We start from the raw sequence: 72,089 nt of genomic DNA on the forward strand, positions 1-72,089 counted from the left end.
TATATTTCAGTATGCATCAACTAACTACTTAAAACAAACAGTTGTAAGTTCCCAAAGAGTCCCCGGTTTTGAAATGTGGTAAAACATTCTGTAACCTTTTCAGAGTTGTAGATTGACATCAGCTGCTAATGAATGGTAGAGTACCGTTCACCACAGCAGAGGTTGCAGTTCACAAATGCTTTTAGAGACCTCTGGTACTCCACGTTCCCTAAAAGAGGACACTTTACACTGATCAGCTCCATTAAGCCCAATTCATTATGCTAAAGATGAACAGTCATCATACATGAGCACAGAAATAACTAATGACAAACCTCTCAATGGGAAGCACCTGCTTAAATGAATTTCAGCATTTCTAATTAGTGGTTAAAGACACATAGTGGCCTCTTACATGACCCTAAGATAATGAAGAAAATGTATAATGAGAAGTTGCAAGTGGTTATTAGTAAGATGCTGAGTGCAATTTAGTCGAGCATGTGTTTTGCACTTTTTTCGTCAACCAGTTCTGTCAAGAAGCCACATTCTTGTTTATTTGTGTATGGTTGTTTATTCAAGATAATTCATTCAAAGTATGAGAGATTATTACCATGGTCATCCCATTTGTTTACTTAATGGATTAAACAGGAAAACTCTTAGAAGCAGCAGTAATACCAGCTATCATTGCTCAAGTTCAGTAATGAACAACCGTCTGAGAAACTGAAGAGCTGTGGGGATTCATGGTCATTTTCATAAGAACATGAAAAGGGCTATGCTGGGTCAGACCAATGATCCATTTAGACTAGCATCCTGTCTCTGACAGGGGTCAATCCAGGTCATCTGGAATGACTGGCAGATCCATTCTCTCTTGCTCACTACCAGAAGTAAGAAAGGGCAATAATTGCTAATGGACCTCTCTGTAGCTGTATCAGAAAAAGAATCAGCTCCTGAAATATGATAGCACTCAGATTTTAACTTTTCTTGACTATTCAGCAACTTTCGCGCCAGTCTGCACAAAATTTGTTGATCTAAATGTGAGATTTTTATCTACAGTATCCAGAAAAGTTTAAGATGGAGCATGGAACTCAACCTAAGGTTTTTGACTCAGTGGCGGATGCACAAACCTTTGTTAATATGCTGAGTCCAGGAAGTCCAGAGAGGCTGGGACAGTTTGAAAAGTAGTGTTCCTATGATGGCGAGGCTGGACATGCTACGAGCTTATCTATACCAAGAGGTTTGAGTTCACTGGCAAACTGATTAAAGTTCTTGTTAATAGATCAACTTTTGCACAGATATATACACCAGGGAGGTATACTGGTTAAATGGAATTTGGAAGGATAATCTGAGCTTTCACTTGAACAATGTTTATTGCTAAGGAGGGGATTTCTAATTTTGTGGAAAGTGGATTAATTTGTATACTATCTTAAATCAAGAAGGAACATCATATCCCAAATTTACATTTACTTTGGATAACAAGTCTTTGAACTGGGAAAGAAAATAAAATGCATATAAAGAACAAAAAAAAAACCAGGAGCCTCATTGTGACTTGACTTCCTTTTCACGCAGTTGCTAAGCAAAACTCTGTGTAGTCAACATATTTGGAAGTGCGGCAAGAGGTGTGATTGGATTGCTATTTGTGGCTATAGCGGAGATTTAGAATCTTTTCAGAAAAAGGAAGCAAATTATCTATTCCCCTGACTGTATCTATTCTAGATATTAAGTTTTGAAATGGAAAGGAGAAGAACAAGAGATGAAAAAAAAAAACCAGCGAAGAAATGTCTCGTTTGACAATCGGTTCCTTTACCCCCCGGCTGTCATGTGAAAGATTTGTGTAGTCTATTTATTTGGTAGCAGGGGGAGCCAAAAACAAAACAAAACAAAACAAAAAACCCAACATTGAACACTGTGACTGTTATAGAGGAGATGTATATCCTTTCAGAATATAGCTGCGGTTCACGAGTTATCTTAAATCCAGAGGAATAACCTTCCTTGTATATACGTCTCATTTGAATATTCAGTCATTGTCATAGGACAGAAAAAAGAAAGGAAAACGGAGGAAAGGGAAAAAAACCCATAGAAGGTGCATCCTTCTGGACAATTAATTTTCTCCCCCCCCCCCCCCCCCGTAGCTATGAACCAAATTTGTGCAGTTCATATATATTATAGTTCGGATTTGATATATCGAGGTATATTGTTGCTTGTTTTTGATGGATTGGGGGTGGGATTGGGAGTGGAGTTCCTTAATCACATCAAGATGACTTTTGCTACCCTTAGAAGAGGGGGTGGTTCAATGGGCAATAGGGATATGGTTGAGGGAGAGTGGAGGAGGTAGGGAGGAGTTAATGCGATGGAATTGTATGGGGCAGTGAGGAGGGATAGATGGGTGGGGAGAAGGAAAGGGTCCTATGAGGGGAAAATAATTGGGGATTTGCTTGTCTGTTTGCTTGCTGCCCTTCTCATGCTCCATTAAGGTGTAAGCCAGTTAAGTGGAATTTTTCTCAATGGTATGCTTGGTTTCTATATGTAGAGCTCTAGGCCTGAGCTGGGAGGCTTGGAATGCTTTTATATTTTGAAATACTGTTCTTGTATTTCTTTTAATCATTGATGAGTAAATCTACAGTCTGGAATGTCAGATGGAATGTGACTGGCTAGGATCTGTGGTCAAAATATAAAATTCTCCAGGCATTACAAAGAGCGAAGGCAGGTATTGTGATGCTGCAAAAGACGCACCTAAGAAAAGAGGAACATCTGAAACTTGAAGACAATAGGTGGGTGACATTTATTCCTCTCAATCTAAGACATGGAAGGTGGGGCTAGCAATTTTAAGCAGGGAAAAAGATACTTTTCCAGGCAGCTAAAGTTACTGATGACCCTGATGGGAGATAAGAACATAAGAAAATGCCATACTGGGTCAGACCAAGGGTCCATCAAGCCCAGCATCCTGTTTCCAACAGTGGCCAATCCAGGCCATAAGAAACTGTCAAGTACCCAAAAACTAAGTCTATTCCATGTTACTATTGCTAATGGCAGTGGCTATTCTCTAAGTGAACTTAATAGCAGGTAATGGACTTCTCCTCCAAGAACTTATCCAATCCTTTTTTAAACACAGCTATACTAACTGCACTAACCACATCCTCTGGCAACAAATTCCAGAGTTTAATTGTGCGTTGATAAAAAAGAACTTTCTCCGACAGGAGAAATGTCATTGTGGTGAGTGTTTTGTATAGGCGCCCAATAGTGTTGTCCAATTTATGCCCCCAAAGTCTATGATTTGCATTTTTTGTAAAAATTTATAAACTTTTACTGGAACACGCGCAAGCCACCTTATTGGTTGGAGGTGACTTTAATTGCCTGCATTATCTATCAATAAAACAACCCTGAGTTAGGCAGAAGTGTAAAAGAATTAATGGGTGCCTCATATTTGTGTCACTATCTAGACCTAATGGATATCTGGAGGACACTCCATCCCAAGTCACAAGATTATACACATGTCTCCAGAGTGCATAATGGGGTAGATTTTATAACATGCGTGCATGGCCTACCCGCGCGTGCACATGTACGCCCGATTTTATAACATACACGTGCAGGCGCGCTCATGTTATAAAATCCGGGGTCGGAGCACACAAGGGGGTGCACAATTGTGCACCTTGCATGCGCTGAGCCGCGCTGCCTTCCTCCATTCCCTTCCCCCTAGCCTGACCTTCCCACCCCTTCCCCTAACCTTTCCCCCCCAGCCCTACTCTAACACCCCTCAAAAGTTTTATCCTCCATTTTGCACCTGCCTCTGGGCAGGTGCAAGTTGCATGCGCCGGCAGGCAATCCCTCAACACAGTGGCAATGGCCGCTGTGTTGCAGGCCTCTGGCACCGCCCATACCCCGCCCCTGGACCACCCCGCCCCTTTTGTTAAGCCTCCGGATTTACGCACGTAAACTTTTGAAAATCCGGCCCAATATGTGTTCACAATTAGACTATTTATTATTTAACAGACCCCTTTTCCGTGGCATGTATCAGGGAAATAATGCCCACTTCCCTCTCAGACCATTCCATGGTGTGGCTTGATTTAATGGGCTTCCGCCCTGTAGATTCTCACAAATCATGGAGATTCCTGGCTTAGTTATATAAACATTTGTCTTTCCGTTATTTTTTGAAGAAAGTTGGGAGGTGTTTTTGTAAACAAATGGGGAGCATAAAGACCAGCCAATACTTTTTTGGGAAACAGCAAAGACAGTTTTAAGAGGTGAGATTATTTCTTATGTAGTGGAAGGCAATTAACAAGGATATATTGGACCTAGAACATCATGCAGAAAACTAAGAGAACGTCTGAATGCAGCCCAATTAATGTTACTAAAGCACAGTTTTTGGAAGCTCAAGTTGCTCTTAAAGCTTTATTACTTCAAAGAGTAAAGAAAGGTTTGATGTATTATAGATATAAATACTTTCAGTATGAGAAAGAAGCTGGGAAAATATTGCTAAACACGGTAAAAGGGTGGGGAAAAGCTCAATTTATTTAGCTATGAGGGAGTTTTGGGGGAAAGTGGTAGATCCCAATCCCGATTTATGCAAAGTTTTTACAGAATGCTATGCTACGTTATATTCAGCTCAACCATCTGACAACAGTAATATATATCACTATTTAGTATCAGTGGTCCTGCCTAAACTAACTGAAACCAGGTGCTTAAATTAAATATCCCCATACAGGTGGTAGAACTTCAGGCAGGTATTAAGAGGGCTCACCTATGAAATCTCCTGGACCCATTGAGTTTCCTGCTGAATTTTATAAACTGTTACAAGAACAAATTGTCCTACGTTTAGTTTGCATGGCATAGGATTTAGTATCTAATGAGCCCTCCACCCTTTTTTTCTCTAACAAGGTGCATGTTACGGTCCTGTTAAAATCTGGGAAGGATGTGTATTGCCTGGAGTCATATCGCCCAATCTCCTTATTGAACTTTGATCTTAAGTTGATTGGCAAAATTATGGCGGACAGACTGGCTAAGGTATTGTAAGTTTTAATTAATAGCACTCAAGTGGGATTTGTAAAGGAAACTCAGTATACAATGTGCGCCGGCTGGTGACTTCAATGGAATCAAGCCACTCGCATCAGACCCCTTCTTTAGTTTTGAGCCATAATGCTGATAAGGTGTTCAATAAGGTAGACTGGAATTTTATGAAGGAGACTCTGAGGAATTTTTGAATCACTGGGCATTTTTTACAGGTAGTGAAAGCTTTATACGGACACCCTATAGCCTCTGTAATAGTCAATGGCTCTTTTTCCTATGCATTCCCCATAATGAGGTAGATCTTTAAAGAGTACGCACGCGCGTACTTTTGTTCACGGAACCGGTGCGAACAAAAGTATGCCGGATTTTATAAGATATGCGCGTAGCCACACATATCTTATAAAATCCGGGGTCGGCGCGCACAAGGCTGCGCAAATCGGCAGCCTGCACGCCCGAGCTCGCAGCCTGCCTCCGTTCCCTCCGAGGCCACTCTGAAATCGGAGTGGCCTCTGAGGGAACTTTCCTTCCATGTCCCCCACCTTCCCTCCCTTCCCCCTACCTAACCCACCCCTGGCCCTACCTAAATCCCCCCCCTATCTTTGTTGGGTAAGTTACGCCTACTTCAAGCAGGTGTAACTTGCGCGCACCGCCTCGCATCCCCTGGCACAGGCTGCAGTGCCGGGGGACTCGAGACCGCCCTCCTGGCCCGCCCCTGAACCGTCGCCACGCCCCTGGACCCGCCCTGGACCGCCCCCTGGCCCCGGACACGCCCCCTGGACACAGCCCTTCCCGCCCCTTTTACGAAGCCCCAGGACTTACGCGCGTCCTGGGGCTTTGCGCGCGCCAGCGGCCTATGTAAAATAGGCGCGCCGGCGTGCGCAGGGCTTTTAAAATCTAGCCCACACCGTGGAATGAGGCACGGATGCCCACTAACGCCAGTTCTTTTCATTTTGTCAATTGAGCCTCTCCTTAGGAGGATATTGGCAAATACTAACATAAAGGGAGTTCCTTTTGGACCTCTGGCAATGTACCATGTTAAACTGGCCTCCTTTGCGGATGATATTCGCTCCTCATCACTGACCTGAATTTGAGGAGGCCTTACCATGAATTGCAGAATCCAGAGGCCTTGCCATTACAAGGTGATGGCCCTGCTCGGATGATCCTTTCCCATGAAGTCAGCTAAAGATTCGATCTGATACTTAGATATAAATATTTGTAGAGATATTGCAAACTTACATAGTCAACTACTTAAGGTTGTCTTAGGATATTAAATGATTTTTATCAAATTGGAAAGATTTGCCTCTCTTCCTGGTTGGATGGGTTAATCTTTTTCAAATGGTAATCCTTCCTGTGGCTTTGCTTGTTGCTTGTTGCAAACTTTTCCAATTTTTCTTACATCTTCAGAAATTCAAGGTATAGAGTCTTAAATTCGACATATCCTCTAAACAATGGAAACTGCGCATAGCGCTCACTACTTTGATGGGGAAACAGGAGGAGGCGGTAATTAGTTTGGCAAATTTGAGGTGGTATAATGTTTCCTGTTTGCTTCATCATGTAGGAGAATGGTTGCTGAACACGAAGTATTATACTTCGCAGTAGAAGGAACAAGGATTAGTTTATCCATTAGAACTCAGATTATTATTCTATACTTTCACCACCCAGCTTCCATTGCAAATACAACAGAGTGTAATTATACACCCCCCTTTTTTTTTTTAATTGATTTTACAACTTTCATACAAAGTATCCACTTTGTGAAGAAATATGGTATTAAAGAAAAGAAAATAACATACAGAAATAAAATCAGTATAGTAACAAACTATACCCTTTAGACTATAGTACGTGGAGGGAGGAGATCAGCAATAAGAGGAGAAATCAAGGAAACTAAAAATAGCAATGACTTATCTTACAAGGCACATGTTTATTCCATAATAGAATGATACATTTAGAAATTACTAGCTTGATCATAGTTTTCTTGGAATCAGTAATCTTTTAAGCTGTTTCTGCTAAAAAAAAAAAATATATATAGTTATCTCTATATACTTGAAATACGAAATCTTAGACAAAGGTTGCCCAATGGCTAGGGCATTCTCGCACAAGGCCAAGAATCCCCTCCTTCTCTCTTGAGTTGACTTCAATTAAATCTGGAAATATTCTTTCTCCCACATTCTTAAATTGTCAGAAATTTCCTGACTATGGATATCATTATATTTAGGAATAATATCCACTTATTATTATAGTAAATTAATCTTCGACGAACAGTCTGAAAAAGCTTTCCCTAAAGAGGACATTAAATCCCATAGAGAATCTATAATGAATACCGAAGGCTTTTCCAAACAAACTGGTGATCCATTAGTTGGAAAATCACTGCAGGCGAACTCTCAGCTCCATTCTCAGCCTGGATAATCAAAGCCGCCAGTGCAGATGTAATAGCGTTCTCACCATCAATCAATGAGGAGCTAAGCACGGGCATTAACCAAAGGCCATTGCTCCCCTCGACCTCCAACGACTTGAAATTCTCTTCGGTACTCCATGTGGGGTGCAGCGTCAAGGCTACCCATGTGGCTGGTGGTTTACGGTCATCCTCAGGGCTCAATAATACCTCTTCCAAGGTCAGGCTGGGTTCTCGTCTACACACCACGACAACTGGAACCTTGGCCCCCATTTGCAGTGACGTCCCTGTGCACTGCAAAATCGTTTTCTGTCCAGGTTAGGCTGGGGAGACCGAGGGATAAGATCTTATTCTCCCCTTTCTTTTCACAGGCATTTGGATTCTCAAAAGCAAGAAATTCATTAGAGAAAACAGCGAGCGGGCAGCGCTGTGCATGGGTTAAGCTGCAATCTTGGCTCCTCCCATATACATCCACTTTTGAAAGCTTGGAAATGGCTCTGTGTACAATTGAAGTTACAATATCAATTTTCTCATTTTCTCCCTATTACAGATAATTTTAAATTTCAACCAGGTATTCGATCTAGGGTTTTCGCAAGATGGGCTTCGCTTGGCCTTCAGACAGTGTGGCATCTGTTTGGAGATGAGGGTCAATTGGCCAGTTTCCAAGAATTATAAAATACTTATCACATAGAACAGTGATTTTATGCGTGTGAGCCTTTTTAAATCTACTTGTAAACCGGCTCTCTATGAAAACAAAAATTACAACTTATAGAATCTGTATCTTTTACTAGATCATTTTGATCAGGAAGATCCCTCTCACCTTACCATTCTTGATTTTCCAATTTATTGAAAAAAAATATTCATAAGGCAATGGAATATTTATCCCAAGTGGCTACTGGTGAGATGTATTGACTATTGACTTGCCTGATAATACCTAGAATAGTTGCTTCAAAAGAATTAAACAGCTAACTAATAACACATGGACTTAAGAGAAACTCAGTATAAATTTTTGATATGCTTTTATGTTTTTCAGCAGCGGGCTAAGGATATGTACTTGTCTACATCAGACTTGTTTATAAAATGAGGGAGAGCCATAGTAACTTTTGGTAACCAGTTTTGGACTTGTGTTCAGATCCAGGTCTTTTGTCGCAAACTTCTTTCTTATGTCTTTTCCATTATGGGATCTCAATTACCTTTGTCCCAGAACATTATTCTGTTTGACAATTTGAGTAAGGTGCCTTTTGTATCAGATCTGCACCCTTGAGCTTCTACTTGCAATTTAGCAAAAATGGTTGAACCCTGAAAGTCCTACTATCACTCAATTATGTATTGCTTTATATAATTTGTATATTTTGGAAAAATATGTGGTTATCTGTGACTGCAAAAACTAGGTCCACTTTTATGAAGGTTTGGGATATGTACTTACAATTGTTACCACATGTCTCTTGTGTAAGATTCTTAATGATTTATATGTAGAATATCCATTTCTTGGCTATTGAGTACCAAATGCTTATGATTAAAGATTGGTAATTAAGGACTGGGGAAGAGGGAGGGATATAGGGGGAGAAAACTGTATGGAAGTATATATTAAAATGTTGGATTTTCTGTAATGCATTCCTGAGTAGTGGATAAGAGCTCACCATTGTCTGGAAATTGTATTTATACTTGAAAAATCAATAAATATATTTAATCATAAAACCAGTTATACTATACTATTCAATTTAACTGCATCTTCTACTATATCTGTTGGTGAAGAACAAAAGAAAAACTTAAATCATCTTCTTAGTTGCCATTTAGCACCAGAGCTCTACTATGCTTCCAAGAAAGCTTGGTGGTAGTATAGTCACCTAGTGCTGAACACTAATGGTTACAAAAATAAAGAATCCGAGAAACCTTACTAAAAATGGGGGATTAAGTGCTTACACTCTCAGTAAATTCTAGGGATGTGTATTCGTTTCATCCGTTTCATAAGTTTCCTATGCAAGCATGTAATATGAAACGTATGAAACATATGAAACTAATGCACATCTAGTTGACATGTAATGGGAAATGCATGAAACAAATTAAACGAATGAAACGAATGCACATCCCTAATTCTCATTTTCTTTAGTTGATTTGGGTGAACTTTGAGGGTTCCATAGCAAATTTAACATATAAACATAATTAAGGTTTTGTGGTTTCTATTTGCCACAAGATTTTTGCAACATTATCTGCCTCCTGTGCCTAAAGATTCTAAGCTGGCCCAAACCCATAAGCGATGAATGATAAATTACTTTCTAAAATTTGTCTTAAATGTGCTATTAGCTTCATGGAGTGACCCCCCTTCTTAGAACTATTTGAAAGAGTGAATAACTGAACTTTAAAAAATTCATTAGCAATACAACAAAAGAATGCTTCTATAAGCTTCACATTCTAAAAAGGCTCAGACCTCTCCTGCACATTCATGATTTCCATACGGTTCTCCAAGTCACTCTATTCTCAAAAATTGACTACTGTAACTCTCTACTCCTTGGCCTCCCCGCAACCTCCACGAAACCTTTGCAGATGCTCCAGAATGCCGCCGCAAGGATACTAACCAACTCGAGTCGAAGGGAACATATAACTCCCATTCTCAAGAACCTACATTGGCTTCCCATCAATTTCAGAATCCTTTATAAGTCCCTCACCATCATACACAAATCCATCCATAATCAGTCCTCGCTCCAACTAAAAATACTTTTCAACCTACACTCTTCCATAAGACCAATCAGAACTGCCTACAAAGGGACTGTCCATGCTCCCCCCACTAAGTCTACGCTCCACCCCTCAATAAGGAAACGCGCCTTCTCTACCGCCGGACCTTCCCAGTGGAACGCTTTACCCCCAGAGTTACGCCAGGAACAATGACAGCTTACCTTCAGAAAGAAATTAAAGACCTGGTTGTTCGTACAAGCCTTTCCTTAATCTCTGGCCACACAAATACGAATCTCTAGTGACACAAAGTACGGACTCCTGATGCAGCTATCATTGAATACTTGGTGTAATAATGATTAATATCTTCCCCTCACCCATTCCCTAGTTGTCACTATCTCCCCACCCCACATAGTTCCACCTCCCTGTCAGCCCCATCCCCGACAGCCCTTCTCTGATAGCCCCTTCCTTCCTCGAGATCCGAGTCTAGTGTGGAGTTAACATATATCCTCTATCAAGGTTACTGTTTCTACCTGGATTACCCCTTGCAATACGTTATTGTATTCAGTTATTATTTGTGGATTTATATTATTTTTTGCACACTGCATTTATATTATTTATTTTGCACACTGCATTTTATTTTATATGTAATTTTTCCCAGTTTTCTCCCAGTATTGGTTTCGATGATTCTTGTTGTTTGTTATTTGTAACCTTTTCCCAGGTTTCGGTTCGATGTAAACCGGTGTGATAAGAATCCTCGTCTTGAATGTCGGTATAGTAAAAAAAATGTAAATAAATACATAAAAAATAAATAACCCTGTTTACCTGTTCCACTCCACTTACAATTTAGTAAACCTCAATCATATCTCCTCCCTCTGAGCAATCTTTTCTCCAAGTTGAAGAGCCATAACCTGCATAAACCTCATAGGGGAGCCATTCCATCCCCTTTATCATTTTGATTGCCTTTCTCTGCATTTATTTTAGCTTTCCTATATCTTTTTTGAGATGTGGCGACCAGAGATGCACACAGTACTCAAGGTATAATCTCAACATGGATCAATACTGAAACAATATGAAAAGAATATTGATACATTGTTTGATTTAGCTAGATCAGGGGTGGCCAACTCCGGTCCTCAAGAGCCATACATAGGCTGGGTTTTCAGGATATCCACAATGAATATCCATGAGATAGATTTACATGCACTTCCACTCCCATGGCAGTTTTTCAGCCGGTTCAATTTTTGCTACGATACTGGCCAGCATCAAAGAACATCAGAGCTGATGCCCTCTCTCGCACCTCCGAAACTGAGGACACACCACCGGCACCACAATACATCCTAGACCCAGCTAAGGTCCATCTGGCTGCCATTGACTTGGTTCCTGTGGGCAAGATCGGTTGTGCCCATCCGCCTGCGAAAGAAAGTCCTCTCATGGGCACGCAACTCTCTGACAGCCAGGCATCCAGGCAGGGCCCGGACGCTGGAACTCTTAATCCAATACTATTGGTGGCCGCAAGTCAGTCAAGATGTCCAGCGTATGTTAGCTCCTGCCCAACCTACGCCTGACAGAAGCCCTTACTGGGTTGCCCATGGGGGCTGCTGCAGCCACTTCCTGTACCAGCAGAGCCCTGGACTCTGTAGTTGATCTACCTCTGTCTGAGAGAAAGCAGGTCATCAGGGTCACTTTAGATAGATTCTCAAAGATGGTCCACTTCGTGGCCCTCCCGAAGCTCCCTACTGCGCCTGAACATGCCTGGCTCTTCACACAACATATCTTTTGCCTACATGGTTTACCACAGCATATCGCCTCCGACTGAGGGTCACAATTCACCACTAAATAGTGGCGAGCACTTTGCAAAAAGTTTGGGGTCCACTTAGACTTCACGTTAGCTTTTCATACACAAGGCAACGGCCAAGCAGAGCGGACCAACTGCTCCTTGAAGACATTTCTCCGCTCCTTCATGGGAGACAAACAGGATGATTGGATAGCCTTGTTACCTTGGGCAGAATTCTCCTACAATCATCACATCCACTCGGTGACAGGAGCCTCTCTTTTCCAAGTGGTGTTTGGTAAACAGCCTAAACCACCCTTACCACTTCCACTCATGGCCAGCAGCTTCCCTTACTCTGGGACTCCACTCAAGCCAATTTGTTGTGAGCTGCTGATGCCACCAAGAGGGACGCAGATGGACACTGCTGCAAGGCTTCACTCTTCAAGCCCAGAGATCGAGTTTGGGTGAGCACCTACCACATCTGCCTTTGGATCCCCTCCATGCGGCTGGCTCCCAAATACATAGGACCCTTTGTGGTCACCGAACGCTTGGGTCCCATCTACCGCTTACGTTTGCCGTCTAGCCTAAAGATACACAACGTATTTCATGTCTCACTGCTAAAACCACTAGTCCTCTCATGTTTTCACCACAAACCACCAGAGTCTCCAAACGCAGTTGCGAATGAAGATCCTATCTACCAAGAACAGGACATTTTGGATGTTTGGTTTCATCACCGATGTTGGGAGTACTTGATCTCATGGGAGGGCTTCGGCCCAGAGGAGAACACTTGGGAGCCTGCCTCCAATATCTTAGACAAATCCCTTCTCCACCAATTCCATCAAGATCATCCAGACAAGCCAAGTCCTCTGGGGAGGGGGTGTAAGAGGGGGGATACTGTTGGGAAATTCAGCTGCGGGCAGCCGCGGCCGGGTTCCCCCTCTCCTACCAGCAGATGCCGGTGCTTCCCGCTGGCTTCCCCACTCTGGCTCGGTCCATGTTGGGGCCTTCCCACTGCATCATCCCCACGAGGGAGACGCCACTGACCTCTTCGGGGGGCTCCACCCCTTAGGCGTGCACGCGCGCATAGAAGGCTGCAATTTAAAGGGGCCATGGCGGGAAACCTTGGCCCGGCTCCAAATCTGACATCACCAGCTGAGGCCTATATAAGGCCACTTCAAACCTCTCTGCTTTGCCTTGGTGACAGGTCGACTCTCCTGAGTAGCTAGTTGTTGTTCCTGGCCCTATTGGTGGTTTTGGGAGGACCTTGTAGATAGTCTCTCTCTCTCTCTCTCTCTCTCTCCTACTGCAGGATGCAAAAAGTCATACCCCTTTTTGTTATCACTGCATTATTAAGACTTTCTGATGGATCTAGGGGAGAGTCAGATCTTCAGAATTAGCCAGATGACTTAGCCAGCTAAGTCTGATCAGGCCAAAGAGCTGTCCTAAAATTAGCCGGCTTAAAATACCTCCAAAGTTAGCCGGATAAGTTTATCCATCTAAGGGGGTCATTTACTAAAGGTTCTCTCCCATTTTGTGTCTATGGGAAAAATGCTTAGCAAATGAGTCTGTAGCTGCTATCTGGACTGAGTCTAAATATGGATCTCAAAGTATATACTAAGGGGAGTTTGGTGAGTAAAGGTGAGCTGGACATCGACCCAAGTCCCAGCCTTGTAATAATATTACAGTATAACAATATAATTCTAATGCTGCATCCCAGAAAACTGAAGATCTTGCAGCAATGGCACATTCTGGAAAGTATTGTAAGGCACTTGTTGAAAAGGAAGCTTCTCTTTCATTTCCAGAATACTGTTCTTTATATAGCGGAAGATCAATACATATTGCTAACAATGTTTCTAATGAGATGTGGTAAGACATAACATCAGTTGAAGACTGCAGGTATGGCTATGCGTGACATTAAAGACAAAATTATATCTGAGATTGAACTTAATGAACAATTTTCAGATCTATTTTTTGATCCATCTTGTAGATTCATCCTCGATACAAACAGTACGCAATAACTGTCAGCTCTAGTTGCCCAGCAGCAGAGTGATCTTGGACATTATTCACCTTTGAAATTAGTTCTCAGGCTAGCCAGCCTGCTTTGAATCATATTATATTCACTGATGTGGGAGAAATGCATTGTATAAAAACAGAGAAAGAATATTTTGACATTATCTTTTTTTTTTTTTTGGGAGTCTTTCACTAAAGGAAAACATCTCTCACTGGAGACATTTCTACATTACATTACATTCCTACATTGTTAACAATATTCCATTGTCAATGATAGCTATTATTTGTAGCCAGATTATGTTATATGTTGTACTCTTTTAGCCAGAAATATATAGTAAAATGGCTAATGATACAACGAGCCTGTGGCATAATTACAGAGATGGCATTCTTTATTTTTTAGTAGGAAGGAAGGGCCGTTCTTTGTCGTATGACTATACCTGCATTTTTTAATTAGCTCAGTTTATTTCTGGATATCTGGAACAGTTTTATGTATATTGAGACAAGATGAATGTATGAAACTTCAGCTCTTAAAGCATCACTACTTGACGTTGTAAAACTTGTTTGGTTTTCCAATAAGCGCAGTGTGCAACTGCGCTTATTGGAAACGATTACCAGCATGGTTAAAAGGTGAGGTGAAAGAGGCTATTTTAGCCAAAAAAAATCCTTCAAAAACTGGAAGAAGGATCCATCTGAAGAAAATAGGAAAAAGCATAAGCATTGTCAAGTTAAGATAAGACAACTGAAGAGAGAATTTGAAATGAAATTGACCGTAGAGGCAAAAACTCATAATAAAAACTTTTTAAAATATATCCAAAGCAAGAAACCTGTGAGGGAGTCGGTTGGACAGTTAGATGATGGAGTGATTGAAGGGGCTCTTAGGGATGATAAGGCCATTGCAGAAAGAATAAATGAATTCTTTGCTTCCATGTTTACTAATGAGTATGTTGGGGAGATACCAGTTCAGGAGTTGGATTTCAAGGGTGATGAGTCAGACAAACTGAACCAAATCACTGTGAACCTGGAAGATGTAGTAGGCTAGATTGACAAACTAAAGAGTCACCTGGACCGGATGGTATGCATCCTAGGGTACTGAAGGAACTCAAATATGAAATTTCTGATCTATTAGTTAAAATTTCTAACTTTTCATTAAAATCATCCATTATACCAGAAGACTGGAGAGTGGACAATGTAACCCCAATATTTAAAAAGTGCTCCAGGGGCAATCCATGAAACTATAGACCAGTGAGCCTGATTTCAGTGCCGGGAAAAATAGTGGAAACTATTCTAAAGATCAAAATTGTAGAGCATATAGAAAGACATGGTTTAATGGAACACTGTCAACATGGATTTACCCAAGGGAAGTCTTGCCTAACAAATCTGCTTCATTTTTTTTGAAGGGGTTAATAAACATGTGGATAAAGGTGAACCAGTAGATGTAGTGTATTTGGATTTTCAGAAGGCGTTTGACAAAGTCCCTCATGAGAGGCTTCTACGAAAACTAAAAAGTCATGGGATAGGAGGCGATATCCTTTCGTGGATAACAAACTGGTTAAAAGACAAGAAGCAGAAAGTAGGATTAAATGGTCAATTTTCTCAGTGGAAAAGGGTAAACAGTGGAGTGCCTCAGGGATCTGTACTTGGACTGGTGCTTTTCAATATATATATAAATGATCTGGAAAGGAAAACGACGAGTGAGGTTATCAAATTTGTGGATGATACAAAATTATTCAGAGTAGTTAAATCACAAGCGGATTGTGATACATTACAGGAGGACCTTGCAAGACTGTTAGATTGGGCATCCAATGGCAGATGAAATTTAATGTGGACAAGTGCAAGGTGGTGCATATAGGAAAAAATAACCCTTGTTGTAGTTACATGATGTTAGATTCCATATTAGGAGCTACCACCCAGGAAAAAGATCTAGGCATCATAGTGGATAATACTTCAAAATCGTTGGCTCAGTGTACTGCAGCAGTCAAAAAAGCAAACAGAATGTTAGGAATTATTAGGAAGGGAATGGTTAATAAAATGGAAAATGTCATAATGCCTCTGTATCACTCCATGGTGAGACCACATCTTGAATACTGTGTACAATTCTGGTCGCCGCATCTCAAAAAAGATATAGTTATGATTGAGAAGGTACCGAGAAGGGCAACCAAAATGATAAAGGGATTGGAACAGCTCCCCTGTGAGGAAAGGCTGAAGAGGTTAGGGCTCTTGAGCTTGGAGAAGAGATGGCTGAGGAGGGATATGATAAAGGTCTTTAAGATCATGAGAGTTCTTGAACGAGTAGATGGGAATTGGTTATTTACACATTAAGATAATGGAAGGACCAGGGGGCATTCCATGAAGTTACAAGTAGCACATTTAAGACTAATCAGAGAAAATTCTTTTTCACTCAATGCATAGTTAAGCTCTGGAATTTGTTGCCAGAGAATGTGGTTAGTTCAATTATTTATTTATTTTTATATACTGATATTTGATTTGAGTTATTACATCAGTTTAAATTCAGGTACTGTAGGTATTCCCCTATCTCCAGAAGGCTTACAATCTAAGTTTTGTACCTGAGGCAATGGAGGGTAACCTGGTAAAGTGACTTGCCCAAGGTCACAAGGAGCAACAGCAGGATTTGAACACTGGTCTCCTGGTTCATAGCCCACTGCTCTAACTACTAGGCTATTTCCTCCCCTCAGTGTTGTGTAGTGTAGCTGGTATCAAAAAAGGTTTGGATAACTTCTTGGAGGCGCAGTCCATTAACTGCCATTACTCAGGTTTACTTAGGTAGTAGCCACTAGGGATGTGAATCGTTTTTTGACTATTTAAAACAATCGTCAGATATATTTTAAATCGTCAAAAATCGTTAAGAGTCGCGATACAATAGAAATTCCTCCGATTTATCGTCAAAAATCGTAAATCGGGGGAGGGGGGAGGGCGGGAAAAATCGTTTAAGAAGCTGTGGCCTACAAGCCAACTATGGCCTCTTCACAAGAACTGACGTCTTGCTCCAATGAGTCAACTTGCAATTGAAAGGTGATGACTGTAGTAGTAAGATCTGTCATCTCTTCTGTAATGGCACACATTGCTTCCATATTTATAAGAAGCAGTTCTTTAAGTTGTAAAAGTCCACTTAAGACTGGATCTGGAGTGTTCCTGACCTTATTCCATAGTGTCTTTTCAGGCATAGGTGGATCATGCTTGCTGCATTTTGTGCCCGAAGCTAAAGCAAATACTGCTTCAATTTTGTTACTTTTAGTTCCCAACATATTCCAAAAACCTAGAACATGTGGTAGGCCTGATTGATAAACTGAAAAATAGTAAATCACCTGGACCGGATGGTATACACCCCAGAGTTCTGAAGGAACTAAAACATGAAATTTCAGACCTATTAGTAAAAATTTGTAACCTATCATTAAAATCATCCATTGTACCTGAAGACTGGAGGATAGATAATGTAACCCCAATATTTAAAAAGGGCTCCAGGGGTGATCCGGGAAACTACAGACCGGTTAGCCTGATTTCAGTGCCAGAAAAATAGTGGAAAGTGTTCTAAGCATCAAAATCACAGAACATATAGAAAGTCATGGTTTAATGGAACAAAATCAGCATGGCTTTACCCAAGGCAAGTCTTGCCTCACAAATCTGCTTCACTTTTTTGAAGGGGTTAATAAACATGTGGATAAAGGTGAACCAGTAGATGTAGTTATTTGGATTTTCAGAAGGCTTTTGACAAAGTCCCTCATGAGAGGCTTCTAAGAAAACTAAAAAGTCATGGGATAGGTGGCGATGTCCTTTCGTGGATTACAAACTGGCTAAAAGACAGGAAGCATAGAGTAGGATTAAATGGACAATTTTCTCAGTGGAAAGGCGTGGGCAGTGGAGTGCCTCAGGGATCTGTATTGGGACCCTTACTTTTCAATATATTTATAAATGATCTGGAAATAAATACGACGAGTGAGGTAATCAAATTTGCAGATGATACAAAATTGTTCAGAGTAGTTAAATCTCAAGCAGATTGTGATAAATTGCAGGAAGACCTTGTGAGACTGGAAAATTGGGCATCAAAATGGCAGATGAAATTTAATGTGGATAAGTGCAAGGTGATGCATATAAGGAAAAATAACCCATGCTATAGTTACACAATGTTAGGTTCCATATTAGGTGCTACCACCCAAGAAAGAGATCTAGGCGTCATAGTGGATAACACATTGAAATCGTCAGTTCAGTGCGCTGCGGCAGTCAAAAAAGCAAACAGAATGTTGGGAATTATTAGGAAGGGAAAGGTGAATAAAACGGAAAATGTCATAATGCCTCTATATCGCTCCATGGTGAGACCCCACCTTGAATACTGGGTACAATTCTGGTCGCCGCATCTCAAAAAAGATATAATTGCGATGTAGAAGGTACAGAGAAGGGCAACCAAAATGATAAGGGGAATGGAACAGCTCCCCTATGAGGAAAGACTAAAGAGGTTAGGACTTTTCAGCTTGGAGAAGAGACGGCTGAGGGGGGATATGATAGAGGTGTTTAAAATCATGAGAGGTCTAGAACGGGTAGATGTGAATCGGTTATTTAGTCTTTCAGATAATAGAAAGACTAGGGAGCACTCCATGAAGTTAGCATGTGGCACATTTAAAACTAATCGGAGAAAGTTCTTCTTCACTCAATGCACAATTAAATTCTGGAATTTGTTGCCAGAGGATGTGGTTAGTGCAGTTAGTATAGCTGTGTTTAAAAAAGGATTGGATAAGTTCTTGGAGGAGAAGTCCATTACCTGCTATTAATTACGTTGACCTAGAAAATAGCCACTGCTATTACTAGCAACGGTAACAAGAAATAGACTTAGTTTTTGGGGGCTTGCCAGGTTCTTAAGGCCTGGATTGGCCACTGTTGGAAACAGGATGCTGGGCTTGATGGACCTTTGGTCTGACACAGTATGGAATGTTCTTATGTTCTACAATGTTTACCAATGAGACTCTATTGTTTTCCAAAGTAAGGAACGCTAACCTTGTTCATCAGATGAGCATGAGGAGCTCTATCATTACACAACCATCTTTCCTTCTGCTCATGATCGCCCTTTGAGACATAATTCTTCATTTAAATTTGTAGTCACTCTCCATTTGTTTTGGGGGGGTCTATGCATTTTACCCATTCATTTCAAATGAATGTACATCCCTATTTTCTAAGGGTTAGATATTAAAAAAAAACCAACCTATTTATCTAAATTAACCAAATAGAATTATCTAAGGGGGTCATTTTCCAAGCGGATCGCACGCGATAAGGGACATTTCACATGCGAAAAGTCCCTTATCGTGTGCGATACCAAGATCGGGGCACAGTCGGGGTGACGTCAGCCCCGGAAGAGGAGGAGTTGGGGCGGTACCAGTGCTGACGCCGCGAAGACTTCGCTGACAGCGAAAGGTTCGCTGCATTTTTGCTGCTAGTTTCGCGCTGAATAACTACACCTTTTATGGTGTAGTTATTTGGCGCGACGCCAGCAGCGATCGCACCGCGGAGGTACGATCGCTGATGGCTATCTCAGCACCGCCCCCCCCCCCCCCCCGTTTCACCCCCCCCCTTCCCCCTTTACTGCTGAATTCACTATGCCTTGCGGCATTTGTAAATCCAGCCCAAAGTGTCTTAAGTGGCTAAGTGCCCACTGCAGAATATACAATGGCCTCTGCTTAGCCGGTTAAATCTGACTTAACCGGATAAATGCTATTTCAATGTTAGCCTCTATGTTACTTTGTAACACCATTAGGAAGTAGTGAGGGTATATGTAAAAATAACTGGATTATCGTTTATTTATGTTTTGGAATAGAAATCTTGGGATTTGAATATGTAGTTTTCTGTCTTCAAAATAAAACCCCTTATCTACCAGAAGTCCCCTACCTCTAGTTGAACAGATAAGAGAATTTTTTTTCCTACAGTTGCTTTATTTCCTTCCTCTTATTTTGTTGCTCTGTGACAAGAACACAACACATTGTCTTTCCTATTTGTGTGGTTATTTTTCAATGACTGTTCAAGTATGCTGTCTTCCCTTGAAACAATCAAACTATTCAACTGGAAAGGTTCGCTCAGTGCTAAACTTCAAAATGATTTACATTGAGCATCCATAAGATAATTTATTAGCAAATGAAATACTTGGCCTGAGTTCTGAAATAAATCACATGTATTTAATCAGGCTGAAAGAACAAAACAAGGCAGCATCACTGATCTTAAAGGTACTCTAGTTATCCTGAAAGACAAACTCATTATATAAAAGTAAACAGAGAGAATTTGCTTCTCATGCCAGTTTACTAGAATTAAACATTATTCCTGGATGACTTGCAATAGGCAGCTGATGGTAGGAGATCAGAGAAAAAATTCCTTTTTCAAACATAGATGAATGCAACAACATTGTTTAACTGTGAAATGTTTTATAAAGTGTTATCTGGGGTACCTTTCCCTTTGTACATGAAAATAGATAATGAGAGATTGGGGGTGTCCTTCGATAAAGGTTGTTAATCTGTCCCAAGATGATTTCCTTTCATGTTCACGAACCCTTGCTTGCTTTATTATTTATGTTCACCATCCATTGTCAGCACAAAAGTTCCCTCGGTGTATATGAGTTTCTGTTAAGTGTTTGACATTCCTACACTGCATTACAGAATGCAGAATAAGGAATAGTTGTTTATGAAATATCAAAAGGAAAAAATATCTTATTGCTATAAATGTTGGTTAGTCAAGAAGAATTTAGTAGATTTTGATACTTATTGAAAGACCAACAACAAATCAGCTTCTTAGACCAGATCTGAAGAAGAGGCCTATGAGATTCCCACAAATTCATTTATTGCAATATATTTCTTGTTGGTCCTTTAAAGAAACCATAGTCTACCAAAATTCTAGTTTTCCCTAGGACCAATATAGGTACTAATATTCTACACAAGAAACAACAATTAATAAATAGCAAAGATGGAAGGTCCTAAACTAGAGATCCACTAATATGAATCAAATAACTAGTAATCCCAAAATGTTTTCTTTTTTTGGGAGAGGGAAGAGTGCATTCAGACCCACTCAAAGACTAAGGGGCAGATTTTTAAAAAGTACACCCGCGCATACTTTTGTTCATGCACCAAGCGCAAACAAGAGTACGCCAGATTTTAATAGATACGCACGTAGTCGCACATATCCTTTAAAATCCGGGGTCTGCGCACACAAGGCTGTGCGAAATCGGCAGCCTGCGCGCGCCGAGCCGTGCAGCCTGCCTCCGTTCCCTCCGAGGCCGCTCCGAAATTGGATCGGCCTCGGAGGGAACTTTCCTTCCACCCCCCTGCACCTTCCCCTCCCTTTCCCTACCTAACCCAACCCCCAGCCCTATCTAAACTCCCCCTACCTTTGTTTGAAAAGTTACGCCTGCCCAAGGCAGGCATAACTCGCGTGCGCCAGCTGCGCGATTCCCCGGCCCGGGAGAAGTTTTGGAGGCCTCAGCCATAACCACGGGCCATAACCCCGGGCCATAACCACGCCCACGGCCCCGTCCCGGATGACACACCACCATGACACGCCCCCGACATGCCCCCCAGGAAAACCCCGGGACTTACGCGTGTCCCGGGGCTTGCTCGCACCGCCGAGCCTATTCAACATAGGCTTGGCGCGCTCAGGGGGAACTTTGGGCAGGTTTTCAGGAGGTACGCGCATATCTTACGTGCGTACCCCTTTGAAAATCTGCCCCTAAGGGCTTTGCTTAAGAAAACATAAGAATGTATGAAATGCCATAATTGACCAGACCAAAGGCTGATCAAGCCCTGTATCCTGTCTCTGAGAGTAGCCATCCGTGTCACAAATGGCCAGAGAATCCCAAAGAATAGGTCCAATCCTTCTTACTCATAACTAGGGATAAAAAGTGGCTTGTGCATGTTTACACAGCTAATAATGGTTTATAGACTTTTCCTCCAGAAACTTGTCTAAATCATTTTTAAACCCAGCTTTGCTAACTGCATTAACCACATTCTCTGGCAACAAGTTCTACCATTTAATGAATTTATCTATTTATGTATTTGGTTATTTTATACTGAAGAGCACAATGGTTATTGTGTGCTGAGTGGAAAAATACTTTCTCTGATTTGTTTTAAATGTGCTGTATATTGGCTTATAGGGTGTCCCCATATTCCTAGTACTATTTGAAAGAGTAAACAAACATTCCCTTTATCCATTCCACCCCACTCAAGATTTTATAGATCTTTACCATTCCCTTTACGCGTTCCATGCCACACGATATTTTATAAATCTTTACCATTCCCTTTACCCGTTCCACCCCACTCGACATTTTATAGATCTTTACCATTCCCTTTACCCGTTCCACCCCACTCGAGATTGTTGTGTTTGTGGCATTGTGGACCCTTGGTCACAATGGAGATGACTCCGCCCATGGGGAGGAGCCCCATGGGGAACCACTGCGATAGGCTGACACAGATAGCAGACACAGTATGGATAGAGTCTTTATTGTACTGGTGTAGATAGATGGTAAAAGCAGGAAGGTAAGGCACTGATCCATAAAGTGCCAGTACGTTCAACAGGCTCAGAAGTATAATCTCACCCAGATGTTCATGATAGGCTGGAGCCCGCTGTGAGGGTAACGCCGTGGCTGGTGGGTGGAGTTGGAGCGCTGGATCGTAGCACAGAATGAAGGTGTCTTCCTGGTGGTAGAATAGTGGGAACAAAGGTCCGTGGTGCAGGACATAAAGGTAGATAGGCCCTCGAGGAGCGAGTACCCAAAGGTCCAATATCCTGAAAGTAGAATAGAGAGAAAGACTCCCGAGGAGTGGTTGTCTTAGTTAGTGAGGAGCCCCGAAGGGAAGTTGGAAGCGAGAGACCCCCGAGGAGCGGGTGTCTAGAGCTTCTTGCTGGAGTGAGGCCCTTAGAGTGAAAGAGGCGTCTAAGCGAGCAGCTTAGAGCAGTCAGAGTAGTGAAGCAAAGTCTTTGCTAACTCAAGATGGTAGCGGAGGCGGAGTCTAGATATACCAGGAGGTACTGACATCATGCGGTGGGGCCGCCCTCGAGGTTCCCGCCATGACGTGTATTTGAGTGTAGGAGATGTGCGCGCTCGCGCCATAGGAGGCCACGGGAATGAGCATGGCAGATGGGGACACCCATGCTGGTTTGGAAACGCCGAGGCCCTCGGCACTCGGCACCAGAGGCAGCCATCTTGCCCAAAGAGAGTGAAAGGGTAGAAAAAGAGGTAAGGCAGAGCAGTCGCAGCCATCTGCGACCAACGGACGCAACAGTATCCCCCTTCAAAGGGTCCCCTCCAAGACCTCTTCCAGGTGGTCTGGCCTTGCATGGGTGTGCCAGGTGGAAATGACGTATCATGTCTGTAATATTGGCCAGTGGTTCCCAGGGGTTTTCCTCTGGGCCTTAGTTCTCCCAAGAGATGAGGTACTCCCACGTCTTGCCTCTTTTACATACATCAAGGATGTCATCTACGGCATATTCAATGTCATCTTCTGTATCCAGGCTGGTAGGCTCTGGTTCTTTCCTGGAGAAATCGGAGAGTATCACTGGCTTTAGTAGAGATACATTAAATGCATTCTGTATCTTCATTGATGGAGGCAGTTTTAGATTTCCTAATTGCCGAAGGATGGCGAAAGGTCCCATAAAGCGAGGAGCAAACCTTGCAGAAGGAAGCTTAAGTCAGAGGTACTTGATGCTTAACCATACCTTGTCTCCAGGCTGAAACTGGGGTGCCTATTGATGATGAGCATCATAGGTTCTCTTTGCCTTTTGTCCTGCCTTAAGGAGGAGCTCCTTCGCCTATCTCCAAAGTTGGAATAATTCTGCTGCGGTAGCCTGGGCAGCAGGAGAGGCTACTGACAATGGAAATAGCAGCGGAGGTAATGGTTTTCTCCCGTAGACAAGCTGGAAAGGGGAAGACCCGTTGAAGAAGCAGGATGTGAATTGATGGCAAATTCAGCCCAGTCGTTCTGTCTAGAGTTGACATAAGATTGCAGAAATTGTTTCAGTGTCCTATTCAGCCTCTCAGTCTGACCATTAGACTGAGGATGGTAGGGAAATAATTTAAAACCACCTTTGAGAACAGCATTACAATCATTAGCAAAAAATTCTTAACTTATTATCAAACCCGCAGACAAAGGCAGGGGGGGGGGGGGTTACTTCAAGATAAAACCACATATTATGAGGCTATGTTACATCATTTAAATAATGGTAATTTTATCAAAAATTATTTTCTGATCCCACACAGTCACTGTTGGATACTTTACAGGACATTGTAGAAAGGGTACAGGGATTAACGGAGAAAGAAAAGAAATTTTTGGTGGTTGAATATCCACGGATTCCTGTCATCTATTCCCTTCCTAAAATACATAAAGATTTAAAGAGACCTCCAATTCGACCTATTGTTTCTCTTAATAATTCCGTGTTGGAAGCTCTGGCCATACTAATAGATAAAATCTTGCAACTGTATGTATTGACATCTAAGTCATACATAAAGGACACTATTCATTTTTTGCAGAAACTCCAAGAAGTAATTTTAGATGACCACACTCATTGTTGGTTAGTGATGATGGACATATCTGCACATACACAAACATTCCTCAACATCAAGCATTTGAAGTGATTCAACATCGCTTGGCATACAGGACAGGACATCAACGGATATCCACGAGTATCATTCTGCAGTTTATGTTTGATGCAGAGATGTATTTGCAGATCCATGGTATCCCTATGGGATCTCCACTAGCCCCTACAACAGCCAACATGTATGTGGCACAATTTGAGGAAGAAGTCATCTACAAATCTGAGTGGTGGCAAGACATCATTATATGGTGTCGCTATATAGACGACATCTTCTTTGTATGGAGAGGCACAGAGGAACGTCTTGTATCATTTTACAATTGGAATAATACTATGAATCAACATCTTCAGTTCACGATGCAGCGATCAGAACATCAGATAAAAATTTTGGATGTATTGATACAATTGGAGAATGGTAATTTTAAATTGATGGTACATCGTAAGCTTACAGATAAGAACAACCTCCTGAAATTCCATAGTCACCAACCACACTCTTTTAAGTGTGGATTACCCACCAGTCAATTCTTTTGTATCAAACGTTTTTGTTCCACCACATTGGATTTTGAAACACAAGCCTCGAAATTACGTGACAAATTTTTGGAACGAGGGTACCCAAAAGCAGTTATAAAATGCGCCTATAAATGGGCTAAATATTCGGATAGACAGGCCCTGTTACAATACAAACCAGCCAAACAAAATCCCTCATTGGTGTGTGTATTGAAGCAGTCAGTAGCTACGGCTACCACTGCATCGTCAATTCGCCAACATTGGCGAGTGTTAGCTCTTCATGATATATTCAAGGAACCCCCACTTATTGTTACTACTCGCGGTGTCAACATTAGGGACAAACTTGTCCATGCACAGCTATGTTCTCAAGCACAGATTAAAGATCGTGGTCATTTCCAGTGCGGTCAATGTTCACACTGTCAAAACAGTATCGATGGATCCATCTGGATTAATCCTACAACTGGATAAAAAGTAACACGTAAATCCAGTACTATGTGCAATTCTGATCATGTGGTATATGCCATAATGTGTACCTGTCCTAAGGTATACATTGGCAGGACCACACGTAAGATCAAGATAAGACTCAATGAGCATAAATCTAAGTTGAACACAGCAACATTGACTGCACCTATAGTTGCACACTGCATACAAAATAATCATACATTTTCCGAATTGATGTGGATTGTCATAGACCACATTCAACAATCTTCAAAAGGGGGAAATCGCATAGCCCTGCTTAATAGGCATGAAGCATATTGGATTTTTACATTACGTACACAAGCGCCTCAAGGCTTAAATGAAGAACTCTATTGGGGTTCTCTGATTTGAAGTTACATCATGACGCAACAGCAACGTAATCATGGATTGGAAGCACAGCAAGACCATTAGCTGAATATAAAATCGGTCAGTAGAGATGAGCATTCAGCCCAGCAGAGTGATTCACTCGCATTAAAGGTTACAAGCGGTGACTCGCTTTGAAGGTTATAAGCGGCATTACAAGCGGCATGGAACAGATGATTAAAACCACCGGTTTATATAGATAACTTCTTGTTAACACCGACAATGGACAAAAGAAGGATATATCCCCTGAAGAAAGATCTTATTTGGATCTGAAACATGGCCTCGTCAGGTCATTATTCATACACCAGATAAGTCGGGACATTATTTTTCTTCTAATAACCGGAAATACGTTTGTTTTTAAAAGGTTACCTTTGTATCACGCTACTCGAAGAATATATATATAAAAAAAAAACAACAAAAAATGTGGACGGAGGAGGATTGTTGATGATTATAATGTTGGAATGTTACCCTATGGGGGTTATCACACTATGATATGAAACTTTCCTTCCCTTCACAAAAAAGTTGCATGCACATTTTATTTTTCAACATACAAAAATATATAGAACCCTGAGTAGGGGAGATAATAGTTGAAAATTGGGTTTGTAAGCTGGTCAAGAAGTGATAATTATTATATTTTCAGCGTCAGTATATGTATGCATACAGAAACTACAAGACCCCACTTTCCTATCATCTCCAGATTCACTACACTGGACATATCTTTGGGACAAGTACCACTTCCACTGTGGGATCCCCTTCCCCAAACCATCCTCCCAATAGATGAAAGTTAGCTACAGTCCTTATCCCTAATGTCATGTTCACTCTCCTTACAGTTTAGGGCAGTTTGTAATGGAATTAGAAGGAGTCTGGTGACTGTTCCCTGGCAGGATGCCCTATTTGTAGCACTTCCCTTTACACAACTTCTCTGATTGTTGGATCCTCTTCCTCTCATCACTTCTATATTTCCCATAATTCCTTACTAAGAAAGCTTTTCCTCTACTCTTCTCTGAGCCTCTTCTATGAAAATACTGTCCCTGTCTTGGCACTCAGGGAACACATCCCACCCAATGGGCGAGAGCAGCTCTTCCAATGCAAAAAGCTGACAGCTGATAGGCTAGGCCTGATGAAACGTCTGTCCTTCTGAGGAAACTCAGGCCAGCTAAAGGCACATACAGGATGCTAGAAAGGTGCCAAGAAATCTTTTAAGGGGACATAAATGGCCAACCCCTTACATATAGAAAATGGAAATGTTATATATTTAGAATATCATTTGGTGAACAATGCAGATAGCCAAATGTTCAGGAATTCAGTTGTCAACTGGCTCCAGATTCTCTGAACAGGTTGATCTAGTCCATCCTTTACCCCAAGACATGCAGGGACTTATAGTCTATCTTTTCTAAGGGACAGCATTATAGAAGTCTGAACAACTAGTCACAGAATGCAGTGGCTAAATTCAAGGACTGGATCTTCCCCGTCTCAATACCTGGAGCCAGTAAGCAACCCTTTTCAAGAGCCACACCATGTAGTATGTCTTCTCTCAGGCTTTGCATGCTGGTACATGAAAATGTTCCCAGGATACATGTCTGTACTACTGGAATGCTTTCTCTACAGCTTGTGATGTAGCAGAAGGTGCTAGATTATGAATCATAAAGCTGTGGTGTTAAGCAGAAAGGATTAGGAAGGTTAAGTGAGTGTGAAGAAAAATACTCACATAGCATGTATATTTAAAGTATGTACAAATTTGCATTTTGCAGGAGAGTAGCCCAGAACCACGTAGCCTCTGAAGGCGAAGGCAGTGCTCACAGGTGCTGCCTGCTAGCCCAGAGGAGGACATTGAGATGGAAGAATGACCCAGAGAGGAGCAGCGACAGTCCATGAGGGAGGAAGAGAAGGAGGAGGAGGAGATCCAACCAGCTGCAACTCTTTCCCATACACCTGATCTTGGCCAGCAGGATGGCAGCTTAGCAGAGGAGGAGCTCATCTCTTCTCAAGAAGGGGAAGTGCAGGCCACTTCTGCAGAAAAATGCTTCATAGACATAAATTACCAAGTGGTGGAGGATATTGCAGGACTCTTAAATGAGATTCAGGTCTCTGGGAAATTGTGAGTGTGGCGTCCCCTTGGGTCATCCATTAGATGATCCTAGGTCCCTGCTTAGAAAGTCAATATCTCTGTGAGCTATCCATCCTCTTCAAGCCCCTCCCAACCTAGAGGACTGCGATTGGTTGCCTCAGCCTATTTAGTGAAGCTTGTTTAATATTCAGTGTGGTCATTTCCAGTTAACCTCAGAGGAGTAAAGATGCTGTTTTTCATATCCTTGGTAAGACCTCCCTGCCTCATCAGGAAATTTAGTTTGGAGATTTCTCACTGTGCACTCTCTACAACAGGATCTCCCTCATCTTTTTTGCAGTGAGATAGATTTTTACCAGATTGCTTTTCAGGACTCCTATGAAGGGGCTGAAGACCTGTCAGGCTCACTCTACTCCTTGGTTGAGGCAAGCACCAGTGACAGTACCTGACAGCATGAGATTTTTGATGGCTAAACTGTATCCTATTTTTAGAGGAGACTGCTGTTTAAACCTTGCACCCTTTGAAGGTTTCCCTGGACACAAAAGACAAGGGCTGAAAGACTTGTGAGCTCTAATCTACTCCCTAGATAGATCTAGCACCAGTGACAGTATAGCAGCAATCACTGAGAGATGTTTTGCGGCAAGCAAGTATTCTGGTATTGTTTTGGAGGGAGGTTTTGGTCAATCCACCCCTCCCCATAAGGGATCCAGGACTGGGATAGCCTGGTTCCCAATTGGTCAAGACTTTTCCTGCATGAGAAGTTATAGACTACCAAGACCTTGGAGAAGAACAAAGATCTTGAAGACCCCCATGATCTCCACCCCTATAGGACCAGGACACAGGCTAGGTGACCACGAATTAACTTGGATTCATGTAGGATCTTCCGTGTTTAAGAGGAAACCCTCCCATAGGATTCTCTTAGGCTCACTGGGAAAAGCTTTGAAGCTAATCCCTGATACCTGCGATAAATGACATCTACCCAGAAGAAAAACCCACATCTGTACAATCAACCAGCTGTAATTTCACCTTTTATGAATAAAATGGGCTTTAATTTGTCAAGAAATCAGTAAATGTTTTATCTAACCCCCAGTGCCTTGTCCTTCCTGGTTTGTCCCAGTGTCTAACCCCATAAAATGCAGCAACTAACACCACACTCAGTAAAAACATTACATCGCCTGGGCCATAATGTTAGCTCCCCGCCCCCACCCCCACCAAGAAACAGGATCCACCATTGGGATAGAGAGAAGTGTTAGTCAGAGCCAACACAGTAAAAAACATTAGTTTGTGTGCCCTTGGGAAGGGTTATATAAAAGGTATGCAGGGCTTGCAGCAGGGGCATTTCATACTGCAATGGAGGCACAGACTGCAGTGCAATTGGAGATGCTGCAGAGAATGTCCCCTGGCCCGCAGACCCCATCAGCTCCCTACTATGTGATGCCCCACTGGATGCAGCCATAGCCATCCTTTGCAGCACCACCAGGCTGGATGGCCCTTCCCCAGGCCGGAGCTCTATTATTTATTTATTTTATTCATTAAAAATGTTTTTATTCTGCCTATAGTGAGAACATTTGTGCTAGGCGGACTACCTGCACCGTTGCCAGCTCCACCTGTTCCTTTACCACCACCCATCATAGTACCACCTTCTGTTAAGCCACCACCACCTCTGCCTCCACCCATGCGGCCTACAGCATCAACACTGCCACTAGCAGAGAAAGATGCTCCCTTTTTCCTGAGGGAACAGGAGACTGAGGAGGAAAGTCCCATCATAGCTGATAGCATATCTTCTCGGCTGACTCTGATCCCTGCAGAAGCTCTGCTGATGTGCCACTGCTATCAGGTCCTGTGCCCTCTGAAATCCAAGGCATTACCTTCCCTCACCCCTAAAAAGAGCATGGCCAAGGAAGCACTGATAAATGTATTATATTAGTCATCACATTGAGTACACTATGCAAATAAAGGCAAGTTCTCCTTCAAAACTAACTGTGTGTCAGAGTGCTCCTTTTCTCTATAACAGTGGATCCCATCCCTGTCCTGGGGACCCCCCCAGCAAGTCAGGTTTTCAGGATATCCACAATGAATATGCATGAGAGAAAATGTGCATGCACTACCTCCATAACATGCATTTTCTCTCATGCATATTCATTGTTTATATCCTGAAAACCTGACTGGCTGGGGAGTCCCCAGGACAGGGTTGGGAACTACTGCTCTATAGTACAGTATTTCCTGCAATTACTCATGATGCAGCTCTTCTTTCTTCTACTCTTCATCTACAAGATCTTCTAGTCCCTCTGGAGTCGGACAGGTCTCAGGTTCTGGCTAAATTATGAAGCATGCAAAAGGCTAGAAAGATCTCATAAACTTTAGGGTTGGTTGTAGAGAAGGTATCCCCCAGATCTGCCAAGGCAGCATACACATGTTATGATTAAGCCAAAGGTTCCTTCGATGACTGCACTAGTCTGCCAGTGAGTCCTATTGTAGTTATCATCTGCAGTGGTCTGTCAGTTAGCCATTGGGATTGTGAGCCAGGTTTTGAGTAGATATCCTCTATCACCTGTAGGGGAGAAGGCAAAAAGAGCAGTTAAATATGTCTTTGGATTGGGCAGCGGAATAGTTCACAGGGCAGGGTTAGAGCAATCCTTCTGGGCCAAAGTTGTCAGTCCACTTAGATGTGAGAGAGACAATAAGAAGAGGTTAGTTGGTGTGGGGTGGTAGTCATAAGTGCATAAGGGTGTAGAGGTCCTTGCTGTTCCAGAAAGTGGTCTCGTCTCCCCCTAGTGCCCTTATAGGGACATGCATGCAATCAACAGTCCCCAAGACAGAGGAGATGTATGTTGTTTGAAAGAAATCAATCATGATATGTTGTTGTTGATGTCTGCTTTGATTGTAGTGGATATAGAACACTGCCATGATACATATGGAAGTGGCAGACTGTTTCCAGTCATGATTCCTATAAGTCTGGAAGGTGCCAGTGACCAAAAATGCCAGTGATAGTGACCTTCACACAAAAAAAGCCCTATGTATAGCAAATGAAACAATCTAGATATGGTTCAGTGCATATTGCCAACACTATTAACTATATAGAAAAGATAAACATATATTTGGGACCATCATTCCACCCCTTTTCATCTTTTAGAACATAACTATGTTCCATCAGCAAACTGATGGGGTCTCATTTAATCATCGGTCCTTATTTTTTAAATTGAACAACATCAGAAAGTGAACAAAGTGAAAAATTAATTACTTCCCCCTTTTTTTAAAGTTTAATCTTATCGAGCCCAACACGATATCATGTTTCTCTAAAGCTGCTTCAGGGGCTAAACAGCAATTTTAAGCGTTGTATTTTTGGTCCCATAATAATTTTCTGCAAAAATAACAACAAATATTAAACATCTCATCACGCAACTTAAAACAAAATTGATAGGAAGGAAGGACTTACTTCAGGTTCCGATCGATTTCTGCTTCAAATATACCTTGGCGCCAAACTTAAAGATGCTGAACTGAAAGGCATATAGCCAATGGGAAGAAATATAAAAGATCCCAAAGGGATGAGCACAAAGAACAATATTTGAGTCAACTGAGGGAGACGAAGAAACTAATCAAGTCGGTAAAAAGTCAAGCGGAAGAGAGGATTGCCAAGGAGATAAAGAATGGTAACAAAACATTTTTAAGATACATCAGTGAAAAGAGAAAAGTTCAAAGTGGTATAGTGAAATTGAAAGGTGGAAATGATCAATGCGTGGAGAGAGACGAAGAAATGGCAGAAATATTAAACGAATACTTCAGTTCTGTGTTCACTAAAGAGGACCCTGGAGAAGGACCATCTCTACACAACAAGAAACTGGAAGGAAGTGGAATAGATGAAAACCCTTTTATAGAAGAAAATGTATGGGAAGAGCTGAAGAATCTGAAAGTGGACAAAGCCATGGGACCTGATGGGATTCATCCAAGGATACTGAAGAAGCTCAGAGATGTGCTGGCGGGTCCGCTGTGTGACCTGTTCAATAGATCCCTAGAAACGGGAGTGGTGCCGAGTGATTGGAGAAGAGCGGCGGTGGTCCCGCTTCACAAGAGTGGGAACAGAGAGAAGGCTGGTAACTACAGACTGGTTAGCCTCACTTCGGTGGTGGGAAAAGTAATGGAGTCACTGTTGAAAGAGAGAATAGTGAACTATCTACAGTCCGGAGAAATGCTGGACCAGAGGCAGCATGGATTCACCAGGGGAAGATCCTGTCAGACAAATCTGATTGACTTTTTTGACTGGGTAACCAAGGAATTGGATCAAGGAAGAGCGCTCAATGTCATCTACTTAGATTTCAGCAAAGCTTTTGATATGGTTCCGCGCAGGAGTCTGGTGAATAAAACAAGAAGCTTAGGAGTGAGTGCCGAGTTGGTGACCTGGATTGCAAACTGATTGACGGACAGAAGACAATGTGTGATGGTAAATGGAACTTTCTCTGAAGAGAGAGCGGTTTTAAGTGGTGTACCGCAAGGATCAGTATTGGGACCAGTCCTGTTCAATATCTTTGCGAGCGACATTGCGGACGGGATAGAAGGTAAGATTTGTCTTTTTGCGGACGACACTAAGATCTGCAACAGAGTGGACATGCCGGAAGGAGTGGAGAGAATGAGACGCGATTTAAGGAAACTGGAAGAGTGGTCGAAGATATGGCAGCTGAGATTCAATGCCAAGAAGTGCAAAGCCATGCATATGGGGAGTGGAAATCCGAATGAACTGTATTCGATGGGGGGGGGGGGGGAAGTCTGATGTGCACGGAGCACGAGAGAGACCTAGGGGTTATAGTGTCTAATGATATGAAGTCTGCGAAACAATGCGACAAGGCGATAGCAAAAGCCAGAAGAATGCTGGGCTGCATAGAGAGAGGAATATCGAGTAAGAAAAGGGACGTGATTATCCCCTTGTACAGGTCCTTGGTGAGGCCTCACCTGGAGTACTGTGTTCAGTTCTGGAGACCATATCTACAAAGAGACAGAGACAAGATGGAAGCGGTACAGAGAAGGGCGACCAGAAAGGTGGAGGGTCTTCATCGGATGTCATACGAGGAGAGATTTAAGAATCTAAATATGTATACCCTGGAGGAAAGGAGGAGCAGGGGCAATATGATTCAGACCTTCAGATACTTGAAAAACTATAACGATCCAAAGACAACGACAAACCTTTTCCGTCAGAAAAAAATCAGCAGAACCAGAGGTCATGAGCTGAGGCTCCAGGGAGGAAGACTAAGAACCAATGTCAGGAAGTATTTCTTCATGGAGAGAGTGGTGGATGCCTGGAATGCCCTTCTGGAGGAAGTGGTGAAGTCCAAAACTGTGAAGGACTTCAAAGGGGCGTGGGATAAACACTGTGGATCCATCAGGTCTAGAGGATGTGTATAAAGAGGAGGCAGCAAAGCACTGCACGGAGCGGCAGTAGCCACAGAGGCATTCATGGAGCGGGATGCCAGTGGCCAGTGGTTGGTGTTCCACCTTCATGGAGCGGAAGGATGGAGGGCTGCCATCTCCAAATTAAAAAAACTAACAAACAAACAAAAAAACAGGGGTGGGTAAGAGTATGTAAAATTAACGGAGAGTTCATAGGATTATTCAATATTTGTTGATAGTTAATGTGGCTTTCAATGCATACTTCACTTTCAATGCATATCCAGCATAGCTCTCTGCTTCAACGGCAGGGGAGAAGAAAAACTAATACTTCACGCATATCCAGCAGGGCTCTCTGCTTCAACGGCAGGGAAGAAGTAAAACTAATACTTCACGCATATCCAGCATAGCTCTCTGCTTCAACGGCAAGGGAGAAGTAAAACTAATAGTTCACGCTTATCCAGCATAGCTCTCTGCTTCAACGGCAAGGGAGAAGAAAAACTGATACTTCACGCATATCCAGCATAGCTCTCTGCTTCAACGGCAGGAGAGAAGAAAATCTGATACTTCACGCATATCCAGCATAGCTCTCTGCTTCAACAGCAGGGGAGAAGAAAAACTGATACTTCATGCATATCCAGCATAGCTCTCTGCTTCAACGGCAGGGGAGAAGAAAAAACAACCAATAAGGGCTGAATAACATAGTCTGGGTAAACAAATAAGTATGGGTGTAGCTTGCTTGTTGCGGCGGTTACTACCCCTAACTAATCAAGCTTGATATTTCACTTGAATGCAGCTCCATCACTGCTCTATGCATTAATGGTGGGGGTGAAAGGGAAATAGAACCAAGGGTTGCTAAGAGCCAAGAGAAACAGATAAGTATGAAAGGAAAGTAGTGTGAAGCTTGCTGGGCAGACTGGATGGGCCGATTGGTCTTCTTCTGCCGTCATTTCTATGTTTCTATGTAAACCCTCCAAGTGATCACACACGTAAGCTGACGCACATAATGTGCTTTTTTTTAGAACTGAATTAAAGAACCCATCACTTAAAAACTATCCACTTGATTTTCTTATTAAGACCTGATGGGGTGACTGTGTGAAATCTATAGATCCATTTCTGTCCTTGTTGAAACAATCATAGGGTTCTATCTCCACCTCTCCAATGGGCTGATACTTTTTCTAAAATAGTCCATCTACAATCCTGGAATACATGATTGTTTTTTAGAAAGTGATCAACAAGATGTGCCTCTTCCTTATGCGTTTTTAATCGTGACTTACATTTGGTCATTCTAACTTTAAATGTGTCATCCCCACATACATAAGCTTGCATGGGCATACAATACAATAAATAACATGTTGATTTACATGAAAATTCTGAAGATGACAGTACCTTATAGCCTTGGAAAATATGGTGGTCCACGTCTAGAAGTTTCAATTGACATAAATTACAAAAACATTCATGAACTTCTACAGATGTCAGTTTATGTATGTGATCACATGGAGGGTTTAAAATTCACACTGGCTATATGCCTTTCAGCTCAGCATCTAAGTTTGGCGCCACGATATATTTGAAGCAGAAATCAATCGGAACCTGAAGTAAGTCCTTCCTTCCTACCAATTTTGTTTTAAGTTGCGTGATGAGATGCTAAATATTTGTTGTTATTTTTGCAGAAAATTATTACAGGACCAAAAATACAACACTTAAAATCGCTGTTTAGCCACTGAAACAACTGTAGCAAAACATGATATCGTGTTGGGCTTGATAAGATTACAACTTTTAAAAAAGGGGGAAGTAATTAATTTTTCACTTTTTTCACTTTTTGGTGTTATTCAATTTAAAAATAAGAACCGATGATTAAATGAGACCCCGTCAGTTTGTTGATGGAACATAGTTATGTTCTAAAAAATGAAAAGGGGTGGTATGATGGTCCCAAATATATATGTTTATCCTTTCTATATAGTTAATAGTGATAGTGACCTTGACATGTACTAGCAATGCATAGCCCCTTCAGGTGACAGGGTGCAAGTCCTGCTCTAACTGCTGGTTTAGGTACAGTATGGTTTCCTTGTTAAACCTAAACATAACTTGCTCCTCTGACATATCCAAAAGCAGTGCCCTAGACTTGTATACTCTCTGTAAAGGGTACCTCTTCCTCCTCAGCCTTTGTGACATGAGTATTCATAAAGTCATTACAGTCAAATTGAGAAAGAAATATCCACTACTGACTCCCACCCGCCAGTAGGTCCCAGTAATACATAATTCCACCCCCATGTATAACCCTGTATGTCCCAGTTACCTCCAATCTATTCCAATAAACCATGGTATAAACCTGTATGTCCCAGTTACTAACCAGCATGATCCAGTCTATCCCAGATATACTCACTCCCACCTAACCCTTTTGACCCTGGTACCCTCACTCCCCCACCCCCATATGACCCTGTACATCCTGATAACCCCCCTGTATGACCTAAATGTGTGCCAGTTTGCTTTCAATTGGTCCCAATGTGTTTGTGGTAAATCCCCTAGTCTACTCCCATGTCCACTCACCTGGAGAAGCCAACCCACCAAATGCCAAGGAAATTAAAATGAAAAGTTTGCACTTGTGAATATAAATGAAACCACATAAATTGGATGACATTCACACATATGTCGTTTTATTTTTATTTTCAAAAGTTTCACAAAATTTACATGAAATGCTTTCTAAATAGAATGTGGTACATATTCTGACATATATATATATATATATATATATATATATATATATAACTTCATTCTACAGAAAAAAAAAGAAAAAAGACATTCCAAATATGTACCTAAATATAGGAAAATTGGGAGGCAAGAGAATATTAGAGCAAAATCAAAGATTATTCATTATACAAACTTAAGATAGGTAGGCAACCCCTTTCTTATTAAGTCGATCTCTCTTCGGGAACATCATGAGGGTGGCCTAACAAAAAATCCTTTAATTGCGCAGGTTCAAAGAAAACATAGTTATTATTTTGAAATCTAACGCAACATTTGCAGGGGTATTTTAAAACATGACAGGCTCCTAAACTAAGGACCCTTTCTTTCATAGCAAGGAATTCTTTCCTACGTTGTTGTGTTATCTTTACCATGTCCGGATAAATCCAGACCTGGGCCCCATAGAATAAAGCTAGTCTATTTCTGAGAAACATTTTCAGAACGTAATTATGGTCTGATAAAAATGCAAAAGATATTAACATAGCTTTTCTCTCTTTTATTTCTGACTCCATTGATAATTCTAGTACTTCAGAAATATTCATAGATGGAATATTCTCTCCTTCAACCTTGCGTCCTGGCTGGGGAAGGTGGTATGCTCTAGTGCCTACTGGTAACGTTGACTCTGGTATTTTTAATATCTCCTTCATATATGTTTTAAAAAGTTCAGCAGGTGATATCATTCTGACCACGGGGAAGTTTATTACTCTCAAGTTTATCATTCTTAAGTTGTTTTCAACTCTTTCAATTCTTTTTCCCATTGCCATTTCCGATTTTACAAAGTTCTGTTGTAAATTCTCCATTTTAAGTAATCTTTCCTCATGATCTTGTATCTTGAGATTAAAATTCCCAACCAAATTATTATTATTTTTATTCAAAGCCATATCTATAGCCTATAGAGCATACCAAACTTTCCCCAATGTTATATCATCAGGCTGCCCAAGATTAACACTCACTGCCAGTGGACTCCGGTCGAGCCTCACCCTCAGAGTTGCCAAATATAGTGTGTTACCTGCGATGGTATTTGCAGCTTGGGTCAGTTTTTCATCTCCAAAGGGGCCCATTTCCAGCACCCGATGAAATTCTCCGCCTCGCGAGGTAACCATCCCGTCCTCTCTCGTCCTAGGGCTCACCTGCTCGTCCTCCAAGCTGTAATCTGCTTGGGGTTATCTCGAGTGGGGACGATTCGATCTGCACTGGATCAAGGCCAGAGTTAAGGAAATGTGGTCAGTCAATACAGGAGTCAGTGCCAGTGGTCCGTCCATGGATAGTCAGCAAAGCAGGGGTCAAATACCAGTAGTCAGACCATGAGTAGTCAGCCAAAGCAGAGGTCAGGTTCCAGGGAGCAGTCAGGGATGGTCGATTTCAGGCAGAAGTCAGTTCCAGGCAGCGTGCAGACGTGGTCGAGGAAACAGGCAAGAGGTCAAATCCAGGTGGCAATCAACGTAGTCAAGAACAGGCCGAGGTTAGTACTGAGAAGACAGTCCGAGAGGTACTACCTGGGGAGATGAAGGAACAAAAGAACGCTGCAACAGAAGGACGCTGGAACAGGACTGGAACAAAGCTGGAATGAGACTGGAACAAGGTTGGAACGAGACTGGAACAAAGACTGGAAATGCAGAGGCAAACTAGAAATCACAATGTGATCGACCCGATTGCCAAGGCAAGGAAGTGAAGGCAGGGACTTCCTCTTATACGCAGATCAATCAGGGCGTGCCGCGGAGCTGGGATCCGCCCTGGCCCTTTAAGGGATCGGGTGGTCCGCGCACGTGCGCCTAGGGGCAGGGCTGATGCCATGGAGGACACCGAGCCTCGCCGTGAGGCCTGGCCGGAGGTGGAAGGCCCAGCGACCGCCATCGCAGGACGCCGAGGCTTGGCTGTGCTCACTGCTGCTGCAGGGGAGGATGACCCAGGACCCGTGGGGGAGCTGGTGAGGTGAGCAGGCCCGGGTGCGGGCCGAGTGCAGGCAGGACACACAACTTATATAAGAGGTTGCATGATGGAGATCACTTCCGTTTGAAACCAAGTACAGGTATATTGAATGTATTTCAGACAATTCCCTATTAGGTTAAGTGGGAAGGCTCATTATCTTAATTATTATTTTTGTTACTACATTCTGCACATAAAGTGCTATAAATGTACAACAAAATGTTGATATATATGCTGAAATATGACTCCGTGATGTGAAGAAAGTGATATAACTCAGTGATATAACTGCTTCTTATAGCAGTTTTTTATTCATCAGGATAAAATGAATAATAAACAGGGCTGGTGCTAGCTTTTTTGTTGCCTTGTGCGAACAATGACTGTGCTGCTCAGCCCCCGCACATACACACATTCATTCATTGTCTATCCCAGGCTCACCAAAAAAATTCCCAGCTCCCTCCCGTGATACAAACTTTAAAAACTGACACCACTCCCCTCCCCCAGTGAACCTTATAGCCTTGCACAATGGCCCCTCACCAACTTCCCCTATCAGCCCACTCCACACACATTTAAGGATTATGCATTTATAATAGGGATTGTTATTCGTTTTTCCCAAATTAGGCAATTTCAACGAAATTGCCTAATTCGGTATAGTACGAGAGAACCGAAAAACAAATGAATTTTTCCGAAATTTCCAAAAAATGTATTTTTAGGATAGCGTGCGCTAACTTTGACACGTTAGCGCACACTATGGGGAGTTAGCACGCACTAACCCAAAATTCGGGGCCCTCGAAAAAAAAAAAACAGAACTGCGGGAAAAATGAAATTCCCACAGGGGGGACCCAAAAGGAAGCCCAACATGATAGGAAAACCCGAAGCACATCTCTAATTTCTAATAACATTTAACATGAAAAATATCAAAATATCATATTCTGAGGTAAAAATATCATTTAAATTATATTTACATGCACTGCTGTGATGCTAACCTGCAAAAACACACTTGGAACCCATATCATATTAGCCCTATTGTAACATGTGTTGTGTGAGGTTTGACCCTCCAAAAGCCCTAAAATACTAATACCTTTCCTATTAGGAGAATACCTCGCCTCAGTCACACATGTAGAACATAAACAGACCCTCGCCAAATACAGAACAGAGCAACCATAAAGTAGAAATATAAAAATGACAAAACCTGAACTGGAAATCACAAGAAGCCACACTCTATGGGGCAGTTTTTAAAAAAGTATTCGAGCGCGTACTTTTGTTCATGCATCCGGCGCAAACAAGAATATGGTGGATTTTAATAGATACGCGTGTAGCCACGCATATCTTTTAAAATCCGGGGTCGGCGCACGCAAGGCTGCGCAAAATCGGCAGCCTGCGTGTGCCGAGCCGCGCAGCCTGCCTCGGAGGGAACTTTCTTTCCAGCACCCCCCACCTTCCCTTTCCTTCCCCTAACTAACCCACCCCCTGGCCCTAACTAATTCCCCCCCTACATTTATTGCGTGCGTGGGACGGCTGCCGGCGCGATATGTTCCTGTCCGGTGGTTGGTCCGGAGGCCGCGGCCATGCCCCCTGAAACGCCCCCCGATGACGCGCCGGCCGCGACACGCCCACAACTTGCCCACGACACGCCCCCCAGGAAAGCCCCGGGACTTACGCGCGTCCCGGGGCTTGCGCGCACCGCCGAGCCTATGCAACATAGGCTCGGCGCGCACAGGGGGTGGAAGGGGCAGCTATTTGGGGGTTACGCGCATATCTTATGCTCGTACCCCTTTGAAAATCTGCCCCTATATGCAGTGCAGCAATAAAAAGCCAGAACATCACCATTCCTCAAACATCAAACAATAAAATCAAGAAATAAAATAAATACATAATCATAATACTAAAAACATACTAATAAGATTCCAAAAACAGATGACAAGTACAAGATTGAATAATTAATAACTCATACTATTTTTCAAATGTCTCAAACACCAATAAAATATTTCCAAACAGCAGACACATTAAACAACATCTGAAAAATAAAACTAAAAAGGATTTAAAAAATTCATGCTCTCCATACCTGGGAACTTTTGATTTCCAGTCACCCTGAGATTGTTGTGGATTAGTAGGAGTGGAATGCACAAACTTTCTCCTCTCTTTTTTATATACACACACAGACAAGCTCATACACATAAATTTTCCCTCTCAGACAAATCCTCAGGCATCTCCAGATCTTCTTTGGTTGAGATCTGCCAGCAGCCCCGAACTCTCCCCTTCATTTCAGCTGCTGGTGGTTTGGGATCCACCTGGAGCCCATTCTCCCTCTCTCACACATACACACACACATTCACAACCCAGGCAGCTCCCATTCTTTCTCACACACACAACCCAGACAAGCTCCCATTCACACCCACATACCACAGGCAAGCTCCCATTCACACTCACACACCCCAGGAAGGCTCCCATTCACATCCACCCAAATGCCAGGCAGGCTCCCATTCCCACACACAGACACATTCACGCATTGCCCATCCCAGGAAAGCTCCCATGAATGCATATGCAAACACACCACACCCATCCCAGGCAGGCTCCCATTTACACACACACATACACCCATCCCAGGCAGCATCCATTCACATACACACATACACCAATCCCAGGCAGGCTCCCATTCACATACATGCATGCAGCCAAGACAGGTTCCCATTCACACACACACATACAACCCAGGCAGGCTCCCATTCATACACCCACCTATCTCAGGCAGGCTCCCATTCACATTCACGCATGCAGCCAAGACAGGTTCCCATTCACACACACACATACAACCCAGGCAGGCTCCCATTCATACACCCACCTATCTCAATCAGGCTCCCATTCACACACATACACCCATCCCAGGCAGGTACCCATGCACACACACGCACACACACACACACACACACACACACACACACACATCCCAGGTAGCCTCCCATTCACACATACACACACACACACACCCACACATACATCACAGGCAGTCTCCCATTTACACACATACGCCCATCCCAGGCAGCATCTCATTCACCCACACACATATGCAGACCAGACAGTCAGGGTCCATGGGTCATTCCTCCTCTGCTGCTGCTCCTGCTGTCAACCTATACCTTCTTTTTTGGGGAGAGCAGCCATTCTGCAGCTCTTCCTACAGGCTGGCCCTGCGGTTGTTCAACACTTGAGGTGATAGCACTGCGAATTACCACAGGACCAGCATCCAAGGAGGAGCTGCAGGATGGGCTTCTTCAGCTGCCAGTGGGATGGAGCCCACTGGCGGCCAGACGGGCCTTCTGTTTTTTCTGCTGCCAGTGGGATGGGGTCCACCGGCGGCCCCATGGGATTCCTGCTTCTTTTTCTGCCGGTGGGATGGAATTCACCGCGGCCACCCAGGCCTCTACTTCTTCCACCGATGGTGGGATCGGGTCCACTAGAGGTAGCATGGGCTTCTACTGCTCCCGCCAGCACCCCCTAGGTGTGCTGCCCTATGCAATTGCACGGTTTGGACACCTGGTGGCACCAGGCCTTATAATTAAGTGTTACAATCTTAGATATATAGGCAAAGGCAAGTACTAGTCAAATAAGTCGAAAAGGTGCTTTTTGTGCTAACTATTCATTATGGAGGAAATTTTCAAAGAATTAAGTGTGAGTCGTGCATGTAAAATAGCATATGTTCATGTAAGTAGCATGTAGGCGCATTAAGGCTATTTTATAAACCTTGAGAGAATGTACATACTTGCAGTATCATGAATAAATGTGAAAAGGTAAAGAAGGGGGTAGTTGGGACATTCTGGGCTTGGTTCAGAAGTACATGTACAAATTATTAGTTTGACAATGGTATATATCAATATATTACCGAACTTGTGCAATCAATTTTACACCTGCTAACTGACTCACACAATTTGACTTGGACTTGCCTTTGGGCTGCATTTTTTGTGTAGGGGACCGGTGGGAGAAAAGGGTGAAGTGATCGATGATCCAGGAGAACTCGTGAAGATTGAGGTGAACTAATGGAGGTATAGGTGAACTGGTGATTCCAAGTATGAGCGCAAGAATTTTCAGAAGCAGAGCGCATATATACTTTATAAAATACCTACCTCTGCATGTAATTCTGGGTTATTACATGTAAATTGTTCCAAATTATTAAACACATAAAATATACATGCATTTATATTTTTTTAAATGGTTAGAGAAAGTATGCATGTTCCTGCACTGCAAATATATGCAACTACTTAAACATACACACGTTCATTCAGGGCAGAAATGTGTGATATTTTATAAACTCTGTGAATCCCACCACCCAGTTTATAAAGCATTAGTATAAATCTCTCTGTACCCACTTACGTGTGCAAATGGTATACCATGGACAGGTCTGAAAACTGGGCTGCATCTAACTAACAATAATTAGGGGAAATGGCTTTATTCCTATTAGACCTGGAAGTCACTTTAATTGGGTAGCTGTCTTCCTAAAGTGGGCCCTCACTTCCTTTAAAATGAATGAACAGGACACAGGATGGGGGTCCAAGATCTTTTTTAGTCTTTTTAAAAATAAATCCCTTCGATCAGCACTCCTTCCATTGGCCAATCCGGTTACACCTCACCAGCAGAAAGGAGTGATGCATGAAACTGAGGCTGGCACAAGGCATTCTGAGGGAATTTTTAATGTATATATATATATATATATATATATATATATATATATATATATATATATAATGTACAAATCAATTCATTTAGAAATGTTTAAGAAGTAGAAGAGAAAGACATTGATGTGGAACTTAGATATGGTCCAAAGTAGTTCATCCTTCCCCTAATTAGCTAAAAGGTCTAATTACCTGGTAATTGTATGTCTCTGTGTTAGTATAAGCTTGCAATTCTAATAGGATGCTTTTTCCTGTCCTACTAGTATAAAAATATTATTGGCTTAATATAAATAAACTGTAATAAAATAAACTAGCTTCAATAATCTTAATTCCAGGGAAAAAATTGCACACCTTTATTTATTAATTTGAAATGCCTGGTCTTTACAACACTGAGAGCATTTCTTTTCCCCTTTGCTCTCACATTTATGGCTATTTTAGCAAGAAAGCCTGTGACTACAAATCAATCATTGGAAGTCCTTTAAAGATTACTCTGAATTATGACACTTATAGAATCCAAAGTGCATACAGGTTTTATGGAAAGGAGGATTATTCTGGTAATGACAGTGCACACTGCATTCAGTGAAGTACTTTCTATGATACATGATATAAAGCTAGCAAATAACCTTAGAAAGTAGCTTATCAGGATTCAGACATATAATTTTCCTTCAGAGCAGCCAATGTGATGTGTCCAGGCTGTAAACCCATCACTGGGCCTCTCCAAATATTTTAATACCCATCAAACCTGTTTTCAAGTTGATGAATCCCAAGGTCAATGACATTTAAAAACATTTTAGGTGAAAATCCATTAGATTCATGATCTGCCTCTTTGCTTGTACTGTCCTCAACTTCACATCCTATCATGCCCTCCCCACATCCTACATTCTATATTTAATAATGGCTACAGTACATCCAATGCTTCCCTCTTCATGCTGGGATGCTCACAAGAACCTGAAAGTAAGGTTTGTCTTTTTGCGGATGACACTAAGATCTGCAACAGAGTGGACACGCCGGAAGGAGTGGAGAGAATGAGACAGGATTTAAGGAAGCTGGAAGAGTGGTCGAAGATATGGCAGCTGAGATTCAATGCCAAGAAGTGCAGGGTCATGCATATGGGGTGTGGAAATCCGGAAGAACTGTATTCGATGGGGGGTGAAGGGCTGATGTGCACGGAGCAGGAGAGAGACCTTGGAGTGATAGTATCTAACGATCTGAAGTCAGCAAAACAATGTGACAAGGCGGTAGCTAAAGCCAGAAGAATGCTGGGCTGCATAGAGAGAGGAATATCAAGTAAGAAAAGGGAAGTGATTATTCCCTTGTACAGGTCCTTGGTGAGGCCTTACCTGGAATAAAGTGTTCAGTTCTGGAGACCGTATCTCCAAAGAGACAGAGACAGGATGGAGGCAGTACAGAGAAAGGCGATCAAAAAGGAAGATGGTCTTCATCAAATGACTTATGAGGAGAGATTGAAGAATCTAAATATGTACACCCTGGAGGAAAGGAGGAGCAGGGGTGATATGATGCAGACTTTCAGAATCTTGAAAGGTTTTAATGATCCAAAGACAACGACAAACCTTTCCGTCGGAAAAAAATCAGCAGAACCAGGAGTCATGATTTGAAGCTCCAGAGAGGAAGACTCAGAACCAATGTCAGGAAGTATTTCTTCACGGAGAGGGTGGTGGATGCCTGGAACGCCCTTCCGGAGGAAGTGGTGAAGACCAAAACTGTGAAGGATTTCAAAGGGGTGTGGGATAAACACTGTGGATCCATAAAATCTAGAGGATGTGAATGAAGAGAAGAGGCATGGGGGTGGCTTGCGGGAATGACGGCTACTACCTGGAGATGAATATCCTTATTCAGTAAACATACACATGGTTAATGCAACACCAACATTGCTCTATGCTTCAATGGCAAGAGGAAATGTGGAAAAAAGGATTTGCATCCACAAAAAAGCAGGGGAGTAGCTTGCTTGATATGGCGGTTACTACCCAGAATCAATTAAGCCTGATACTTCACTTGGAATACATATCCAGCGCAGCTCACTGCTTCAATGGCAGGGGGGATGAAGAAAAGAGGATTTATATTCAGACAACAACCAATAAGGACAGAATTGCACAGGCTGGGTAAACAAGCGTGGGAGTAGCTTGCTTATTACGGCAGTTACTACCCCTAAACAATTAGCAAGATCACTTAGATGCAGCACCATCACTGCTATCTATATTGATGGTGGGGATGGAAGGGAAATAGAACCAAAAAGTTACTTAAAAGGGCCAAGAGTAACAGCTAAGTATGAAAACAAAAGTGTGAAAGCTTGCTGGGCAGACTGGATGGGCCGTTTGGTCTTCTTCTGCCGTCATTTCTATGTTTCTATGTTTCTATGAAACATTGGAGCAGTGTTGGATTGGCACAAAAGAGACAAAATGCTCTCACTACTGTTACATGTCATTCTTCTGAAACACAAACTATTTCTTACTCAAATCGAGTATTTTTACTTACAAGATCAAAACCAAAAAAAAATATTCATTAATGTGGATTACTAGCTATTGATGACCTATGATTATAAATTTAAGATGCATCCTTGCTATGGCATTACCTAGGCTAGAATAGAGTGCAGTCAGCATGTGTGGTGGTAGGAAGGTCATATCAAATATATTCAAATAATATAGTGGATTTTTTAGCTCATTTCTCGGATGAATTCTACTTTGGATTCCCTGTGGGAATCAGCAACTATGGTGGTAACCTGAGCTTACCATTGTTTTGTCATTGCTGCGCCTTCCCAGTACCAGACATTTTTGTCTTGATAGCTTTTAATTTTTTCAAGTGTCCCCTTGCCATTGCCTTATCTGGAAAGTTAAGGGTCACACTGAGTCCTGGGACTAAGTCCTTATACACAGTCACAAAATCTATTCTGCACTGGAACTTGGGAGGGGGCAGGAGTATAGACCTCCAGGTTTGAAGGCACAGGGGGGAAACATACTTGAATCTGATTAGATCCATGTCCAAAAACTTATCTTTTAAACTACTCCTTTATTTATGAATGTGCACCTTAATAGGGATGGGCATTCTGGAGAAATGAAATAGGAAGTTATACAAAATTTCCTATTATGTTTTATTTCGTTATCAAAGCAAAATGATTGAAAATGAAATGAAATTTCATTGGTTTTCACATTTTGTTTTGAAAACAAAATTGATTTGCCAGGGCCTCGCCTATGGAATAGGCCAAGACCCAAAGCAAGGGCCTCGGCCTAGGCCAGAGTGTAATGCTGGAACCTGGACCTAGGCCTAGGCAAAGACTTTGACTCGACAAATGAACAACAGCCTAAGGCCAAATGCGATGCCGGGAACTTGGCTGAGGCCCAGAGCTAACACTGGGGTCTTTACCAAGACTCCCAAAATATAAAAACCCTTGCCTACTCTAGGAATTCAGCCTTGCAGTCCAGGCCAGGTCCCGATGACTGGGCCTCAGCCTAGGCAGCAGTCCAAGCCAGGTCCAATGCCATGACAGTATCCAGACTGGGTCCTGAATCAAGAGCCTCGGCCCAGACCCAGGCCTAATGATGTGACCTGACCAGAGACCAGGTCCTGATGCCCGGGCCTCAGCCTGGACCCAGGCCTGATGTTGCGACCTTACCCAGTGGCCAGGTCCCAATGGATGGGACTTAACCTGAATCCAGACCCAACGCCATGACCTGACCCAGAGGCCAAATCCCAATGCCAAGGCCTCAGGCCAGATGCAGGTCCGATACAGGGAACTCAGGCCAGGGTCAGGCACAGGCTTTGTTACCCAGGCCTGGGAACTCCTCTTCTTCATCTTCTTTCTTCAGTGTTTGAAAGCTAAATGACATCCAGTGCGACCCCAGCGGATGGTGTCATTGGCTTTCAAGCATTGAAGAAAGAAGATGAAGAAGAGAAGCTTCCAGGCCTGGACTCCAAGGCCTGGGCTTGACCCTGGACTGAGGCCCAGGCATCAGGACCCAGCCCCCAGGTTGGGTCCCAGTATTGGGTTTGTGTCCAGGCCGAGGCCCCAGCATCAGGACTCTAGACCCAGACCAGGTTGCAGTGTCAGGCCTGGGCCCGGGCCCCAGCCTATGGCAAGGGCCAAGCTTTGAGACCAGGCCTCCAGATCAGGTCCCGGTCTCAGGACCAGTTTCTGGCCTAGTTCTAGGCCCAGGTGTCAAGACCTGACGTATAAGCCTGGGCGTTGTGTAGGGCATAGGCCAAAGTTGTGGCGACTGCTGACCTAGAATTATGCAAGGCTGAGGCTTTGGTCTGGGCCTAGGCCTCAGGGTCAGATCCCCTCAAACTGGGTAAATTGGGGCCAAAGAGGATCCTGGCCCTGGTATTTTTTTGGCTGTGAGGCAAGAGTGGGCGGCTTGGGTGGCCTTGGGATCCCCATTTCTTTTTTTTTTTCCTTTCATTTTTGGGGGGTTGTTTAAATGTTTATTTTGCTTTTTTAACTAAATAAATGAAATAAACATTTGACGAAATGAAATTTGTGGAAAATCAAACCCCTAAAAAACAAAATGAAAAACGAAATGAACATTTGTCTTTCCACTCCTATCCTGAACACTAGGTTGTGAGAAGGTATTACCTTCCACAATTTGGCATGTTAAGAGTTCCCGGTGGGTGGGGGTATCTTAGATGTGACAAGATACCTTCCCCAACAGTACTTGAGGTCAAGGTGTAGTTCCTGGTTTCCAAAATACCAGTCCTCATCTTTACTCTCAGGAGGAAGACTCTAGTGGGTGTCTCCACATAAAACAACTCTTCTTTCTACTTTTGAAAATTGCTACAATATATGCTATTGAATTGTCATTAGGTTTTACCTGCGTTTCACTTAATGCGGGTAAATGGGCTTTTAAAAATTACTACAACAGTAGGTTGCAAGTACATTTTCTTCTGAAAATTACCCTGAATGTCTAGGCCTTGATGCCTGTTAAAAGAGAAAAGGGAACACAAAAATAAGCAGGTCCTACTCCTTCAAAATCTAACCAAAAATGCCACTCCATTCTCTATCCCCACCTGCAGTTATGAAGAAAGGAGCTCACCATTCCAGCAGCCTCACATGAGGTGCTGTTAATAAAGGTATGCTCCTTCCCTAACTCCTAACCAGTGTCCTAAACTAGGGCAATCTAATGGAGATCCCAAGGGGCCTCTACTCTTTGAACTACTGGTGAAGTGAATGATTATATATCAAACATACATCAAGGAAAAAGTGTTAACCATGTCGCTAACCTAAAAATCTCCCTCTGAGTACAGCACATTCTTGGTTTTGCTACATTATGTTGTCATTAACATGATCTCTGAGATCAATAGAATATTCCGTATATTTACTATTAATGTAAATCTTACTGTGCTGTGGTGCATTTTTCACAAGAGTTTACTTGTTTGGTTTTCTTTCCTGTGCATTTTTCCCTTCCCAAAGCAGCATGACATGAAATCCCCAGGCAAAAGATGTACCATTTGTTTATGCAAGCAAGCTAAGTATCCTTTTGGCACTTTTTTTCTTGCCTTCCTTTTGCCCAAAATTTAAATATGGCATTAAATGTTTTAAGAAAACTGGGTGAATGTTATTGTTATGACCGTTGGTCGCAGACGTCTGCGACCGCTATTACTCACTTCACGTGTCGCTGCCCTCTCTCCTCTGGGAAGACTCGGGGCTGTGGCTAGCCGCTCCCGACACATATGGCTCCATTCCAGGTCTCCCCAGGGTGGCGAGGACGCCGCCGACCGCCATGTCTCTCCCGGTCCTTCCTAGGTACACGCACTACATGGCCCTCCTTTAAGGATGCCAGAGCGGGAACCTCAGGGGCATCTCCTCTTGATGACATCACTAGCCCTGGACTCTTACGCACCATCAGGGCCTGGCCCTAATCGACTTGGCAATGAGTTCCCTCCTTGCTGAATCCTGCTGATCTCTCTACGGACACTGGTTCCTGGTTCCTGCTCCTTCTGGAGTGAGACACTCTCATGTACCCACTCCTCAGGGGCCCTGTTCCTGTCTCTGGCTATCCGCTCCTCGGAGGGCCCTGTACCTTGGACACTATCTACCACCTCCCCCGCTTCTTGGGGTTGCTCCCAGAACTATTCTACTTGTGGAGATTCAACATTGGTGTACCCCACTCTGCGGGCCATTACCGTTGTACTCTACCTCGTGGAGACTCAGCGTGGTGTACCCCACTCTGCGGACCATTGGCTTACGACTCTGCTTCGTGGAAACCTAACGTAGATGTACCCCACTCCGCGGGCCAATGCCTTCGCTTGTGACTGAGCCGTGCCCCCCGCTCCTCGGGGTAGCGCGTTCTGTACCTTGAGTCTGTGCCGCGCTTCCCCGCTCCTCGGGGTAGCGCCTTGTGTATTCCTGTGACTACACCTCATTCCCCGCTCCTCGGGGTAGCAACCTGCTTTATCTCAGAGACTGTAGCGCACTCCCCCGCTCCTCGGGGAAGTGTCTTCTCGCACTGCCAGAGACCCCTGGGCTTCCCCGCTCCTCAGGTAAACCTACGTCATTCCTCCCATGCTGACTCTCTCTGTCTCCGCCCCCTGGGGGTCTCTCCCTCAGCATTCCTCCATACCTGCCTTGCATTCCCCGCTCCTCAGGACCTGCTCTGCACTTCACCACTAGGAAGACCTATTCTGGCAATCATATCCACACCCCAGTCTCCTGCTCTCTCTGTACTCTCTGGGCTGTCTCCTATTGCTGCAGACCTCATCTCCCAATGGTGAGGCCCAATGGGGCTCCTCCCCTTGGGCAGTACCATCTCTCACCTCAGGCCAAAGGCCCACTAACCCATGAATCCTAACAGTTATAACTTTATATACATACACTTTTGATGGAATTTCACTGTGCCTGGTATGAGTAGTTTTCCTTTAGATATTAAGACTTGCAAAGTCCTTTCTTAATGAGGCCCAGTGGGTCATAAAGTGGCATTTTATCAGATAAGTAGTGATTGCATTACCTGTACAAATGCATGTTCCAACTAGACTATATCTGGCTAGCTAAACCCAAGTCAGAAGAACTGCCATTAGTAATATGGGCCAGTGAAGAGAAACTGGTACTTTTTTATTTTTCAAGCAAAGTGTGAAAAGGTAATTAACTTCTCAGGAGTCCACTTACTGTCCACATAGCTAAGTTTCAATTGCAAACACACCCACACTGCCATTCAATTTATTGGACGGACAAAGGCACGATGGATCATTATCACTGCCAAATGCAGTAATTCAACTCAGGGAGGCATGTATGTGAATACAAACTCTACACCCATTTCACCTTATGCAAAAAAAGAAAGCTATCTTCTGGAAAAAACGTATCCACTGGTACTAGTTTCAAAACAAATTGTTAATAATACCTGTGACATCATTTCTATGATAAGAATGCACAGAAGTCAAGCCAGTCTTATTGTCCTGTGGAACAATAAAAGCATTAACTTCAGGAGTGCTTTTGTGAACATGGCATGAAACCTGGATTAAAAAGCTGCCCTGTTAATCTTTCACAGGAAGGATCTTCTATCCCCTTTAGAACATGGAAGGTTTCTCAGATCAAATTTGGAAGGACACAGATGAATGCATTCATTGATTATTGGTATAACAATTGAGGATCATACTTGAATTTTGAAACTTGTGGCATGATCCTCACAGAGCCTCAGGGATAAAGAATACAAAAATAGAGGAATGAAAAAAAAATCACTATGCAGATTAATTTCCATATGGGAACAATCATTTCACTCAGTCCACCCTGAAGCTTAAAGTTCATGTGCACCACAGAGATTATTAAAGAATAAATGCATACCAAAATCAAACTGAGCATAATAGTAAGGGTTAAATAATATAAATAAGAAAGCATACTAGCTGCACATTATCCTGAACGTATGGCTTATTTTAACAGCTCTAAGACCATTCATTTATTAATAGAGCTGGATTTGAAGTGAATACCTACTTTACTAATGACAGTTTAGCACAAGCATAATGTTCCAGAAAGCAGGAAGTTAACTAACCTTTTTTATTGTTTTTCATGGGGTTTTTGTTTGTTGTTATTTTTTTAAACAAAATCTTGAATCTGAATTTAAACATGAACACTTCTTATGGGGGATGTGTGTGTCTGTGTCTGTGTGACAGAAAGCATGTGTGCATTGCTCACCTTCTCCTTGGGCTTGCCTTAAGAACTCATCTCTCATGACCAGAGTGTAAACAATTATTATTTTAGTAATTGATATGGGTGTGCTTTTGTTTGAAATGACATAGACAGACAATGTGAACAGTATTGTCTATTTCATTTCATGTCATTTTTAAAAAGAAATGGCAAAACCCCATGACATTTGTTTCTTCATTTTTAGTGAGTGCTAATTCCAAATAGTAGACACTAACATAAATAGCATGCACTATTTTGAGTTAATGCACACTATTTGGAATTAGTACATGATATTTAAGTTAGTGCACAAAAATATGAATTATGGCATACTAAAAGCAATACTTACATTTTAAAATCAAAATGTTTAAACACAAAACTAAAGAAAATGGAAATTTAAAAGCAAAACAGTAAATGAAACAAAACATTTTGCCATGTACACTCAAATGATTAACCATTCTGCTCTGGAGGAGATCCCCTTCTCACGTTAAGATAGAAGAACAGCACTACTGTGTATGTGAGGAAGGAGGACAGAGTTTACAGAAATGTTTCCCCTATTCTGCACCTGAGGCAACCTTTTGAACACTGGGTTTAATTACGTTTCATTTATATTTTGCAGTAATATACAAAATTATATCAGTCTTGATAAGTGTTATGCCTGTCAGTCGCAGATGGCTGCGACCGCATGTACTTACTTCCTACACTTCTCTCCTGCCCTCCCCGGGACTCCTCGCGGCTCGGGCCAGCTTTCTCTGCCATGTTGTCGGGACGCCGCCGCCATCTTCCTCGACTTCGGGTCTCCCTAGGTGCACACACGCCACCGGGCCCACCTATGAAGCCTCATCGGCAAGAACCTTGGGGGTGTCTCTGGTTGATGACATCATCAGGCCGGTGTACTTAAACTCCATCTTCGCCCACAGATAGCCGACTTGGCAGCAAGTTCCGTACTTCTTTGACTACTGCCTACGTTTTCCTGAGACTACGCTTGTGCCTTAGACCTGGACTCTGTCTGGTACCCGCTCCTCGGGCACCAGTGCACTCATTGGGGACTCGTTCTCCTCACCTACCCTGCTCCTCGGGCTGGCTCTGCGTCTCTTGGGTTCTGCCTACAAGGCCTCTACCTCTGGGACACCTCAGCTTCTATGAATTCTACAGAGGGACTTCCCCGCTCCTCGGGATTGCACCCACGACCTGAACAAGACCGCTCGCGTCTCCCACTCCTCAGGACAGCATTTACATTCTACGACTGCTGGGGCTTCCTGCTCCTAATGATTGCACTCTCGGGCTTCTTGGGACCTTGCATGCTTCCCTGCTCCTCAGGGTCGCGTCAGCCTACTATTTCGAGACTACCAACATTCCCCCGCTCTTCAGGGTGGTGCTATGTCATCACTAGAGGATCAGCTCAGGCTTCCCTGTCCTGGGGGTTGGCCTATGGCATTACAGCACCATCCTATACTCTGCAGCTCCTCCTCTCGGGGTCGCCCTCCGGAGTATTTCTTGCTTGGTCAAGTCTCACACTCCCTGCTCTGCAGCCTGATTGGCACTCTTATCCTCGGGGTCCCTGCCCAGGTATTGCCTCCAGTCTCCCACTCTCGGGGGTTCTCTCCTGGTACCGCGGGACCTCTCCATTGCCTCACCCAGAACTCTCCGCTGTCTCTGACCTCGCCTCCCGACGGTGCAGACCTGTGGGGTCCTTCCCACAGGCAGTAACAACTTGCACCTCGGGCCAAGGGCCCACATACCCACAAACTATAACAATAAGAAAAATAAATGCTAGCCTTGCATATCACTTCAGACGTATTGCCCACGTGACATGCTATGGTGTGGGTTGCACTTGGGTCTCAAGAATTCATGCTTCTCTGGGGTAGTTTCACCAAATGGGTTTGTTTTGCACATATCTTGACAGGAATGAACCTCATTTGTATGCCAAGATATGTTGGGGAAATTCACTGCTAATGCCCTTTTTAGTACTCGCATTGTGCTAAAGAGAGCCTCCTTCTGGAGGTCATAGGGGTCATTTTTATAGGCACCATCAATGTACACTTGGAAATTCTTAATCAGACCAGTGGTACTCAATATAATTGGGGCTATTTCTGTATCTTTCTGCCACATTATCTTGGTCTCTGATTGCATCAATTCGTACTTAAGGATCTTTGCCTTCTCCATCTGATTCACAGAATAGTCACTGTCAGCATTGCTGACATCTCTGTCAGCAATGCTGTTCTTGTGTTTCTCTTTCACCACAATATCTGGTTTTCTAGCATCGATCTTCCTGTTGGTTGAAACTGGAATGTCCCAGGCAGTTCCATAGCCAGAACAGATTTTTTCCTGGGTCCAAGGTTAACATGGGTGGGCACTAGGCAAGGCATACAGGTCTGAGCCATGTAGTTATACTTTTATTGAAAAACAATACTTTAGAGTTCAGCTACTCCAGTATTTCCCGTTATCATGGCGTTCCCCTAAGTTTATTTTGAAGTTTCACACTATATAGCCCTTGTTTTTTATTACTCCTCAGCATATTCCTATTGTACCAAATGTTTACTGTTGCCTCAGGTTCATTATACCTCATGTTCTTTGTATCTGCCTCACGGCGATTGTTCAGTTTACATGTAAACCGGTGCGATATGTATCCTATACAGGAACATCGGTATATAAAAGTTAAAAAATAAATAAATAAATAAATAAATAAATAGAGTTCAACTGACAACAGATTTTCACCGGTCTGCTACAGCTGTGGTACTTTTAATATTTTAAACTCAATGACGCATATCACTTCCTCCTACGGTTGGTTTGAATTGAGCAGCATCAGCATTTAGGAATATGTGTGTGTGTGTGTGTTTGTGTGTGTATGTGAGTGTGCAATAGTTGGCAGTTAACTGTTATTTGAAAAATAATCCCAAACATCACACTGTTATGCAAATATAGGACTCTGTTCAGAATAGGCCCGATTATAAAAGGCTCGCGTGCGTAAAAAACCACACACGCAATTTAGAACAGGCCCGGCCACGAGTGTAACACACAGAAGTGATGGGCCACCAAAAAGTGGCTGGGCAGGGGGAGGGGTTTGGGCAGGGAGGGGCTGGGTGGGGGCCTGCCGGGACAGCAGCCATTAGGCCCTGTCCCGAAAAGGCATGCGCCAGCAGCTGACCAGCACATGGAACATACTTCTGCTCAAAAGGAGCAGTAAAATTAAAATTAAAAAAATGGGAAAAGCTAGGGTAGGTTTAGAGGTCGGGGAAGGAGAGGGGAAGAGGGAGGAAGGATAGGGTTAGGGTTAGGAAAGTTTCCTGCCAATCCGCTCCTTAATTGGAGCAGACTGGGAGGGAACTGGGCAAAGGCCCGATTGTGTCGCCACGCAGGCGTTAATTGCTGAGTGCTCCCAAAAGTTGTACAGAAAAGCAGAAAAAAAGCTGTTTTTCTGTACATCCTCCTACTTAATATCGTTGCGATATTAAAATAAAAAAAAGTTTAAAAAAAAGCCCTGGTAGTCGGGTGCAGGAAACGGATGCTCAGTTAACAAGCATCCGTTTCTTGAACCCCTGGCTTTGCACTGTTTAGGAGAACGGCCGATGCCCGCGGGCTCCCATTCTCAAGGAGGTGCTGGTGCGCGCAAGCGACCCTAGTGCCTCCTTGATAACGCGACCCCTAATTTAAATATTGCATGGTGCCCCCCAGGAGGGGTGCCTGGGGGCTCCTTAGGAAAGCGGGCGCTTAGTGTTCAGTGCCCGCTTTCAGCACATATTTATTGCATCAGCCCGCAAGATATCAGCGATGCACATTTCCCAAAACTGATTGAAAAATGAACAACTTCCCACAAAAGAATGCGCAGGTTATACTTCTGGGAGAACATAACATTCATTTATACACCACATTCTTCACACCAAAAGAGACCCAAGACAGTTTACAACAAGGATATAGTACAATAATAAGCATAAGATATTCAAAAAATACATTAGCTGAAAATAATCCATTAAAATACAATCTTCGTTCCAAAAGTACATCCATCCTCTACTACAAGAGAAAACAAATAAGAAAATACAGCAGTTTAGCAACAAAATATGCTGTATCCTGTCACTAGGCCAAAAACAGTCTTACTAGAAACCATATGAACCAGCACCAGAACCTGGGAGCTATTCTTGTTATCGTTCACGCTTTAACCTGTAATTTAATTGTACTGCTTTCACTATTATGGTACAATTAGAGTTTACCTTGCTAATTGTCTTTCCTCAAGTCCTGCCAGACCAGTCTTCACAGTAGTCTTCACAGATGGAGGCAGAGTACCAGACCTCTTCCCTGAGGCCTTCTCCTATATAGACTGGGCCATCAGGCAAGGCGTCAGTAGGTTCTTGCCCAAGTTGGTGCTATCTTTTTTTTTCAAATTTGTCTTCCAATCCTGGCTGTATCCTGAATGCTTTTCTTTTCTTCTCCCCGGTCACCCACCCGCCGGGCAGTAGTGGTTGGAGCGACCTCCTGGGAAGGCAAGCTACCTGCTTGCCTCCGCCCCCTCCCCCCCCCCCCCCAAAAAAAAAAAGATTGCTAATACCTTGGCTCCTATGCCGAGATAGCCAGAAAAAAGAAAATCAAATAAGAATTTAAAACATGGCCTGATTCCTGGCGACAAACAAAAGAGACAGGGATAGCCCTGGCCAGCCCTTGTCCCTCACCCTGAGGGAGCCATTCACTTGTGCCATGGGGAATATTATTCCTTCTCCTCCTCCTATATAGGTTCTCCTCTTTATCTTTCCCTTTTAAAGGTGGAAATTTCGACTGCTCTGTCAGGGCTTGAAGAAACTCTAATTGTACCTTCCTTTCCATCCTGTCAGACCAGTCTTCACAGTGGAATGTGCCTAAGCTACTGGCATCCCAGGTGAGAAAGTCCCAGGCCTGCTTCCAGGACTCCCACTGCGAATCTCCTGTCCTTCCTTTCGTGGAGATGCAGCCTATAATATTTTGTAAATGTGTGCACTGAGGCCCACGTGGCTGCCCTGCAAATGTCAATGGGCGTTACTGATCAGTATTCTGCCCAGGAGGAAGATTGCACCCTCGTTGAGGCCCTCCTTCAGGCCTTGCGGCATTTCCTTGCTATTTACTATATACGCTGAGGCAGGAGATTCCCTGATCCATGTCTCTGTAAATAGGGTAGAAAATCTATTATTTACCTGACCCTGGTGCTGTAGTTGGATCCTGAAATTGTACTAGGGATTGTAGTTCTGAAAGAATTACCTTGAGTTTTGTTACAATAATAAAAGAAAAAGTGGTTTGTTTACCTGCCTGGAAGGAGTTCCTGTGCTTTGGGTCTGGAGAGCAAGGGTGTGTGGATTGATCCTTGGAAGTTTACAGTGTCTGGCTCAAGCTTTTTGTTGTCTTGGGAAGCCTGGAGCCATGACCACAGTTTTGTTTTGTTTTTTTTAAGAGAAAGATAGAGAATAGGGATGTGAATCGTGTCCTCGATCGTCTTAACGATCGATTTCGGCTGGGAGGGGGAGGGAATCGTATTGTTGCCGTTTGGGGGGGTAAAATATCGTGAAAAATCGTGAAAAATCTAAAAATCTAAAAATCGCAAAACCGGCACATTAAAACCCCCTAAAACCCACCCCCGACCCTTTAAATTAAATCCCCCACCCTCCCGAACCACCCCCCAAATGAGTTAAATAACCTGCGGGTCCAGCGGCGGTCCGGAACGGCAGCGGTCCGGAACGGGCTCCTGCTCCTGAATCTTGTTGTCTTCAGCCGGCGCCATTTTCCAAAATGGCGCCGAAAAATGGCGGCGGCCATAGACGAACACGATTGGACGGCAGGAGGTCCTTCCGGACCCCCGCTGGACTTTTGGCAAGTCTCATGGGGGTCAGGAGGCCCCCCACAAGCTGGCCAAAAGTTCCTGGAGGTCCAGCGGGGGTCAGGGAGCGATTTCCCGCCGCGAATCGTTTTCGTACGGAAAATGGCGCCGGCCATACGCGTATGGCGCCGGCAGGAGATCGACTGCAGGAGGTCGTTCAGCGAGGCGCCGGAACCCTCGCTGAACGACCTCCTGCAGTCGATCTCCTGCCGGCGCCATTTTCCGTACGAAAACGATTCGCGGCGGGAAATCGCTCCCTGACCCCCGCTGGACCTCCAGGAACTTTTGGCCAGCTTGTGGGGGGCCTCCTGACCCCCACGAGACTTGCCAAAAGTCCAGCGGGGGTCCGGAAGGACCTCCTGCCATCCAATCGTGTTCGTCTATGGCCGCCGCCATTTTTCGGCGCCATTTTAGAAAATGGCGCCGGCTGAAGACAACAAGATTCAGGAGCAGGAGCCCGTTCCGGACCGCTGCCGTTCCGGACCGCCGCTGGACCCGCAGGTTATTTAACTCATTTGGGGGGGGGTTCGGGAGGGTGGGGGATTTAATTTAAAGGGTCGGGGGTGGGTTTTAGGGGGTTTTAGTGTGCCGGCTCACGATTCTAACGATTTATAACGATAAATCGTTAGAATCTCTATTGTATTGTGTTCCATAACGGTTTAAGACGATATTAAAATTATCGGACGATAATTTTAATCGTCCTAAAACGATTCACATCCCTAATAGAGAACCAACAGATCGATACTCTAAGGCCGCTGTAGAAACAGTGCGGCAGTGTCGGGCGCACCCTCGTTCCCCGCACGCACAGTTCTCTTCACCTACCGCTCGATACTCTCTTCAAATTGCATGCAAATGCATGCCGCGGCTGCGAAGCGTTAGGCAAGAGTTAGGCCCGCGCAACCCATTTTACTGTATAGGCGCTAATACAGCGCCTATACAGTATCCTGGGTGTGCTGGTACCTGTCATTTCAAATGTCATTTCAAATGTCATTTGAAATGACAGGTACCAGGAAGTGGATGGTTCCCCCCCTCCCGAAGCAAGGCGCAGGGCGAAAATTAAAACGGGAATAAAGTGTAAAAAATGGGGGTAAAACCAAAGGGAGTAAAGTGTAAAAAACCATGGACGACCTCCATATTAACATTGCAGCGTAAGTTGTTTATATATATGTATAAATACCTGTCACTTTCCGAATCCCCAAGGCGTGCGGTCATCGAGGCGGCGGCGGGAGCCGGCGGGCGGATGGGCGCCCGTTCATCCAGGCGGTGGCGGGAGCCGGCGGGCGGGTGGGTGCGCGTTGGATCCAGGCGGCGGTGGGAGCCGGCGGGCGGGTGGGTGCGCGTTGGATCCAGGCGGCGGTGGGAGCCGGCGAGCGGGTGGGCGCGTGTTCGATCCAGGCCGCGGCCGGGTGGGCGTGCATTCATCCAGGCAGAGGGAGCTGGCGGCGAAAGCGGCCTCGTTCATTTACATATCATCTACATGCTGGGTGCGGAAAGGGTTATGCGTCTGTTTTAAGAAGCGCTAAGGACGTGTGAAACTGGAGACTGTATCGCTGGATCGCCTTACGCGTCCGAATTGTGCGCTCACAGCACGTTACAGACGGGAAATCTTCAACCGCACGTTACAGTATCGATCTGCAAGTGTTCAGATGATTTAACTAATGCTCTTGCTCTGAATTTCTTTTTCTCAGGACTGCTGCTGCTGTGAAGGTCTGGAAGGCATCAGTGTAGGGGAGCTCTAGTGCGCTGTGGAGAGGTGCAGGCTGGGCTGCTGACATCATCACTGACATCAGCAGGTCCCAGGTCAGCCCGATCACATGACCAAACTTTAAAGTGTAATAAACCCGAATTTAAAAATTCCAAACCTTGGCGATTTAGGTGGGGAATGGTCAAAGAAGCTTCCTGTAAATTTTGGTAGCCCCAGGTGAACCTTGGCGAAATCAATCCCCAAAACATCAAATATCTCTTTTTAAATTAAAATTTGTTGTGATTTGCAGGTTGTGGTCATGAAAAGAAGTTCTGGTAACCTGACTGCAGTTAGAATTTAAACTTAAAATTCACTTAGAAAAGAGTTATTCATCTTATTTGGGAGGGGGTTTTTCAAAAGCTCAGAGCAGCTAGATATTTTTTTAAAACAAGCCAGATTATAGTTGTGCATTTCTGAAAAAATACTTAAGGTGACAATTAACTCCTATTTTTGAGACTACAACTTATTGTTCCCTTGATATGGAAATAAATGTTCTGGGAGTATTTTTAAGAAGTTTTCACAGGATTTGAAAGAGTGGGGATTTCTCAAAGGAGTGTTTCTGTGGATTGTTGTGATTATGGTGGATTTTGAGATCTTTTTGGAGTGGGATTTGGTTTAATTTCTTTTGAATTTCTTCACATTCATATTGAAATTTTTCAGTGCAGCTGTTGAAAACAAGTTCTGTTTCTTTTAAGGAAAATAAAAAAAAAAACAGAGCTAGGGCAATGTCATCATAGCAGTGTTATGTTTACTGCATGCTTAGAATGAGCTGGCAAGTGAGCAGGTTATTTAGGAATACCTAAATCAGTCACATCACAGTGAATTTTATGGATTAATCTCATTTATAAGTAAATGTTTGAGTTTAAAAAAAAAAAATCCTAATCTCCTAAAAGTAATCACCAATAGATTTTTCTTTAGATTCTTGGTAATTAGAGTTATAAACTAGATGGGGGTGGAAATATTTTCACATGATGTCATCAAAATAGGATTGTCAGTTGCTTGCTGCTGATGAAAGAGAGAGAGAGCGAGAGAGATCTGCAGACTGACATGCTGTGATTCTCGTGGCTATAGTTATGCCTAACTTCTGCAAAGTGCACTGATTTATTAGGATTTCCTTAATGAATGCTTGTGTGTGAGTGTGATAGTCAAATTCAGTATAAATATTCCTGAAAAAGGTAAGAAGTGATAGGTGGCAGTTTTTAAAAATAACTGAAGTGCTGGTTGGCCGATGTTTTCCAGCCTAGTTCTAGCTGTGACATAACGAATTGATTGATTCAATCTTAATAAGTGAATAAAGGTGATCACTATACAAAATAACCTTCTTGGGGTTTTTTAAATGATAAAAAAGGATGATTCTTTTTTTTGAGAAATTTCCTTCAAAATGAACATCCATTTATTTGAAAAAGATAAAATTATTAATATGGTCTGTAAATAAAGAACACACAGAAAAATAAGCTCTGACTGGCTGGTTAAATGAATTCCTTGCTTGTGAGGGAAGATCCTCTGAAGCGCTGCTATAATGTTTGACCTGGGATACAGTGATAGTCAGTGGCATACCGAGGGGGGTCAATGCCCCCGGGCGCAAGGCCATAGGGGGGCGCTGATGCCCAACATGGAGAACCTCATCCCACTGGCGGCTGAGCAGGGAACTACTGCTGTGCTGTGTGCCAGACACAAACAGCAAAAAACATCGGTGAAGCCGCAGTGGAGCTCATCCCACTACGGCCCGAAGAAATAGGTCATCGAGGGAGTCTGAGATAAGTGCTAAACTGAATGCACAATTGCTAGCAGAGACTCTTATTTAAAAGAAATTAGAAAAAACACATAACACACACAAAGAAAGGGCCAGACGCTTAGAAAACATTCTTACCTGAGAATTCATTTTTTTATGGGTTATCTTGAAAGACAAAAATACATTCACAAAAGACTACTAGGAGTTAGAGTTAAGTATTTGTTAGAAGAAATACAGTGATTGTAGGAAAGAAGGTGAATGCTATACTTATCTGACTCATAATTCACTATTTGTAAAAGAACCGGGTTCTTCATTCCTAATTCATAAATTCTTTGTAGTTGTAATTGTTGCGGTCCCGGTCGCAAGGTTCGCGACCGGGTCCTTACCTCATTCGGCCCCGAGGTGGATCCCGTGGGCTACGGGATCCACCGGGCCTACTCGGCCTCTCTGCGGCGGCGTCTCCACTAGGGAGATGCTGCTGAGCCCCAAGTCCTGGCTCCGCCCTCCTTAGCCGCGCGCGCGAGGGAGGGTCTTTTAAAAGGGCTCTGGTGCAAAACCGCGGCTAGCCCCCAATGATGACGTCAGACGCCGGCGGGGATTTAAACCCAGCGTCTCACCACAAACCTTTGCCTTGCAACGTGGTCGACTCTTGTGAGTGCTGAGTTGCCGTTCCTGCTACTTCTTGCTCCTGAATCCGCTCCCACTCCAGGTTTGGTTCCTGTTCCTGTTGTCTGTGGTCCCTGCTTCAGCTGCTTCGGATCCTGCTTCCAGCTCCGGCTCCGGCTCCAACTCCGGCTCCAGCTCTAGTTCCAGCTTCCACTCCCCACTCCTGCTTAAGTCCATGGCTCCAGCTTCCCGCCGTACCCATCCTTTGGATTGTCTTCCTGGCTCTGACTCCGGTTCATATTCTCGTGTCTCTGATTGCCGCTTGTCCTGGACTTGGATCGTCTTCACTCTGCCGTGCCTCTTCAAGGTAATTCTCCTAAGTCCCAGTGGTCCGGGTCCTCACGGGCTCCTCCCGGGGGGATCTTGGGCCTCCAGGGTGAAGTCCTAGCATCTGCTGGTCATCTCAAGGGAATCCACCTAAGTCCCAGCGGTTCAGATCCTCAAGGGCTCCTCCCGGGGGATCGCGGGTTTCCAGGGTGAAGTATCTACATGGTCTTCCATTGTCGAACCGCCACCCGGCCTTCTCCTCTCAGCGGAACCCACCTGTGCTTCCAACTCGTCTCTGCAAGGCCGGCCCAAGGGTCCACATCCCCGGTTACAACAGTAATTGCATTTATTACTATATGCTTAACACCCGCTTAATTCTCTTGAGAAAGGGAATTTAAAAATAAACAGAATTTTTTAACTGTTTAACAATTATTCTTTATTTCAAATTCTACTTTATTCTTGATTGTAAACTAACCTAGTTACCATCTCAGGAATTGATTATTTCAAGAGGAAACCCCATGTAACACCATGACATTAATTGGTTCATGCCCAGAGTGGTTTACATAGTGATAGAGGTTTTGGAGGCTTCCTCTCCTTGCCGAACCCCTGAGTACAGACAAACAGCCTGTCTGACCTTCTAAACCTGTTTGTAGACTTTAAATACTTCAGGAGGATCCTTCTGAGGTCCAGAAATTACTTCCTCTTCTCTGAACACTCTGGTCTCCTGACGTGTGGCAAGGTAATTGGTTGGTTAAGGTGGAACTCAGACACCACCTTGGGGAGGAAGGATGGGTCAGGCCTAATTACCACCTTCTCCTTTGAAAAGGAGAGATATGACTCCAAGCATGTCAGGGCTTAAATCTCTGATTTCTTCTTGTCGGGCTTTCTGCTACCAAGAAGGCTATTTTCCAAGATAGATCTCTTAGCTGGATGCTCTTAAGTGGCACGTAGGGAGCCTTAGCCAGCACCGTGAGCACCAGATTTAGGTCCCACGCTGGCATTACCTATTTGTGTGGTGGCCGTATGTGTTTTGTTCCTCAGAGGAACCGAGCGATGTCCGGGAGTGCAGCAATGGAGAAACTTATGATCCACCCCCTGTAGCAAGAAATAGCCACCACCTGGACTCTCAGGGAGCTTTCTGCCAATCCCTTGTCCAGGCCATCCTGTAGGAACTTCAGTATTGCTGCTACGTCAGCTTTCCCTGGGCTGAGGCTTCTTTGAGCACACCAGTGCTCAAATAATCTCCAGGTCCATGTATAGGCTACCAAGGTTGATCTTTTCTTTGCCGTAAGGAGCGTGGCAATTACCCTTGCAGAATATCCTCTTTGCTCAAATCTCTCCCTCTCAATAGTCATGCTATAAATGAGAATTTAGCTGCAACCATCCTTAATGAGACAACTTCATGCTATCAGTCAAAACAATGTTAATTCCTTTTCCATTCAATATAAGCAATGCTGACTACAATTAAGGAAGTATTTTTTTGAAGATATTGCATTAAAAAAATATAAAAAGAGGAAATAAAATGATTTTTACATAAGAACATGTCATACTAGATCAGTGTGGGATAGCCATGCAAATGTCATAGGCAGGGGGCAGGAATACACTGATTCCAACTTTTCTTCATTCAACTTTCAGCTTTATTAAACACTTTAAACATACAGATAGGTAGACTATTTCCCTCTAGAAGTGTACCTCCTTCTCCTGGAGACACGGGGGCCTACTCATCCCAGCTGGGCTCAGCCTGTTTTGCTGCTCAGCCGGGTCCCACCCACAGAGCTCTCTCTGTAGGATGTAAGGTAGACCAGGCATATAGCCTTGACCCACCCAGGTTAAGGAGGGGTAGTATGATCACTCCTTCACATACACTACCCCCTCAGCTTGAACCCATTGGGGCAAGCATCTCCATTAACTCTGGATCCCTTCTGGAGATGTGGCTCCACTCCCCACTCTTTCTGGCCTTCCACCATCTAGACTCTTGATTGGGCTATAAGGTTATAATATCACCATACTACAACCCACTGTGCCCTTTGCCCAGTGTCTGCTCCAGTCCTTCAACTAAATCCATTTGTTGCTCGGGTTCCACTCCTTCCCCTGCTGGACTTTGGGAGTTCCTGTGGTAGCTTCCACTCTTTTTCCATTGTAACTATGGCGCCTTCAGACTCCTTTGTGCCATCTTCACCTGAAGCACTGCTTCCTGGCCATTTTACTGTGGCTACATCTGGGAACTCTGCAGCACCTCCCTTTGGGCTTTCTGCAGCCCCTTTCTTGGGTTTCCTTGCAATGTCTCTCTCTGCTCCTCTGCAGTGCCTTCCTGAGGCCAGTCTGTTCTGCTTTCCAGAGGCATCTTGAAACTGCCTCCTTGTGAGTCATCTGTGTTACCTTTTTCAGTCCAAACCTTTTTCAGTCCAAACTGTAAAGCTTAAGACTTACAGTAACTACAGGTTCATTAACCTAGTATTCATTCTTTTCACTTGCATTCAGCTCTGCCTGTTTTTGCAATTCTGGCTTGTCTTTTTCCAGCTGTTCCATTATGTTCACAGGTTCCATGCCAGGGTTTTCTGTCACACTGTCCACAGACTCTACTCTTTCTCCAGCACATTTGCAGTTCTTTTCTTTCCCTGTATCTTTGTCTCTTTGAAGGGGAAGGCAGCTGTCAGGTGATTCAAGATGATGCTGTGCTTTCTCTCTTCCATCATTACTTCTGACAGAGGGGCAGTTCAGAGTACACTGCTTATTTTATGTAAGGCACAGATGAAGGTACTTTACAAAGCTCTCTTGCAGTTGCCTCTGTCCTTCCAAGAAGATTTGAAGTACCACTTCTGTTTCTTTCTCGGTCATGCTTCCTTCCACAGCCAAGGCTGATTTCTTGAGCACTAGTGTAAAGCAACTGTCTCGCTGCTGAAGGACCATAACCTGTTCACACACACAGCAATTCTGGCAGCTTCTCTTTCTGCAGAGGCCCCATAAGAACATAAGAAATTGCCATGTTGGGTCAGACCAAGGGTCATCAAGCCCAGCATCCTGTTTCCAACACAGGCCAAACCAGGCACCAAGAACCTGGCAATTACCCAAACACTAAAAGGATCCCATGCTACTGATGGAATTAATAGCAGTGGCTATTCCCTAACTAAACTTGATTAATAGCCGTTAATGGACTTCTCCTCCAAGAACTTATCCAAGCCTTTTTTGAACCTAGTTACACTAACTGCACTAACCACATCCTCTGGCAACAAATTCCAGAGCTTTATTGTGCATTGAGTGAAAAAACATTTTCTCCGATTAGTCTTAAATGTGCTACTTGCTAACTTCATGGAATGGCCCCTAGTCCTTCTATTATTCGAAAGTGTAAATAACTGATTCAAATCTACTCATTCAAGACCTCTCATGATCTTAAAGACCTCTATCATATCCCCCCTCAGCCTTCTCTTCTCTAAGCTGAACAGCCCTAACTTCTTCAGCCTTTCCTCATAGGGGAGCTGTTCCATCCCCTTTATTTTTTTGGTTGCCCTTCTCTGTACCTGCTCCATCACAACTATATCTTTTTTGAGATGCGACGACCAGAATTGTACACAGTATTCAAGGTGCGTTCTCACCATAGAGCGATATAGAGGCATTATGACATTTTCCGTTTTATTAACCATTCCCTTTCTAATATCTCGAATTTTTATTTCAAATTTCTTCTATACCGATAGCCGTTTGCACATCGTATTGGTTTACATGCAACTAAGAACTTTTGGGCGAGGCCCTTACATGGAACAATAGCAATTGTGTGAATAATAAATAAACTATCTATAAGGTGAATAAGAGGAGCAATATAAAACTGGGTATCTTAGGGCAGTACAAGTAGAAAAAAAAAACAAAAAAACAACTAAATGTTAAAACGAGGAATTATAAATTACAGAGGTATCATGCTAGAGTACTTGCATTACAAGATACAAAATACCGGAAACTATAATACAAGGTATAGAGAGGGTTGAATGTGGGAAAAATAAAAAGGGAAGTATAGATGACACAGGAGGGGGAGAGAGAGAGTTTCTGGTGTTCATATAATAGATTACCGGCTGTTAGGTATTATTCGTGGAGGGGGAAGAGAGTTTGGGGTAGGCCTGAAGGAACAACCATGTTTTTAATTTTTTTTTTAATTTAGGAGTGGAGGTCTCAGTGTGTAAATCAGGGGGTAGGGAATTCCATAGGGTGGGGCCAGCAGGGAAAAGGCTCTGTTCATCTGTCAGTTTGATGGATTTGATTGAAGGAGTGCGGAGTGCTCCTAACATTCTGTTTGCTTTTTTGACTGCTGCAGCAAATCACCCCTGAAGCCTTTTTTAAATATTGGGGTTACATTGGCCACCCTCCAGTCTTCAGGTACAATGGATGATTTTAATGATAGGTTACAAATTTTAACTAATAGATCGGAAATTTCATTTTTTAGTTCCTTCAGTACCCTAGGATGCATACGATCTGGTCCAGGTGATTTGCCACTCTTTAGTTTGCCAATCTGGCCTACTACATCTTCCAGGTTAACAGTGATTTTGTTCAGTTCGTGTGATTTTGTTCCTATTCAAACACAGTCTTTCTGTTTTTTGTTTCTGTGAAAAGGATAAAAAGGGGAAAATAATCCTACTTCTCCAGCGACTAGCTCACTTTAAATCCCTGACTTTATGCAAGTGTTGCTTTTCTCTTTACTTGCATACCATATTTTTAAAGCTTTTAATTTTTCCTTTAGGCCCCTGTTGCATCCATCAGACGCAGATGGCTGCGTCCGCTCTGCATCACCTCTTTTTTGCCTTTCTCCTCCTCCATGGGTAAGGTGGCTACCTCCGGTGCCGAGTGCCGAAACCCTCAGCGTCTCCAATTCAGCATGGGCGTCCCCGTCCGCCATGTTCCTTCCCGTAGCCTCCTAGGGTGTGCGTGCGCATGCTGCCTATACTTATCTACACGTCATGGTGGGAACCTTAGGGGTGTCCCCACCGCATGATGTCAATACCTCAGGGTATTTAAGCCTCCCCTCCGCTTCCAACAAATGAGTTAGTGAGGACTTCAGTTTAGCTACTCTGACTGTTTCTAAGCTGCACACTTAGACTCCTCGTTACCCTCCGGGGTATCTCGCTCCTAAAGAAGCTCTGGGCACCTGCTCCTCGGGGGCCTCTCACTTCCAACTACCCTTCAGGGTTTCTACTAACTAGACAACCGCTCCACGGGGGTCTTTCTTCTTTTTCAGGATTGTCTGCGCTCCCAGGTACTTGCTCCTCGAGGGCCTATCCAGCTCAGCATATTCTGCATCACGGGCCTCGGGTTCGCCTTCACCATCAACCAGGAGGATTCCAGCACTACTCTTCAGTGAGTACCTTTATGATCCAGCTCTCCATACCACCCACCAGGATAGACTTATCCCGCTCTGCGGAATACTACCAACCTTGTACATCTGGGTGAGACTTCTACATCTTAAGGTATGGACTTCAGTGCCATACCTTCCTGCATTTCTACCATCTATCTACAGCAGTACAATAAAGTTTTTCATCTCCAGTGTCTGCTCTCTGAGTCTAGCCTAACGCTGTGGTTCCCCACGGGGCCCCTCCCCATGGGAGGAGTCATCTCCACAGCAACTAAGAGTCCACTATGCCACAAACCCACCAGATTGCTAACTCCATGGACTCGGCTCAGCTCGCGGCCTTGCAGGCCATTCCTGGTCTAGCCCAGCGGATCACGGAGCAACAAAAGTCTCTGGAAAGCTTAACTACTGCCTTCAATCAGTTGCATGCTCAACTGACTACTTCAGCATCTCCAGTAAAAGAATCACTGTCTCCAGTGGTAACCATCAACACCATTGTACCTTTATCCACACCTACCCGCTTCACGAGTGAAGCAAAGATATATAGAGGGTTTGTTAATCAATGCAGCATGCATTTTTTGTTACAGCCTACCCTCTTTCCCACAGAAACATCCAAGGCCACTTACATCCTATCTTTTCTAGAAGGATGAGCCTTGGCTTGGGCTTCACCACTATGGGAACATAAAGATCCTATCCTGAATGACCTACCAGGATTTCTACAACTTTTCAGGTCTGTCATTGATGACCCGGCTCACAAGACCATCACTGGATCTGCTTTTCTTAATCTCCAGCAAGGTAATAAGCTGCTCACACACTATGTGATTGAATTCAAGACTTTAGCATCCGAACTACATTGGGACACTGGATGTATACGTGCTATCTTCATGGAGGGTCTCAACTCTCACTTAAAGGACGAATTGGTGGCTCGTGATTTGCCTGATACCCTTGAGTCTTTGATGGAACTGGCTGGGAGAACTGACCGCCGTATTCGAGACTGAACTCAGGAGGCTAAGAGTCCATTGCGGGAGCTAACCATCCTAAATCTGTGCCTATTGCTTCAAGTCTACCGTCTGCTTCCCTAGAAGAGGAAGAGCCTATGCAATTAGGCTGAAGCCATTTAAATTCCAAGGAGAGACATTGTCATAAGCGCATGCATGTACTGTGGCCAATCAGGCCATGCCGTCCAAACCTGTCCCATCTGTCTGGGAAACTGGCAGGCCTAGGTTCTGCAGGAGGACTTCTCCTAGGCCTCACCTCTCCTACTCCTCCATTATCTTTACCAGTCTCTTTGCTCTGCGGAGGTGTTGAATTTCAGACTCTTGCCCTCTTTGACTCCAGAGCTGGAGGTAATTTTATCTTGAAATGCTTAGAAGAATGTCTATGGATTCCTAACACACCAATAGCCAAGCCATTGCTATTGTCTTCTATCCATGGGGAACCACTTCCTGGAGAAGTTTCATTAAGTACCCAGGCCATTGGCCTGCGCACCGAGCTTTACACTCTGAATCCATTTCATTTCTCGTATTGGAAAAGGCCATGCACCCGGTGGTTCTTGGACTGCCTTGGCTACAAGATCATATGCCACAATTTAATTGGGCCACATTGGAATTGTCCTGGTGGGGGCCTGACTGTCATGGTCAGTGCCTTGCGGAAGTTTCATCACTAATATGCATGCCCACTATACCATTGTTACCTGGCTTACCTCCACAATACGCATCTTTCCAGGATGTTTTCTCGAAACAAGCAGCAGATATACTTCCACTGCACATAGATTTTGACTGCGCTATAAACCTGAAACCCAATTCAGAAACTCCCAAGGGAAATGTTTACCCTCTTTCTGTGGCTGAGACTAAGGCCATGTCCACCTACATACAAGAGAACCTTCAGAAGGGATTCATCATACCCTCCAAATCTCCAGCTGGTGCAGGCTTATTTTTTGTAGGGAAGAAAGATGGCACCTTATGCCCCTGCATCGACTACAGGGGTCTGAATGAGATTACTATCAAGGACCGGTATCCCCTGCCCTTAATTTCTGAACTGTTTGACAGGCTCCAAGGAGCCAAGATATTCTCCAAATTGGACCTTAAAGGAGCTTATAACTTGGTGCGTATTTGTGAAGGAGACACATGGAAGACTGCTTTTAACACCCGCAATGGACACTTCGAATATCATAAGAACATAAGAAATTGCCATGCTGGGACAGACCAAGGGGCCATCAAGCCCAGCATCCTGTTTCCAACAGAGGCCAAAAACCAGGCCACAAGAACCTGGCAATTACCCAAACACTAAGAAGAACCCATGCTACTGATGCAATTAATAGCAGTGGCTATTCCCTAAGTATAATTGATTAATAGCCATTAATGGACTTCTCCTCCAAGAACTTATCCACACCTTTTTTGAACCCAGCTACACTAACTGCACTAACTACCTTCTCTGGCAACAAATTCCAGAGCTTTATTGTGCGTTGAGTGAAAAAGAATTTTCTCCGATTAGTCTTAAATGTGTTACTTGCTAACTTCATGGAATGCCCCCTAGTCCTTCTATTATTCGAAAGTGTTAATAACCGAGTCACATCTACTCGTTCAAGACATCTACTCGTTCAAGACCTCTCATGATCTTAAAGACCTCCCTGCTCTGCAGCCTTTCAAAATATGATGAACGCCATCTTACGGGACTTACGGTATCGGGACTGTCAATGATGAGTAGTTCTTGATGAAGGAAAGATAGTAAATGGTGAAGCCCAAGAAGCAACACAATGACTTCAGGCCTGTAGGTTGGGGCCAATGCCGGATACTTTCTAATTTCTTGGGGTCCATCTGAAACCCATTCTTAGGAACAATGTAACCCAGGAAGGGTACAGTCTCCTTGTGGAATTCACACTTTTCAAGCTTTGCGTATAGATGGTACTCACGAAGGCGTCTTAAAACTTTCTTGACATCCTCTTGATGAGTTTGAAGATCTTGAGAGATGATATACTGATCTTCTGCCTGCCAAAAGAAATGATAGAATCGGAGACAAAGAGTTACTCGCAATCAAGCTGGCCTTTGAGGAATGGCATCCTTGGCTAGAAGGTGCACAACACCAAATAGTAGTGTACACCAATCTCAAGAATTTGGAGTACCTCAGACATGCTAAACAACTCATTCACCATAAAGCAAGATGGTCTCCCTGTGACATAGTGAGGACAAAGGCGATCGGCGCCATTTTAAAACCAGTCCAGCAGCGGCACCGGCACCGAGGGTATGATTGAAGGGATGGCTCCCGGACCCCCCGCTAGACCACAGGGTACATGTAAAAGGTTTTTGGGCGGGTCGGGAGAGTGGGAGAAGCAAAGGGGTCATTTGTAAAGGGTCGGGGTGGGTTTTTTTTATCTGCTCAGGCCTCACTAAAAAATTAACGATGTGAATTGGAATCGGAACCGATTCCAATTCACATCTCTAACAATCCGATTTTTTTCTCCCTCCATCCGAACCTGATCGTTAAATCAATCGGGCACACAATTCACATCTCTAATAACTACAGCAAGGGTTATTTTTCCCTATACGCATCACTTTGCACTTGTCCACGTTAAATTTCATCTGCCATTTGAAAGCTCAATCTTCCAGTCTCACAAGGTCCTCCTGCAATTCGTCACAATCTGCTTGAGATTTAACTATGGTGCATAATTTAGTGTCATCCACAAATTTTGATCACCTCACTCATCATACCCCTTTCCAGATCATTTATAAATATATTAAAAAGCACTGATCCAAGTACAGATCCCTGAGGCACTCCACTGTTTACCATTTTCCAGTGTGAAAACTGACCATTTAATCCTACTCTATGTTTCCTGTCTGAGTCAACTCACTCTACTAAGCAGTAGGGGACCTATTGCCAAGGTGTGGATTGCAGAGTGTATGGGCCTTTTATAGGCCAAGGCTCCTGATGTCAATCGGGAGCACCACAGGGGATTTCCTGCCGTGGGCCCTTTCAGTTGCAGCAGGTTGGGCATGCATGCGCAAAGGATGGCCATCTTGGGTACCAGCGTTTTTTCTTCTGGACCTACGTCGGGCCCGATTAAGCACAGCGGCCTACATGTATCCGTATGGGGGGGCCTTCCCTGGAGTTGGTAGTCTTGGTCATGGCTTGGGGCGGGAGATAAGTGTGGTGGTTTGTGGGGCAGACCCATGAACCACCAAACACAACATTTATTCTTTTTATCAATAAGTTTTAATATTAGGAATATTTTATATCTCTTGATTTTATTGCTTGATATTTTGCAAGGAATTATGATATTTCTGTTTTTCCATTGTTGCACTGCATAATACAGTCAGGCTTTTTGCTGGCATATTTCTATTCTGTATTAGGTGAGTGTCTGTATGTATTTTAAAGATCCAGTTCTTGTTGCATTGGCGGTGGACCCTTGTGCTGAGGTGGGGTTGACACAACCCATAGGTAGGGACCTACGGGTCCCCACCATTGTCAGGTGGAGTGGGCCGATAGGCAGAGGCCGCTGGAGCTTCACCTATACCAGCCCTCGTTCCTCGCGGGTTGAGCCTTTGGGTGCCGGGGCCGGCAGGACTTAGGTGGGCCTCAAGGTTGGTTAGCAAGAGTGGTTGGTTCAGCCCAGACATAGCAGACTATAGGTGGCGTAGTCCTACTCTGGACTGGGTAAGGTACTGGAACTCAGGCTCCAATGGAACTGAGGTTGGCTGAAGGCGCTCGAGCAAAGGTAGGCCGAAGCCTAATAAGTCCATGTTCAGGGAGTAGGCTAGGAGAGGCGTCAGTAACAGGCCTGGATCAGGGCCGGTGGCAAAGTGGAGTTCGTGGTGAGCAATGCTGAGATCTGTTCACGGAGAATTCAATAACGAAAGCCAATCAAGCAATGATCAAGGTCTGGAGATAGGTTGTAGCATAGTCAGGCGTAGCAAAGGTCTGGGTCTGGAGATAGGCAAAGCGGAGGTCGTGGCAAGCAATGCTGAGATCTGTTCACGGAGAAGTCAATAAAGAAAGCCAATCAAGCAATGATCAAGGTCTGGAGATAGGCTGTAGCATAGTGAGGCGTAGCAGAGGTCCGGGTCTGGAGATAGGCAGTAGCATAATCAGGCATAGCAGAGTTCTGGGTCTGGAGATAGGCAGTAGCGTAGTCAGGCGTAGCAGAGGTCTGGGTCTGGAGATAGGCAGAAGTGTGGTCAGGCGTAGGGGAGGTCTGGGTCTGGAGATAGGCAGAAGCATAGTAAGGTATAGCGGAGGTCTGGGTCTGGAGATAGGCAGTAGCGTAGTCAGGCGTAGCAGAGGTCTGGGTCTGGAGATAGGCAGAAGTGTGGTCAGGCGTAGGGGAGGTCTGGGTCTGGAGATAGGCAGAAGCATAGTAAGGTATAGCGGAGGTCTGGGTCTGGAGATAGGCAGAAGCGTGGTCGAGCAAAGCTAAGTCGATATCCATGCAGTCAATCTAAAACATAGACAGGGCAGGAACAAGGAGAACAGGAACCAGGAACAATGAGGGTCAGGAACAAAGCATAGAGACAATTCTCTATCAGCAACGAGTACTCGAATACTGAGACCTGTTGCAAAGGCAACACTATGGAGCGAGGCCTGAGCTTAAATACACTGAAGAGTTTGACATCATCATTCAGGGCTGCAGCCAGGTTCCTGCCGCGAGTTCTTCAAAAGGATCAATGAAGCGCGCGTGCCTAGGGAGGGGCGCGGCACTGGTAGTGGCATCTCTCCACGGACCACGCGGAGAGGCCCGACGAGCAATGACATCTTGACCTGAGACGCTGGGATGGTGGAGCCGGAGGCACCAGGGGCGGCCCGAGGTCGGAGCTAGCAGCCTACTGCTGCTAGCAAGGAGGAACCAGAAGCTGGAGTCTGTATAGAAAGGTGAGAGGGCCGCGCCGCGGGTCTGCCACGG

The sequence above is a fragment of the Rhinatrema bivittatum genome, chromosome 5 (genome assembly GCF_901001135.1).
Source record: "Rhinatrema bivittatum chromosome 5, aRhiBiv1.1, whole genome shotgun sequence".
NCBI classification, from domain to species: Eukaryota; Metazoa; Chordata; class Amphibia; order Gymnophiona; family Rhinatrematidae; genus Rhinatrema; species Rhinatrema bivittatum.